Source organism: Camarhynchus parvulus, chromosome 3 (assembly GCF_901933205.1).
Source record: "Camarhynchus parvulus chromosome 3, STF_HiC, whole genome shotgun sequence".
In the NCBI taxonomy this organism is placed as follows: Eukaryota; Metazoa; Chordata; class Aves; order Passeriformes; family Thraupidae; genus Camarhynchus; species Camarhynchus parvulus.
In genome coordinates, this window is record NC_044573.1 from 108,066,170 (window position 1) to 108,135,930 (window position 69,761).

General features: G+C 42.5%; 5 protein-coding genes across 8 annotated transcripts; 2 read left to right on the top strand and 3 right to left on the bottom strand.

The window, feature by feature from the left end:
- Positions 1-2,381: 2,381 nt before the first annotated feature.
- On the top strand, positions 2,382-9,408 carry LOC115901814 (opsin-5-like). Its single transcript, XM_030944781.1, has 4 exons — positions 2,382-2,454; positions 6,364-6,657; positions 7,260-7,591; positions 9,061-9,408. Exons 1-4 carry the CDS (start codon positions 2,382-2,384, stop codon positions 9,406-9,408), a joined length of 1,047 nt encoding a protein of 348 aa, XP_030800641.1.
- A 2,444-nt stretch (positions 9,409-11,852) lies between these two features.
- Positions 11,853-26,732, bottom strand: MMUT (methylmalonyl-CoA mutase). The gene is given in 15 exon segments (XM_030945082.1): positions 11,853-12,258; positions 13,836-14,003; positions 14,116-14,263; positions 15,801-15,932; positions 17,664-17,779; positions 18,312-18,427; positions 19,698-19,809; positions 20,139-20,387; positions 21,741-21,912; positions 22,134-22,291; positions 22,962-23,329; positions 24,247-24,580; positions 24,582-24,627; positions 26,538-26,563; positions 26,565-26,732. Coding segments are annotated over 15 exon segments (2,442 nt in total). The 3' UTR covers positions 11,853-12,129.
- Positions 26,733-26,873: 141 nt separating this feature from the next.
- Positions 26,874-37,165, top strand: CENPQ (centromere protein Q). 4 transcript variants are annotated; one of them, XM_030945085.1, is made up of 10 exons: positions 26,874-26,935; positions 27,315-27,415; positions 27,935-28,090; positions 28,371-28,428; positions 28,560-28,674; positions 28,831-28,899; positions 29,480-29,609; positions 29,832-29,951; positions 30,236-30,313; positions 30,888-37,165. In XM_030945085.1, exons 3-10 carry the CDS (start codon positions 27,938-27,940, stop codon positions 31,014-31,016), a joined length of 852 nt encoding a protein of 283 aa, XP_030800945.1. In that variant the 5' UTR covers positions 26,874-26,935; positions 27,315-27,415; positions 27,935-27,937; the 3' UTR covers positions 31,017-37,165. The 4 variants fall into 4 exon arrangements, with proteins under 4 accessions (XP_030800945.1, XP_030800948.1, XP_030800946.1 ...); XM_030945088.1 differs by having other exon boundaries at positions 28,374-28,428; XM_030945086.1 differs by having other exon boundaries at positions 26,906-26,940.
- LOC115901971 (cytochrome P450 2K6-like) lies at positions 33,246-41,505 on the bottom strand. The gene is made up of 9 exons (XM_030945083.1): positions 41,248-41,505; positions 39,545-39,707; positions 38,280-38,429; positions 37,016-37,176; positions 36,195-36,368; positions 35,457-35,598; positions 34,612-34,796; positions 34,386-34,527; positions 33,246-33,433 (listed from the first exon to the last, which is right to left on the bottom strand). The coding sequence occupies exons 1-9, from the start codon at positions 41,503-41,505 to the stop codon at positions 33,246-33,248; spliced, it is 1,563 nt and encodes a 520-aa protein (XP_030800943.1).
- Positions 41,506-46,826: 5,321 nt separating this feature from the next.
- Positions 46,827-59,085, bottom strand: RHAG (Rh associated glycoprotein). Its single transcript, XM_030945084.1, has 10 exons — positions 58,889-59,085; positions 54,186-54,369; positions 52,337-52,487; positions 51,995-52,142; positions 51,105-51,262; positions 50,130-50,267; positions 49,787-49,908; positions 49,008-49,093; positions 48,076-48,149; positions 46,827-47,405 (listed from the first exon to the last, which is right to left on the bottom strand). The coding sequence occupies exons 1-10, from the start codon at positions 59,019-59,021 to the stop codon at positions 47,328-47,330; spliced, it is 1,272 nt and encodes a 423-aa protein (XP_030800944.1). The 5' UTR covers positions 59,022-59,085; the 3' UTR covers positions 46,827-47,327.
- Positions 59,086-69,761: the final 10,676 nt, after the last annotated feature.

The following is a 69,761-nucleotide window of genomic DNA, read 5'->3' on the forward strand; positions in this document are numbered from 1 at the left end:
TGATGTAATCCTACCCCATGTGAATGCTAAGCTGAGGGTTTCACAAGAAATGAAATGCCATCTAAACCAGCGTGAAAGAGCCACACAGTGTAATCTAAGGTGCCCACAAGAGCTGGCAGAGGGCTGGGCTCCTGATGTAGCCAGTGGAGCCTCCAGTAATTAAATAATAATTAGCAATTAAATTATCAGCAGAATGTTTTAATCTTGCCCTTGGTCTCCTTGCTTGCCTGAAGAAAGGCAGTGTTTTATTTCAGTAGAGAGAGGACGGACCATGCAACAAGTGGGAAAGCAGGAGATCTGGCTGGGACTGGGTGACATCAGGCTCCTTGAAATGAGCCCTCTGCCATGGTTTCACCAAGAATGGCCAAAAAGAAACATTAGGTGAGATGACTGCATAGTACAGGCCAGGAATTTTATCAAGAAAGGGTTTTATCAGAATTAAAATCTCTATTTAAGAAATTTAAAACAGTCAATCCTCATCCAATGGCTGCACCTTGACAATCTAAATGTTTGCACTCAGGATAAGAGCAAAACCCATGGGCAACATCTGTGCCAGGGAACAAAACACTTTTTTTTCAAAGCTAATGATGTTGCTGCTTGTGGGGAACAATCCTGGGCTCATTTTAGCCAACCTGTGCCTGAGAAGGACAGGACAGTGCCAGCTGGCCCAGCCCAAATCAGTACCAGGAGCTGTTCTGTGAATTTAGCAAGGTGAGCAGTCAGAGTCCACCGTCTCTGTGGTGAACTGGCATTGTTTAATTTACCAATGCAATGGGTTTGTGTACTGGATTAAGTGGCAGAATGTGGCAATTTTCTGCTTTCCGCCACAGGATTTGTGTCTTTTGCTACACTAGCAGACATTTCTCCCTGTTGTGGTTCTGCCCAGGTGCTCTGGAATCACCTCCAGGTCCTGGCCATGCCCCTCCTGGCCAATGTAAAATCAACCCTGTCCTGGTCAGAGCCAGGACACTCCCTCAAAATGCTATCAAATGGTAACCTCTCTTCCTTGCACAGACTATACTGAATTGACCAAGCTGCTTGAAACTCTCCATTCTGAGCATGTTTTTGAGACCTCACCTTTTCCCTTTCTTACTCTTTTCTGATAGAAGAACTTCCTGCTATGATTAACACTGTATATATCCTGCTTTCCTGTGCTAAATTGAGTCTTGCTTGTACACCCATGGCTCGAGGGCATTGCAACAACCACCCACGTTCTTTCAGCTGAATCTCCTCTGCTGAGGATGTTCAGTGAAGGACACCTGCACTGAGCAGCTCATGAGCAGCTGCTGGATTTCATGAGTTGGGTGCTGTCTTTGTTCCTCAGCTGTGTGAGATTTTGAACAAAAAGGCACTGGAACAACTGTTGTGGAGTCTCCATTCTCAGAGATATACAAAACCCTGCTGAAACGAAAGGCTTTTAAAGTCTCCCAGATTCCTAAGTTTAGGCTGTTACCGCTATACTTGAGCACCTAAATTCCACCTAAATCACACCTGAGATGCCTCCATGCTCTTGTGAATTTTAAAATTCCTTATCACAGAATCACAGAATGGTTTGAGCTGGAAGGGACCTTAAAGACCATCTCGATCCAGCCCCCTGCCATGGGCAGGGGTGCCACTCACTAAACCAGGTTGCTCATTATGGTGATCTTAGGCTCAGATGTTATAAGGAGAAATAAAACACAGAGGTGAGGTGTTCCTGTGGCTGCTGGCCAAGTCAGAACTCTGGAGTGTCACAGAGTGACCTCAGAGGTTGGTTCTCTTCTGGTACACTACACTGGACAGAGCATCCTCTAGTTCTGCACGGGAGGAGCTCAGACACTCCTGTCTCCAGCAGACTTTGAGCCTGCTGAGCCCCTGCAGCAAACACCTTTCCTCTAACACTTCAGCTCAGAGACTCCTGCCCCAACCTCATATCTCCCATACTCAGCCATAAAACTGGAAAACAAAACTCCCAACCTTCCTTCCCTTGCCTGCCTCCTCAGCCTGGCTTTATTTCCAGGGCTGCTGATGGTTGGAGAACAATTGTTTTTTGCTCATCTGAGGGGATTTGCATTGTGAATCTTCCCGACAAGCCAAGGAGCAAAAGGGTGGGAGAGGAGGGGTGGGAGGAGAGATGCTCTGCCAGGCAGGCAGGCGGGATCGCTCTGGCAGCAGCTCTGCCTGGCTCTCACTCTGCCTCCCAGGGGAAAACCCTTCCTCTCACTCCAGGCTTCTGCCCTGCCACACCACAGGCAGGACAAGGAGGCAGCAGAAGGGTCCCTGCCCTGCCAGCACCCAGCACCAGCTCTCACCTGCAGCAGGCAAACCATGAGGACGAGCTCTTTGCTCCTGCAGCGCCTTCACCTTTGATGGAAAACCTTCAGCCATCTCCCCAAGGGACTATGGAGGAGCAGTACATTTCCAAACTCCACCCAGCAGTGGATTATGGAGCTGGGGTCTTTCTTCTCATCATAGGTGAGTTCACAGCCTGCTGGTTTGCTTGGAGCCAGGGAACAGGATGCAGGGATTCCCTGTCTGTGCCGTGGTCAGGCAGCAGAACCTGGAGGGAAATGGCAGCAAATATTTCCCCACAGGTTCTCCTGCTTAGTGCCCTGGAGTTGGTTGGCAGCCAGGATTAATCTCCACTCTTGGATTTGGAATCTTGTTTGGATGCTGAAGAATGGCCAGCACAAATTTGCCTCTGTGGCATCACAAGTGTTTGAAATAAGTTGTCTGTCACTTTCTGTGGCATCTGAGCCCTGAGAACTGAGCCAGGGCAGCTCAATGCATGGGACTGCTCAGGGGAAGCAGCTGTGGGCTGGCCCTGGGTGGGAGAGGTGTCATGCTGCTGTGTCTGGGCAGGATGCACTGCTACAGAACAGCAAAGGGTTTCCAAATAGCAGTTCTGGGGTTTGCAGCAGCCTGTTTGTCCTGCTGCAGGCAGATTGAAAATGAAATAAAAGTGGGGATAGCTACCAGCCCATAGCTTCAGTTAAGTGTGCTCTTCCTTGTCTGCTTCTTGCATGTACACAGGCATTTGTTTTCTCCCCTCGTAGATTTGGAGAGGAGTGGAACTTGTTTAGACATGCTTTCCACCTGAATTTTTCCTAAGATTCCTTCCTTCAGAGCTCTTGAAAACTCAGTTTGACATAAGAAAGACAAGCCTATATTTTCATGTGCTTTAATACTGAAGTTCTGGGCAGAAGTGCTGGACTTTAGCACTTCATATTTCCTCTTGTTCTGCACAGCAGAACACAACTCAGGGTGAGAAAATCCCTGTTTACAAAGAATGAAGGGCTTTTTCAGGTCAGGATGTCAGCTCCCATCTCCCAGAAATGCAAATACATAGATGCAGTTAAGGCACAATGGGAAGGGGCAGCAAAGAAGGGCTAGGGGCTGGAGCTCCCCATGTTTGTGTTCCACCATGCTGCAGTCCCACACCTCTCCTAAAGGACTCTGAGGTACTGAAACTCCAGGCACAGCTTCCAGCAGGGATCCAGAGCCCTGTGTGGCAGCCAGGTTCACTGCATCCTGCAGGGACTCTCAGAAATAAAGCAGTGAGATGAACTGGAACCAGGTGCTGTATTTATCCAAAGCTTTGCCACCTCACTGGGGCTGCACATTTGTGCCCTGAAGTGATGTTTTTATTAGGAACAAGGCCAGGGCATGGGTAGCAGCATTCACCACCAGCTGTTTGGTTACTGTCCCACAGTTATGGTTCTGTCCTGTGCCAGCCAGGCTGTGGGATGGAGGGGAAGGGCTTCTGTCAAGGGGAAGGAGAGGCTGGGCCTGGGTGTCACCTCTGGCGGCAAAGCTGCTTCCTGCATCTGGTACAAGGGCTGGGCTCTTACCAAAGACAGTGAATTGAGTTCATTTTTCCTCCTGAAGCCTGATGATGTTCTGTTTTGGGAGCCTCACTGTGAGAAACAGAATGAGGGGCTGGAGTGACTCCAGGGAAGGGGATGGAGCTGGGGAAGGGGCTGGAGCACCAGGAGGGGCTGAGGGAGCTGGAAAGGGGCTCAGCCTGGAGAAAAGGAGGCTCAGGGGGGACCTTGTGGCTCTGCACAACTCCCTGACAGGAGGGGACAGCCAGGGGGGATCAGGCTCTGCTCCCAGGGAACAAGTAACAGGACAAAAAAAAATTGCCTCAAGTTGCACCAGGGCAAGTTTAGATTGGATTTTAGGAAACATTTCTTCATGGAAAGGACTCTGAAGCATTGGAACAGGCTGCCCAGGGCAGTGGTGGAGTCACCATCCCTGGGAGGATTTAAAAGCTGTGTGGATGTGGCATTTGGGGACATGCTTTAGAGGTGGCCTGGTCAGTTCTGGGGAATGGTTGGACCCAATCATCCTAGAGGTGTTTTTCCAGTCCAAAGGATTCAGTGATTCCATGGTTCCATGTCCCAGCCTGAGCCCATGTCCCAGCTCTGCCCACTGAGCCTCAGGTTGCTCTGCCAGCCAAGCCCCCGTGGGCATCATCCCTGTGTGTGCAGACACAGAGATCTGAGAGCTCAGGGAGCCCTTCAAGGGCATCCAGAGATGGCCAGTGAACGTGTGGGGTCAGAAAGGGAATGAGGGAGGGACACAGGGCCTCAGATGTGTATCCCCATTTCAGTTTAGCCTTTCTCTTGACACCTCTGAGGATTTTGTACTTATGCCAATAGATTTATTCCATTTTATTGTATGTGCCTCTATTAAGTCCTTGTGGGCACTTTAAGTGGTACCTGTGAGCAAATGCAGCCTTCCTGTATTCACAGCCACAAGGGAACAGGGCAGAATCTTTTTCTGCCTCCCTCTTTCACATCTGACTTCAGAGAACATCTTCTCAGGAAAACCTTTCATCAAAAGTTGCTACAGCACAATGTTCACTAGAAAGAAGAGAGAAAATGAGTTGTTTGGTGCGTGCAATTCTGGCACCGCTGTCACCAGCTCTTTGAAGCCTAGTGGCACACCTGAATAATCTATGTCTGACAGCTCCTTTTGCAAAGCAGGCTCTGGGTCTGTTGCACGCCCATGGCTGAACAACTCCCATGGTCCTGACGCCGGCAGGGGGCTGTTCACAAACCACGCACGGGACGGGGCTGCTGTGCAACGTGCCCTGAGCTGTTTTATTTTCCAGCATCAGTCTCATTACATGGTTATGACAATGGGAAGATGCCAGCAGCTCACATCCCAGGCAGCAGACAAAGAACTTAATGTTACAACTTACTTTATAAGTTTTTTGACCAATCACACAAAGCAAAAGCACACTGACAATAGTTCTATCCAATCACCATAAGCACATGTACCTTTGGTTAAAACAATGCTTGCTTATTTCGAATACAATAGCTACTTGTGAGCCTTAAAACATAATGCACAGAGCTCCATTATTAAGCTTTAACCTTCCTAATAGCTTGCTAGGTAAACTTTTCTGTAGCTTAGACAGTTATTCTAGACAAGTGTTAATACACAGACCATTGTTCTATTTGTCCTTGCTTTTCTACAGCTTAAATAATTTTTCTGCTGACCTATCTCATGGCTGCTGCTTAGCTCTAATCATAGTTCTGCTGTCTCTGACACCTGCCTTTTGCAGCTTTCCCAAAACCCTCTAATTTTGTGGATTCCTACAGGTCCCACTGCTCTCAGAGACCACCAGAACAGTCATGCTAACTCTCAGGGACCAACAAGGACCCTGAGCTGCCCAGGCAGCACATGCCCACCACCCAGGCAGCTCAGAGCCCAGTGCTGGGGCTCCAGTTGGAGGTGAGGCAAATCACACAGAGGGAAGGCTTTGGGAAGTGCAGGGGACAGGTGGCCAGGGTGGCTGGAGTACTTCAGCAGGAAGGAGAAGTGAGGATATTCTTTCTCAGTGCAGGAAATACATGGACCTGCTAGATGGGTCCAGAGGAGGCCACAAAGATGCTCTGGAGACAGGCTGGGAGACCTGGGGGGTTCTCTCTGGAAAAGGCTACAGGGAGACCTCATTGTGGCCTTCCAGTACTTAAAGGGGGCTTATAAAAAAGTCAGAAAGTGACTTTTCACATGGGTAGGCAGTGACAGGACATTCCAAACCCTGCCATGGGCAGGGACACCTTCCACTATCCCAGGTTGCTCCAAGCCCTGTCCTACCCTGCCTTGGACACTTCCAGGGATGGGGCAGCCACAGCATCTCTGGGCAGCCTGTGCCAGGGCCTCCCCACCCTCACTGGGAAGAACACCTAATATCAAATCTAAACCTGCTCTCTTTCAGTTTAAAGCCATTCCCCCTTATCACTATGTAATCTTGTAAGAAGTCCCTCCTCAGCTCTGTTGTAGCCCCTCTCAGGCACTTCACATACTTCCAGTGGTTTTCCCAAGGGTGTTAACCATGTGATATTCCTGTCTGTGTTGATCCTTCCCTTTCAGCCATCCTGACAATCCTTGGGAATTCAGCCGTCCTTGCCACGGCTGTGAGACGCTCGTCCCTGCTGAAGCCACCAGAGCTGCTCACAGTGAACCTGGCGGTGGCAGACATTGGCATGGCCCTCAGCATGTACCCCCTGGCCATTGCATCTGCCTGGAACCACGCCTGGCTGGGGGGAGACACCTCCTGTGTCTACTATGCCCTGATGGGTTTCCTCCTCGGGGTCTGCAGCATGATGACCCTGTGTGCCATGGCCGTGATTCGATTCCTTGTCACCAACTCATCCAAGTCCAACAGTGAGTAAATCACCTATATTGTCACCTGGTGCTGCTGTGTTTGGGCTGGGCTGCTCTGGGAGGTGCTTTGTGCAATGTGGCGTGGGTTATCAGGTCAGTAACAGCAGAATAAACCTCAACTTTTAGTGCAGTATCAAATCCTGGTGTTCCCAGAAGGACCTGATTAAATTCTGCATGAAACAGTGAGGTTTTTCACGTCTCAGTTTTACCAAGTGAAACTAGTTGGAAAATGGAGAGCACAAATGTTTTCCAGGACCAGACTGCCTTCCCTTCCTATTTGTATCCCAGCAGATACACTGGAACTTAAAAGGAAGGAATATTCTTTTGGCTTTCCTGGGCTGGGACCACAGCACGTTCAAGGTGAAATTGATCTGGTAGATCTCCCTGCCTTACTAAGCTCCAGATGAGCACTGAGGGCTGTGTTCAGGTCTCATCCAATCCTGACACTGTTTCTCTAGAAGCCCCAAGGTTAGGGACTTGCAGCAGCAGCCCAGGTGTGTCTGGAGCCACCATCCTTCTGTCTAAGGAGAAGTTATGGTAAAATAACTTCCCTTGTGGCTGGGATGGGATCCATCCATGCTTGCTCTTCCTCTTTCTTGCAGGTAACAAAATCACCAAGAGCACTGTCTGCATCCTGATTGCTTTTATCTGGCTCTACTCCTTGCTCTGGGCCATCCTGCCCTTGGTGGGCTGGGGCTACTACGGTCCTGAGCCCTTTGGCATCTCCTGTACCATAGCCTGGAGCAAATTCCACAACTCCTCCAATGGTTTCTCCTTCATCCTGAGCATGTTCCTCCTGTGCACGGTGCTGCCTGCGCTGACCATCGTTGCCTGTTACCTGGGGATTGCCTGGAAGGTTCATAAAGCATACCAAGAGATCCAGAATATTGACAGGATCCCCAATGCAGCCAAACTGGAGAAGAAGCTGACCCTGGTGAGTCATCCCTTTGATGGGAGGAGTGTGCAGTAATCAGGAGCTGGCAGAGAGCTGGCTCTGCTCATGCACAGCTCACAGAATCATGGAATTAGAGACCTACGCTGAAATTCTGTGTGGAAACAGGATTTTAATATATTAATATTAATATTTTTTTTCCAAATATGGACTTTGAAATGAAGTTGTTAATTTCTTGTGGAAAAGCAGAATTGATCCAAGCTTTCTAAAGGCCAGTCATAGAATCACTGAATCATTAAGGTTGGAAAAGGTCTCTAAGATCACCAGGTCCAACCATTAATTCAGCACTGACAGGTCCACTACTTAACCATGCCCCTAAGCATCAGAGCAACATATTTTTTTTAATATTGCTTATGACAGTGACTCCACCACTGCACTGGCAGTCTGTCCCAATGACTGACAACCCCTTCTGTGAAGAAATTCTTCCTAATATCCAATCTAAACATCCCCTGGTGCAACCTAATGGCATTTCCTCTTGTCCTTTCATTTTTTACCTGGGAGCACAGCCTGACTCCCACCTGGCTCTAGCATCCAGGGAGTTGTAGGGAGTGATAAGGTCCTCCTGAGTCTCCTTTTCTCCAGGCTGGGCTCCCCCAGTGTTGGAGCATGGGGGGTAGGACAGTCAGGATGGACGGAGACGAGAGATCTCTGAAGCCAGGTCGTGAACTTGTGTTTTTTTGCAGAGGGCCTGGGTGCAGGGCCCTGCTGGGAGCTGCCAGACACAGCTCAGAGCAGGCCCAAGAGAAGAGAGGGGTAGAGAGGATGAGAGGGTGAGAACGTAAAAGGGTAAGAGAGTAAAAGGGTAAGAGAACAAAAGCGTAAGAGCGCGAGGTTCCCATTACAATACAATAAGTCTTCTGTGTTGAATATTCTAATTCTCACTAGCCAATCTAGTACAAGATACAAATCCTATAGCATTTACATACAGCCTATAAGAATCATTGCATTACCATACTGTGTTACATTTTAAACTCTAAAAACTCCTCTTTGGGCCCCTTCTGCCAAGCTAGTAGGGTCTGCTCTGACCCTTGGACCTGCTTGCAAGCAGCGGTTATTGTTCCATCAAAAGGGGATTACCTTGAGCTGGCCATGCCATTGTTTTCCAGTTGTTCAGTAACTAAGGCTTGGTATCTCACAGCTTGCTTTCATTTCAATCTCGCTTATAGTTTCTATATTCTCAAAATCTTTTGCCAGGCAATCATATTTGTAAAGCTTTCCTGTTTCATCTTCCCCAACATCCCAGCTGCTCCTCATCAGACCTGTGCTCCAGACCCTTTTCCAGCTCAGTTCTCTTCTCTGGACACACTCCAGCCCCTCAGTGTCTCTCTTGTCAGGAGGGCCCAGCAATGACAGCTTTGGCTGTTGTTGTTCAGATGTGTCCCACACACACCTCGTGTGCCAGGGCATCCAGCCCTGTCTGTCCAGCTGCAAACAGCTCTGTTCCCTTGCAGATGGCCGTGCTCATCTCAGTGGGATTCCTGAGCTCCTGGACTCCCTATGCAGCCACCAGCTTCTGGTCCATCTTTAACTCCAGCGACTCCCTGCAGCCCGTGGTGACGCTGCTGCCCTGCCTGTTTGCCAAGTCCTCCACGGCCTACAACCCTTTCATCTACTACGTCTTCAGCAAGACTTTCCGCTGCGAGGTGAGGAAGCTGCAGTGCTGCTGTGCCTGGAGGGTTCCCTACTTCAGCTCTGACAACTCCATGGAGAATCCCGTGTCCACCATGTGGAGCGGGAGGGACAACGTCCGTCTGTCTGCGGCGCCGAGGGTGCAGAACCTGGCAGCTGCAGCTCCCTGAAGTGCAGCCATGGCGTCAGCCTGGCCTTACTCCCAGGGATGCAGCAAATGAGGTGGTCACTGCCTATCTCATGTCAATACAGAGGTTTAAGTTTATATTTTTAAGCAGCTCTCAAATATTGTCTGTAGGCCTCACAGAAAAAAAAAAAAATCTATTTTTTCCCCGAGAAATTCCATTTTAGGGGAAATAGATTTATGTACCAAACATAAAATCATGTAAATTAAACTTATTTTCAGGTAAAAAGAGAATTATTATTTTTGTTGATTTTTTCCCTATACTTTTGATTTTTTTAATGCAATCTATCTGCCAACTGTTGGCCCTACCAGTAAAACAGCCATCAAAGAAAACCATAGGTTGCACACAGTGTTACCAAATAAACACAGCTGAGTATGTGGTTTTCCAGCAATTCAGACTGGAAACCATATGGGGAACAAGAAATGTTCACTGCCAGGAAAAGGTGGGAATGTGGCTGCTCCCAAAATGACATAGAGGTCTCTGGTTCCTTGTGCTCTCAGAGATGCAGCTCCAGCTCTCCAAGCACAAGTCTAAGGAGCTAAGCAGCCTTGGTTGGATGAGATTTGGTGGGTAGGTGGCAGTCAGTGAAGGATGTGTGTCCCAAATGGCACAGGGAAGGGAAGGGAAGGGAAGGGAAGGGAAGGGAAGGGAAGGGAAGGGAAGGGAAGGGAAGGGAAGGGAAGGGAAGGGAAGGGAAGGGAAGGGAAGGGAAGGGAAGGGAAGGGAAGGGAAGGGAAGGGAAGGGAAGGGAAGGGAAGGGAAGGGAAGGGAAGGGAGCTCTCAGCAGGAGAAACTGTGTCCTTCAGCTGTTGCTGGCTGAGGTACCACAGCTCTTCTGCCACTTGGAGCACTTAAGGATCGGAATTGGTAAGGTTGGAAAAGACCTTTTAAATCATGTCCAACCACCAACCCATCACCACTGTGTTCACCACTAAACCATGTCCTCCAGTGCCACATCCATGTATTTTTGGAACACTTCCAGGGATGGTGAGTCCATCACTTCCCTGGGCAGCCTGTTCCAGTGCTTCACCACCCTTTCTCTGCAGCTGTTCTCTGCACAGGATGACACAGGGCATTCCCCAGGTGACCCTCCTAGCAGGGACACCCTGCAGATGCAGTCCTGGCTCTCATGGCTTCCATGGGAGCTCCTGAGGTCCCACATTCCCCCCTGGCTAGAGCACTGACATGACTGCAACTGAGAACAGAGTTTGCTGATTCAGTACAACCATAACACCAGGTTTGTTTGGTTGTTGTTTTAAGTTTTGAGAAGGTAATTTAGGATCACATTACAATTCCATGGTTATTTCCTACCCAGCCCTGGACTGTGCTGTTTTTTCAGGACGCAAGCACTGAGTTCAGGAGCGAGTCTGGGCACGTCATGTTTGCAATCACCAGTGCAACCACCTCAATACAAACAGAAATTTTGTTCAAAACTCGAACAGATCAGACCTCTCACATATTAGGAGTTTTCTCACCACTCTTAGGAGGTTTACAATTCAGACACTCGACCTGAGCCAGCCACCTTTGGCTTCTTTCTTTCCATTGAGGATAAATGGCACTCCCTACTTAGATGATGACATATAAAGTTAGAAAATACAACTAAAACACTGATATGTATTGAAATAAGTTTCATTTCAATACTCTACTTTGAAGAAGCTCCTAGGCAGTCTCTGGCTATTGAGACAAAGGAATAATTTACAAATTTTTAATAGAAAATTCCTGTTAATGGTCAATTTTCCATCTGTAAAATTAAATGTGACTCACTTCAGAACAAAGATCAATTATTTGAGAGAGGTCATTATTCTAGAAGTTAGAGCATGAGGAGAACACTGCAAAGTGTTCTCCCCATTACTTTGCCAGTAATACTGTGCAACTTAAACTATGTCTTGGGTTCTTCTTTCATCCACAAAACAGATACAGTTTTGCTGCTCATGAATGTAAGACACAAGTTGTTTGATGAACAACTTCATAAAATCACAGAAACACAGAATCATAGAGTGGTGTGGGTTGGAAGGGACCTGAAAAACCATCTTGTTCCAACTGCCTCCCACAATCCCAGGTTGCTCCAAGTCCCATCCAACCTGGCCTTGAACACTTCCAGGGATGGGACAGCCATAATGTAACTCTCTTTATAAAGCTATAGGTAGATAAACCATAATTTTTGAATTTCATGGCACAATAAGATACAAATGGTGTAGATGGCAGTAGCCTGTACAGGAGCAGCTGTGCGCTGTGCTCTGTTCCCATCACTGTCCTTCCCTGAGAAGCCGCCATTTCTCAAATCAAAGTGCTGCTGGGTTCAATCCCATCTCTGCTGAATGAGTGATCCTGCCTGAAGACTTCTAGATCTGCTATAACTGCCAAAAAATTCAGAACAAGTTCTCTGCATGCAAAAGAGATCAGGCAAAAGAGACCATCCAAAGAGCTGCAGCAGTTATTTTATTTATCAGTATATCTGGAAAAAAAAACCCAAACACACTTATTTGAATTCCCTTCACTTCTTGAAATCATAGTTCTAGAGATAAATTTTCTTGTGGATACCTATATAAATAATCCTCAAATAGAACAAGCAGAGAAGTTTAGAACTTTCTTAGAAAGCACAAAACACGAGGCCAGGGGGCAGTGGGAGCAGAGGTTTGTGGTTGGCCATCCCTTGCTGACAGTCAAGTGGTCAGTGTAAGGCTGCGGAGTTGTGACCTTTCAGAGTCACATGGATTGCTGCCTCTTCTCCAGGCACTTCTCAATGTCATCCAACACCTGCACTGCTGCTTTTGGAATACGAGTGCCTGGACCAAACACATTGGCAACACCAGCTTCATACAGGAAGTCATAATCCTGTTGGAAAAGAGATTTAAGATTATAGTTAATAGTGAACAGAAAATTGGTAATTGATTATAACTGATGCACGCTCTGTCCTCTATGCTGGCCCTGAGAAAGCAGCAAGTCCCAGAGAGAGGCATCACAGCTTCAAGGAAATGGGAAATGGGTGGAAGTTAGAAGGTAGGAAAAAAATACTAAAAATATCCATAGGAAAGGGTTTATTTATTTAGAGTCCGACTAATGGCAATCCTTGGAAAGTACTCAAAAGTCAACTGTATATGAGTCTGACTAATCCAACCTAAATTTGATCTAACTTCTAATTTTGAAAATACTACTTTAAACAAGGGCTTGGAGCAGATGACTGCCAGTGGTCTCTTGCAATCTAGAGTTAATCGAATTTTATGACTGTCCTGAAATTTCAAAAAGACTTGGGAAGCAGTTCTGTATTCCTTCTTTCTTCTACATAGGATATATATTACACCTTTACCAACCACAGGGTAGTAGCATCCCATTGAGAGATACTGGACAGACAGTAGCTCACATTTTTCTCCTAGAAAAATACTGTGAGTTTTGTTTGTTCAGTTTAGCATTCTGTCACTCCTGAATAGTTACTTGACTGCCTAGAAAAGGGAGAGGTGTGGAAAAAGGGAACAACAGGAGATTTATGTGCACAATCAGTTTGGATCACTATAGACAGAGGATGGCTGTAAGGTGATGGAGACAGGCAGATTGTGCATGAGCTAAGGAAAATTTAAAGATGAAAGCACAGATCTGACTGCCAGGGAATTCAACAAACTGCTCAACAGTTTAGGAGAAAGAAGAGGGAATGAGAGGCAATGCCTGCCTGATGATGGGGAAGGTGAGGAGAGGCTGAAAAGCAAGTGAGATGTGCAGCTTAGGGGAGATGGGACCTGCCAGGGGCCTTAGTCACTGGCTGTGGCTATTCCCAGCCATTGCTGGAAGTCAAAAAGTCTCTTAAGACAGAATCCAGCCTGGTGGCCAGCAAGGACTGGTGATGTGAAACAACAGAGCATAAAGAATATCTCCCTGAAGCTCATCTTTTCACAACACAGCTCCACATTCCATCCCACAAACACTCTAAGTTAAACCAGGGCATGGTGTACAGAAAATCAGCTGTGCTTGCCCTGCTGACTGTACAGAGGAGCCTTCAGTACTCTGACATTAGAGAACACAGGAAACAGCTCAGCAGCTCAGACAGAGATAAATCAGTGTCTTAGCTTGATGGAAATGTGTGGAGACCCTGGGGGGGCATTCCCTGGTCTAGGGAGCCACAAGAAGCTTCCCTCAAAAAGCTGTTAGACCTCATTGGCTCCTTCCCCTGTTCCCATGTCTGTTCCCATGTCCCTGAGCCACTCCCCCCCTATTCCCTGATTGGCCCTCACTTTGTACTGCCCAGAGACCATGGTCAGCCCCTAGGGCCCGGCAGAGAGAAAGTGAGACCCTCTGGGTGTGGGTGCTGGGACCTGATCATCTCACCACGGCTCAATAAAACATCTGTGGATATTGTGAAAAGATCCTTTTTGCTTCCTTACCCTGGACTATGCTAGCAGCAATTCAGATGCTGCCCGTACCTGAGGGGGGATGACTCCTCCACACATGACCAGGATGTCGGGCCGGCCCAGGGCGTTGAGCTCCTTGATGAGTTCAGGCACCAGGGTTTTGTGTCCCGCGGCGAGCGTGCTCACCCCGACACAGTGCACGTCTGCGTCCACGGCCTGCTGTGCCACTTCCCGCGGGGTCTGTGTGCGACAGGGGAGGGACGGGGCATGGGACATGGTCATGGGCATGAGCACGCCCCCAGGGAGAAGGGATGCAAAGGGAATGAATGCTCTGGGTGCTGTTCAGTCCTACCTGGAAGAGGGGCCCTATGTCCACGTCGAAGCCGATGTCGGCGAACCCGGTAGCGATGACTTTGGCCCCTCTGTCGTGGCCATCCTGGCCCATCTTGGCAACGAGGATACGAGGCCTGCGGCCCTCACGGTCCATGAACTTGTCAACTCTGGTGGGAAACACACATTCTGTCAGTGCAAGTCACTGAGAATTGTTGGACGCATTTCCACACATTAAAAAAACACTTGCTGCAAGCGTAGCGTAATTTCATCAAATAAAAAGATCATCTAAGTCATGGTTTGGCTGTGCAGCCTGCACACTATGTTAATATTCATGTTATGTTATGTTATTATTAACTCACTTCTTGTACTTAGCAGCCTCAAAAATAAAATATTCTTTATTTTAAAAAATCTTCCCTTATTCTTTTGCTTTCTAACAGGTAAAATACTCAATTCTCTGAGGGTTTAACAAGATGAATTACAACTCACCAAAACACATTTTTTACTTTTTAAGAATAATTATGACCTATTATTTCAAAAGTACTTGCACAGAGATGGGTCCTGGACATCACATTATGCATTATCATTGGGTAAAAATCTGTCCATGGAAGGATTACTGTATCTCCTATTTGTACCACTGCCTCTCTTTTTTTTGGATATTGGCAGTTCATATTTGTGTTGTATTGATGTTACTGTGTAATCACAGCCTCAGATATTAACCTGCTCATTATTGAAGTACCACCAGGATCTGTCTGTGGTTACAGGCTGGACTCACTGATCTTAAAAGTCTTTTCCGACCTAAATGATTCCATGATTCTATGTGAGAAAGGGAGCTACATCTTGATTTTCAAGGGGTTAGTTCAGTTCTCTTTCACATAAAAGCATAATTAAAAATAGGTAAATTTAAATAGTTAAAATAAAAGAACAATGGTGACATTTCCTAGCACAACTAATTTCAAGTCAGTCTAATCATCACCACTGCAAAGCCATCAGTAATTCCTTTTCAGGAGAGCCTGAGCTCTGAAATGGGTAAACCCCAACACAGCAGGGACTGATTTGTGCTGCATCATCTCCCACAGCAGCAATTCAGGCTCTGTACCCCTGAGGGCAGCAATAAAGGCAGAAGCTGAGAAAAGACCCAAAAGGCAACTGTTTTCACACATAACATCATCTTGGGATGCCTTCTCCATTGGGGTATGAGTAATACCCAAAGACTGGAGGCTGTATGTGGATATTCAGACAGATTTCAGCAAGTTTTAGCAACAGTAAGAGTGAAATTTCATGAACAATTTATAAGTAGATCAAAACAAGGTTTGTAGTATGTACTGCTGGAAATATTTTAAAGATTACTATTACACAGCCTTTAAAAGAAACAACTCAATGTACAGGGATTTCAGGCAATGTTTCTCAGCTCCTTAATCCTGTGTCTTAGGCTATTTGAACAAAACCCTCAAATCATAACTTCATCTCAGTGAATTCTGTTTGCAAGCAAATACAATTTCAATTAAATTAAATTTTGACTTTGTCTTATTGTACTTAATCCTTCTACTTTCCTGCTTACGAGAGTGCTTTTGCAGGTCCAGGGATTCCCCAGGGATGTCACCCAGGTTTGGGAAATGCTTTCTTAGGGCACAGTCAGTAGCACATGTACCTCCTGGATTAAATGTGAGGCTGTTACATGTTTGGCTGCCTGGGAAGAGTTCTCACCTCTTGATGGCATGAAGGATTTCATCACTCTCCCCAAACTCCTGGCGATAAGCCCCGCTCACCATGCGGTCGCTGGCTTTGTGCTCCCCAAACACCTTCTTCATGGCATCTGTTATCTCCCCCACAGTGCACCTGAGACAGACAAAAACCATTCCTGTTATCAGCAGGCTGAAATGAAAACAGGACACAGACATTGCTGGCACTGGCCCAGCCATTTGCCTTGCTGCTGGACAAATTTACTTACACTGGTTTCCCTTTCAGTGCAGCAACTCTGAAAATCCAGCTCACCCCACTGCCACCCACTGACAGAACATGCAAAGGCATTTTTAAGAAAATATTTAGTGCTTCTGTGAGAATTGATTTACAACTGGCAAGGCAATGGGGAATGGCAAAATTATTCAGAAAATTAAATCAGATTTTTGAATGGAGATTTTTTTGGGGGGGGTAACTCAGACTGAAAGATCCTGCATTTGAACTTTTGCTAAAATACAAAATATAAATCGAGAGGGGACAAAAAAGGGAAGAACACACAGAAGAGACTGAAACCTAACATTTTAACATCTATTTGCCTTTCCCTTGATGCTTTTATTTTAGTGTTTATTCTTCTCCTCTACTCCTGACACAGCTCCTTTACTGACTAGATGCAGAAGAATCTGGGAAATTTATTTATGTGTAAGTTACAAGTTTTGTTTGCTACTGTTTACTGCTTGTGAAGGGTGAATATATTAAGTTTGAAACCTTTTCCCATGTTGCCCCCAACAGGAAGGCTCCCTGTACATGTTCCCAAGAGCTCACAATCTTCCTTCAAACACTCTGTATCAGATGCCATGACAGTTTCTTTCTGTGGTCACATCCCATATATAATTTTGGGGCAGAATTAAGTTCTGTGTTTGGAACTTAGAAAGTGAATCTTCAGTCTATTCATGTTTCTACAATTAACAAAAATGAGGTCACCAAGGAGAAAACTAGGAGTTAACTGGTTAATTTTGCTACAGAAGATATGAATCCCTTGTAAATCCAACACTGCCCTCCTGTGACCTCCCCAGTTCAAAGACAAATGTAGACATACTGCTGGAGATTCCTGACAGGCTGTGGTTAAATGCATTTAAAATACAGTTATTAAGTATTCTAGGAATGGCAATGAGAGAATTGGAGACATGACAGTAAAACAGAGCGGCACCCCAATAAGGAGGGAATTTTGTTTGCTCATATTTGGGCCATTTAGTTAATTAAGGAACAGGCAGACAGGATTTATTCTAGAGACTGACGCTGACCTTGAAACAGGAAAGAAAACAGCCTCAAAAGCACCTTGGCTGAAAAAAGGAACTGTTCCACTGGACTCTAAGGATGCCTCACACTGCTCAAGAACATTTCTTACAACTTTGCCTGACTAAGCAAACTGATTTCTCCTTCAGCCAAAAAATGTTTTCACACCAATCTGTGGTGCAAGGCGAGAGGAAGCACCAGAGCATGATAAGACTGTGAATATCCATTTTCACATCTCAGACGCTTCTTAAACTCCTTCACCCATGAAAGAGCTGAGTGACAGAAAAACTCAATTATGTCCTGGAACTGGCAAGAATGAGTTGTAAACAGCAGAATGTGTACAAACAGCCTCATTTCATATCAGATTCTTTATATCTTTAGTGTTTCTTGTGAGAAATCAAAGCATTGCCTTAAGAAGTTGTAATATAGTAATAGTGTGTCTTACAATGTGAAACTGCAGCCATTATTTACTTCCACCTCTAAAGAAAAACCCCAAAACTCCAATCTTGCTGACACCATGCCCAAGAAAAGTTAAAAGGTGAAAATGAACCATCAAATTTTAAATAAGAATTGGCTGTTCAACCCCACCCCCAGTACCTGGCACGTGCTGCTTCCACTGCCAGAGCAAGTAAGTTGCCTTCCCCAGTGGCAGCACATTGTGTGAGAGCAGCCAGGGACTGCTGGGCTGCTGCTTGGTCTCTGCTGGCTTTCACCTAAAGTGCAGGAGAGAGACATTCAGTTCAAAGAAACCACAAAGTGAAATGGGGAGTCAGGTGTGGAAGACTAATTTCAAGTGTTTTATTCTGGATGTGGAATTGTCAGTATCCACTTCCTATTTCAATGAGATCAGAAGTCAAAAGGCAGCTCAGACCTTAAAATGTGTACAAGTCTGTAACATAACCCTAAACCAATTTTAACTATGTTTTCATTGATTATGAAAGTGGATGTTGATTTCTGGTTCTGTAACCCTCAGCAGCACTTGACAAGAAGCACCCAACAGTGAGTGATTAAGCAATGTCACAGGCTTTTAGAGCAAAACATTGCATAGATGGTTTCTATCTTATTTTCAGAACATGTAAAGTTCTCAATTTTTAAAGATTGGACATACAGATATATATTCCAGTTTCTCCACTAATGACCAGAGCGGACTCTCACAAACTGGAATGTAAACTTCTGGCAAGCTGCCTTTACTCAGTCTCTGCCTGCAATTACAATAAGATTCACTTTTAAGAAGATTGTTCTCACCTTGTTGATTTTCTCAATCTGCTTGGCACGGACTACAGAGTTATCAATGGCCAGAACTTCCACTGCCTCCTCTTTCTCTAGCTGGTGCTTGTTCACTCCAACAATTACTTCAGACCCTATTTCCAGTGGAAACACCAGAAACTCAGAACACATTTGCAAACTACTGTGAAAAGACACAATGTTAACAGGACAAGAAGATTTTGAGCATTATTATGCATAGCTTTGCTTATATAACCACATAAATTTCAAATATGTAAAATCTGCTCTTATAGAATGGATTTAAATCTGTATTTTCCAGATTTTATGATGAAAGATTAAGTGCATAATTATTCAACTCAGTGAATACTGCAGCAGAAAAAAAATGAAATAGAATAATATTTATCTTGCAAACTGATTTAGTAATGAGTCTCTAAAATAAATTGGGTATTTTTCTCTTTTTAAGCTTACATAATGTATCTGACAGAACTATGTAGAAGTGCTGGTCTCCTGCTCTGCATTTACTTTTCTGATTTAACAGATAAGAAAGTGAAGTTCCTACCTAAACTACTCCATGTGCATAAAAGTTAATTTATCATGTGGGAAAATTATATTTTAGGTTTGAATCATTATGGACTTATCAGGTATTTTTATTTGCAGTGCCTGATAACATTAATACATTCTTTGAAGCAACATTAAGTAATTTACCTTATGAGAGAAAACACAGAACTTTACTGATTATTCTTTATTGGTCATAATTAAGACCTGCTTCAAATTTATCCCCCATACAAAGAAGTCCATATAACTTCTTTCATGTTTGACTTATCTCTAGTTTCTGTCCCTGGATTACTACCGGAATGCAGATTACAAGAAGTAGAATAGAGTTTTAAGCACACATGTATAAATAGCTCCACAAATACTGATTCTGTGAGTACATACACATATGTACAGCAAACAAGGAGCTGTATCATCCTCTGCTATGATCTGACCATTCAGGAAAAACGGGCAGCTCTCCAGAAAACCCAGGAATTTGGCCAGCTACGGTGAGTATCGCCATCTGGTGGCATTCTGCTTTTAAACACAGGAATCACAGCTTAAAGCTCCTATCAGAAATCAAGCCATTCACTATTGAAGGCTCCAAACACTCTTTTAAAATGCTGTTTCTACTGCTTTGTCTAATCTAATCTTGAACATGTCAAGCGAGATTTTTCACACTGGTACTGTATTTTGTACACTCTGTCTCTTTCCAGAGCGTTCACTGACATAAAACCATCACCATTTGTTCTAGCACTCACAGTCTGCTACTCCTAAATGGAGAAATAAAAAACCACAATAGCCATGTGTGTAAAAAACCTTTATACTGAAGTATTCTATTGGCAATTTTCCCATCTTTCATTCCCCTGCTCTTACCAGAGTCAATCCTGGCTTGTCTCCGGGCTGCACATTCTTCAATACGAAGTTTGGGGATCCCCTCAGCAACAGCTTTGGCCATTCCACCCATTTCTTCTATCTCCTCAATAAGCTGAGAAATGAAGAGGACTGAGACAGTGAGTAGTAGCAAGGTATAAAAATTGAGCTTTGTACCTGTGCTACCACCCACATTTTAATTAAACCTTTTTTATACAGTTTTGTGCTCTAAACTGTATTTTGCAGAGTTTATTCACAAAGACATTACTGAAGCAGAAGTGTAAAATAATTCCTTGATTAGAAGTTACCAATTTATCAAACAAAGAAGACATTAGAAGTCTTTCCCTTAGAAAGACATTTCTCAAAACTCCTATCCCTAAAAGACAGACATTTCTCAAAACTCCTATCCCTACAATTTTCCTAGAGAAGGTTTTGCAAACTGACCTTTAAAGCAGCTTCATAGACTTCGTTGGTGAGGCACTCCATGAGGTAAGATCCCCCCCAGGGATCTGCCACTTTGGGAATCCCTGATTCCTCCTGGATTATGATCTGTGTGTTGCGGGCAATGCGAGCACTCTTCACTGTGGGCAGCCCCAAGGCTTCATCGTAGGAGTTGGTGTGCAGAGACTGCGTCCCCCCGAACACCGCGGCCATGGCTTCGATGGTGGTGCGGATGACGTTGTTGAAGGGATCCTGCAAGGAAAAGGGGAGCTCTGAAGCTCAGTGGTTCTGCCACGGGGCTGAGGCAGGTTAGTCATTATTGCAAAGAAACAAATGCAGAATTCCCCACTGAAATACTGTAATCAGAACAAAAGCTGAAAAAAACCCAAATCAAACTGATTTATCACTTGTCGATATCTTAACAAAGAGATTAATCCATAAAGAAAGCCAAAATGATCACTGTGGCAGTAAACTGCTCACAGTAACAAATCAAAGCCTAATTTATATTTCAAAGAACTTAGTGAACCCAAATCAGAGAGGATGGAACAGTAGGCCTGATGTCTTCCATCCTCCAAATCCAGAATTCTTGGAGCAGTGAACAGTACACATGTCAGACAAATTACTAGTCAAGATGTGTTTTGGAACTAAATGTGCTTAAATATTTTTATTGATAACAGCATCACATAAGGTAATTATAGAAAACTGTGATTTGGATAGGTAAGAATGTAAAACATAATTTATGAGTAGATACCTATCTAAAGGCATGTTAAGTATATATGCCCTCTGAAACCTACAAGGAGAAAATACTGCACACTGAGAAGCTATACTAAGATAAACCACTATGTTTAGGCAAAGAGTTATGATCTAGCCAGAAATATATTTACACTGGATACTGCAAGACAATTGAATAATATTTTGAATAATATCGTTTTTGCACTCCCACAATACTTTTAATTGGAGGACCCACAAAGGTCACTGTTCAGAAAATTCCATTATTTTAGTTTCACTGTGTTGTTGTAATGTAGATAAACACTACATTTACTTAAAAAAAAAACAAACAAAAAAAACCGAGGCACAGAAGTCAATACTTACAATCACAACCTAAAAATAACTCCAATTACATGACTTTGACTGAGCAGCAGGCCTTGGGATCATAGCTGGAACCCAGCTCTGACCTCACTTGGGAAACTGTATGCACTCCAATGATTTATCTTCTTGCTGCAAGGTAAATCAGCAGGAGCAGAGAGTGCACCCAGTTTCAAAGGATCAGATGAACTGTAACCATTACTTCTCTCTTCAGCGCTGAGTGTCAGGGGTGTGAAAGACTCCTCTGGCTGCTCAAGTCAGTGATACTGAGAAAAAAAAAGTGCCTCTACCTGCTGACTGCACTGCATTTTGGAAGGATAACTCACAGGACAAATCCTAAGAGAGCTTCATCCTCTGAGTCCTGAATTGACATAAAGGTATCCAGTGCTAGTGTGTGCATTTGTCAGAGTGAGAGGACAGCTGCTGCACCTTTGTGAGTAACACCAGCAGCCCCCTTTAAGACACACACCACAAGAACAACCTTTAAGTAAGGAGGTTGATGAGAATCCAATTTCTCACCTGCTCAGTGAGTGACCAGCCCGACGTCTGACAATGAGCTCTCAGCAGAAGAGATTTGGAATTCTTGGGCTTAAACATTTTCTCAATCAAGTCAGCCCACAGCCGCCTCCCAGCTCTCATCTTTGCTATTTCCATATAGAAGTTCATGCCAATTCCCCAGAAGAAAGAGAGCCTGTAATAGGAGAACATGAACAGAATATAACATTGAATCATTCAGATAACTCTGGATCAGTAATGGAGAAGCCTGACAGCAAGGTCTCTGATCAATGTACTTTCACAAATGATGGGAATATTCCTACTTGCTTATATGTGTAAAAATACTGAATTTGATATTAAACTCTATAGAGGTTTTACCAAAAGTGAGTTTTATACTAGCATATTTCTTGAGCTCACCTAGGTGCAAATTCATCAATAGTGAGGCCAGCTTTAAGGCCAGTTCTGCAGTACTCCAAGCCATCTGCTATGGTATAAGCTAATTCCAGGATGGCGTCAGCTCCTGCCTCTTGCATGTGGTACCCACTGATGGAAATGGAATTAAATTTTGGCATATACTGAAAAAAAAAAGGTACAACAGGATATAACAGCAGAAGAGAGGATCAAATACTTGTTCTATCACATTAACACAGAATCACAGAATGGTTTGAGCTGCAAGGGAGTTAAAGGGCATCTGGTTTCAACACCCCCTGCCATGGGCAGGGAGACTTTCCACGATCCCAGGTTGTTCCAAGCCCCATCCAACCTGGCCTTGGACACTTCAGGGATGGGGCAGCCAAAGCTTCTCTGGGCAACCTGTGCCAGGGCCTCACCACCCTCAGAGGGAAGAAAGTTGTCACTATTGGTGTAAAAGTTTGCTCTCCATCTATTTTATAAACCCCCCTTAGGTACTGAAAGGTTGCAATGAGGTTTTCCTGGACCCTTCTCCAGGCTGAACACCCCCAGCTTTCTCAGCCTGTCTCCAGCCCATTCTCTGACTTCCTTGTTGACTGCAAATACAACCCATCTCTACAAAGATGTGTTTGAGTCGTGGTGCTTGAAATTTGAAGTTTGACTCAAACTTCAAATTTATATTTTAAATTATGTTGGATCTTAACTTTTACTGGGCCTTTCCGCAACCATATTACTCTTCTCTGTGACATGTCTTCCCATCTTTTCTTTGTTCTCCAAAGTGCCTCATAAACACTTACCCTAATAATAGAAGTTATACATTTAAACAATGAATACCTTTGAGGTGTACTGGAAGATGTCAGCAATGATCCTCATGGATGGTTCTGGGGGGAAAATGTAGGTATTTCTGACCATGAACTCCTTCAGGATGTCATTTTGGATCGTCCCTGTCAGCTTGGCCTGAGGCACTCCCTGCTCTTCCCCAGTCACAATGAATGTAGCCAGCACAGGAATGACTGCCCCATTCATTGTCATAGAAACTGACATTTTCTCCAAAGGAATTCCATCAAAAAGGATTTTGGTGTCTTCCACTGTGTCGATGGCAACTCCAGCCATTCCAACGTCTCCTCGAACTCGGGGATTGTCTGAATCATAACCACGGTGGGTGGCTAAATCAAAAGCAACTGATAATCCCTGCTGGCCAGCTACATGAAAAACAAAGGAAAACAACCCAAAAAACAACAAAGAGGGATAGTTAGAGCTGTTGAACAGACGTGTATTAGGATGGGATTTAAATTTATTAACTCTATTTTACCTGATTCAGGCTTGAATGGCAAGCTAAATTTTGAGGTTAAACATTGTTCCCTCCCCAAACCCATCCAAGGTTTAGTAGTCTTAAACTTTAAATGAAGAAGTTTTTAACTGAGAAAAAAAGCCAAAAAGGCAGTCCTTACTGTGCTTTAAAAATTGCTAAATAACAGCTCACCCACAAGTTATAAATGCACCTAGATAGGCAGCATAAGAGCTTATACACATAACTCAGCTTGGCTTAGCTGGGAACAGAAGTGTCATAAACTCTGTCATGCTACCTTCTCTTTATCACAAACTAAACAACACAGACTGTTCCCTGGCTCTACTGACACATGTTGTTATTTGCAAAGCTGCAGTAAGAGAAAATTATTCATATAAAGCAGGGAACAGGACAGCCAGAGCTCTTGTTGCCACAACCTGAAAGCAGAACCAAAACTCTGCTGTCCCCAGGTATTCCCCCTCTGACCGGTGACTGGGCTGTGCTACCAGCTAACCAAGGTTACCACTTGTGCTCCAGCTCCATGATCTCAGCTGCTTGAACCCTGGGATGGATGCAAATTATGTCTATGTGTTAAGGTGAAATAACCAAAACCAGCATTTAACACATTCATTCTCCACAGCAAAATGAAACAAAGGCACTTCCACAAATGATTCAATTTCCCAGTAATAAAGAAAGACAGTGCCACTGGGAAGACCTTATCAGAAATCCAAACTCACAGTGCAGAATAATCACATTTGCCATGTAACTGACTGAATTCATGTCCCCCATTGCTTCACAAGGCAGTGCTGTTTCCCAGACCAGCTGCCCCACCTTTGATGTTGTCCTTGTAGAACTTGTTGCTCTCCTCCACTGTACTGAACCCAGCATACTGGCGGATGGTCCACGGCCTGTACGTGTACATGGTGGGGTAGGGCCCTCGAGTGTAAGGCTTCATCCCTGGCAGCTCCTCAGGGAAGTCCTCCGTGTCCCTTTTGGAGTATAAAGGCTTGATGTCGATCCCCTCTGGGGTGTGCCAAATTAAATCCTTTGGGTTCTTGCCTTTCAGCTGTTTCTGAGCCAGGGCAGCCCACTCGGGGTGCAGGGGCTGCCTGTGCAGGGCACGCCGGGCCAGGAGCGCGCAGCGGCGCGGCCGCAGCCGCAGGACGAGCGTCCCCGGCCCTCAGCATGGCTCTGCTCGCGGGGTGGGGCAAGCTGGACAAAACAAAAACATGCATTTTGCATTATCATATGCACCTAACAGCAGATGTGAGGATGGAGAGGTCATGCAGTTTGCTAAATCCAAAACAATCCCTCAGGAGAAAAGTGAAATGTGTTATTCATGCACTGATTTGACAGACAGCCCTTCCTCTTGCCTTTCAACCAGGAAGAGAAAAATCCTACATTCAGGAAAAATCCTACATTTTCCTGTAAGGAAAACATTCCCTCAATTTATCTACATCCACATCTGAGATGTGTAACTTATTTCAGTCGCTCAGCATCACCATCATTAATCAGTCACTGAAAAGCCAGTGTGAGGCATGAAGATGGCATGGTCAGTTATCCTCTCACCTTCACATCTCTCTCATCTAGGAATTCCTTCATGTCAAAGAGTGATGCTTTTCCAGGGATGGGGCAGCTACAGCTTCTCTGGGCAACCTGTGCCAGTGTCTCACCAGCCTCACAGAATTGCTTCCCAGTATCCAACATCAAGGAGGCACTCTGCAGAAGTGAGCTGTCAGAAAATTGCTGATATAATCATACACTTTGGAAAAGATGGCTTGGGCTGGATGGAAACTAGAGATAGGTTGAAAAAGAAAGGAGAAAAAAATGTAATATATGAGCACATAGGGACAATACAAGCTGCAGAGCTTGTCCCACCGTGCACGAGACTGATGGGGACTGATGTGAACAATTCCCTGTGAGGGTGGTGAGGCACAGGGAAGTTGTGGGTGCTCAATCCCTGGAAGTGTCTAAGACCAGGCTGGATGGGGCTTGGAGCAACCTGGGATAGTGGAAGGTGTCCCTGGCCATGGCATGGGTTAGAATGAGATGATCTTTCAGGTCCTTTCCAACTCAAACCAGTCTGTGAGTTCTGTGAGTTCAGTAACTCCTAAAAGCTGTAAGCACCTTTGCTTCTGCTCTCCATACCCTATCCTTGCACTTACAAAAACAAAACCTTTACAGCTTAGCTCCAAGGTTCAGTCACTTCCTCACTCTCTCATCTCTTTCACAACTCCCAAGAAATACAAACTTCCCTGACACCTTTATGAGAAACCCTTTACAAGATACAGGAAAGCACCTGTATCACTGCAGCAACACCCTCCAAACATTTGCTTTAATAATATATAGCTAAACGTGGTATGCCTATAACCTGAGGGGCACAGAGGAGCTCCTGAGGAGCACTCACGCCCTGCAGGGATGTGATGCTGCAGCCAGGATAGAAGGCAACTTGTGCCCACACCCCTGCATGGGTCACAGGATGGGTCAAGTTGGAAGGGATCACAGTGGCTTATCTGATCCAACCTCCCTGCTGAAGAAGGGTCATCCCAGAGCACAGGATTGTCTCCAGACAGTTCTGGAATATCCCCAGTGAGGGAGACTGCACACCCTCTCTGGGCAATCTGTTCAGTGCTCGGTCACTGCACAGGGAAGTTCTGCTTCCTGTCCAGGTGGAACTTGCTGGGATCAGTCCCTGCCCGTTCCTCTGGTGCCATTGCTGGGCCCTGGAGCAGAGCCTGGGCCCTGCTCTGACCCTCCCTGCACACAGGGACACCCAGGGATGAGGGCCCCTCTCAGCTGTATCTCCTCTCCAGGCTGAACAGCCCCAGCTCCCTCAGCCCTTCCTCATCAGGGAGATGCTCCAGTCCCTCCATCATCTTTGCCACCCAAACACTGGACCCACTCCAGGAGCTCCATGTCTCTCTTGTCCTGAGGAGCCCAGAACTGGACACAGCACCCCAGATGTGCCTCCCAGGGCTGAGCAGAGGGGCAGGATCATCTTCCTGCTGGCATGCCGAGATTATTCCTGCCCCGGAGCTGGACGCTGCATTTACCCTTGTTCAGTTTCAGATAATTCCTCTCAGCCCATCTCCCATACCCGCCCTGTCACCCCCTCTCCACACCTCGCTCTCCTCAGCACCCACAGCCGGACAGGAACGCTCCGCTCTCCGCCCCGGGACAGCGCCCGCCGCCACCGCCCGCCCCCAACACGCCCCTCGGGCAGCCAATGGGGACGGAGGGCCGGGCCGGGAGCTGGGACAGGGGATAAGGACAGGGACAGGGGCAGGGCTCAGGGCTCCGGGCGTGGACGGGGCCATGGAAAGGGGTCGGGATCAGGATCAGGGACGGGGTTCCCCCGTTACCTGCCACCGGCCCCTCCGTCAGCGCGCGACCCCCGCGCACGCGCGCTGGGCGGGAGCGGCTTTGCGCGTGCGCCGCGGGAAGCGCGGGTTTATTTGGTAACGTCCCGGCGGGTTGAGGCGGGGCTGGCGGCAGTGCTGAGGAGGGGGAGGCAGCGCCGGTAAGGTGGGGCTGCACTGGGAATGTAAGGCTTGGGGCGACATCAGTCGGGAGGAGTGGAAAGGTTTTTGTGGAGACGTTGTCCATTATGCTATTCGGCAGCACCAGGGAGCGGGCATTTGGGGATGTGAGGGTGTATGGGTGACGACTACAACTCCCAGCATGCACTGCGATGAAGGAGAAGCTCCTAGGTGGCGGTGGGGAGCGATCCATGCTGGGAGTTGTAGTCCGTACCTTATTTGCGGTCCGCTGTGAAAGCTGTCCCACAACATGGGTAGTTATGGAGGAGGGGACATGCAGGGCTTATTTGCGTGTTTTAGGGCTTATTTAGCTAGTGTGGAGTTTGTTTACCTGGCATGTGGTTTATTTACCTGTTTTAGGCTTCACTAACCCGACCGGGGCTTATTTGTCTGCTGTCAATTTGGACGCTTGGCTGGCGAGAAGTGACAGGACCTGAGTGAGGAGAGAGTGGCCTGAGGGGGTGAGTGAAAACCTGAATAAATCTGAGTCGTGGCGCTTGAGAGACGAGAAGGGTGGTGGCGTTTGTGGCTACTCCCTTCCGTGTGACGGCTTTCCCCTGTGTTTCTAAGAAAGAAAAGGAACTGTAGATTTAAACTGCATCAGAGGCCACTGTGCTTATGTGCTAAGGTAAAAAGTTCTGCTAATTGGATGACTGTGCTGAAAATTAGAAAAATGAATCACAGAATGGTTTGGGTTGGAAGAGACCTTAAAGATCATTTCCAACTCCCTGCCATGGGCAGAGGCATTTTCCAAATGGGGATGCTTTTTTAGTGGTTCTACATTCCGGTAAATTTACAGGATTTTGGGCTCTAGGTTAGCAAATGTTCAAACATTTCATCTCATTTAGGCTCATTTGGGGCTTACTGGGTTGAGCCCAATTTACTTTTTTTTTTGTTGTTTTTTAAAGTATGGTTTGCACTGTATGGGTTATAATTGATGAATTTTGTCTTTGTTTCCTCCTGTTCCCATTGGTTTACAGATAATGAAACCCCGCCACACATCTTCCAATAAAATGGGGAAACCAACTGGTGGGAAGTCAACAAAAAATCCATCTAAATCACAAAATCAACAAGGGCCTTCTAGCAAAAAAATGGGAGCAGATGAACAAGGAAGAAAACAAGGTCAAAAAAGACAGGTATTCATTATTTTGGAAGGGGAAGGGGAAAGAGGTATTTTTTCGCATTTTTTAAATTGGAATTTATAGAGAATAATTCATTAACTAAGAATAGTCCTCTCGAGGAAATGCCCAGTGTGAAGAGCTCTTTTGAGCAGTCTTCAGTAAAGCTTTTTGGGGCTTTTTGTGCTCAAAGACTTTTGTAAGACGCTGGCATAGTGAGTTCACAGGAATAGATGAATGATTGCACAGTGGAGGATGTCTCAAAATTGCCACGTTTGCTGTAAATTTTTCCCTTCAGCAGGTCCCTCAGACAGGCAAAAGGGGAGTAAAGGAACTGAAGGACTCTTCCCCTGCAGGTAGGGTCCTGTTCTTTGCTGTTAAATCTGAACTGTTTTACACCTTTGACTCCAGTCTGACTGAATTGAGTCACGAAGCTCTCTGTCCAGGTTTGACAAGTCATATTTCCCTTTTTCCTTTGTGATAACAGGAGAAAATGGTTCTTCAAGAAAGATGAAGCTGTCCAGTGCTGCAATAAGGTCTTGGCAGCCTCTGTCAGAGAACAGTAGGCTGTTCCTGGAAAATATAGTGGATTCAGTAGTACTGTAAGTGCCAAATACCCTGGTGGTTCTTCTTTATTTCCTCAAGGAACAAAGTAAAACTCATAGTATTACTTGAACTGAAAGCCAGTGTGGTTTTTTGACATGTTCTCTGTGCTTGCACACTTTGTGATGGAAATTCTGCCTGTGTTTTCTTTCCAGATCTGTTTTGTCCCAACAGAGGGAGGGAAAAGATGATGTTCAGAAGCACCTCAATGTACTGAAAAACAGGTAAGAAATTATAAATTAAAAGGAAAGAGGGAGAGAAAAGATTTCTTCTACCCAGTTGTTTTGTACCATACTTTGAGGGTGAACTAAAACTTTCCTCTGACATATACATATCTAAATATTTAGATATAGATACATGGAGAAAACTATGTATCATGTTTCATAAAAGCATTTCCAGGTTTTACTAAAATGATCATCATTTGAAAGCAGTTAAAATCCTTCTCTTAGAACTTAATTTGAAAAGCAGAACGGTCAGAACTGGGAAAATATTAGGAAAATATTAATTAATGTCAGTTTATAGTCAGGGATTGTAGAGGCCAGTGGAATATAAACCACACAAGGTCAGTGCAATAGCAAACATGAGAATTTTGGGATTTCTTGATCCTGGTTCTTTCCTTGGACACCTACTCCACATGATTTTGGAAAACAATTCAAGGCAGTTTTTCTTTCCCTCTGCAGTCATTTACTTCACTGGCAGCAATTAAGTTTAAAACTATAGTGAGATTAGTTTTTCCCCATAATTTTATTTTCACTTTGCGAACAACTCCAAACAAGTCATACTTTCCTTTTTCTGTAATTGAAGGGTGCTGAGAAGGCTCAGGACTTTAAATGTGCCTCCAGGGAAGCTGGGCAACCTGAAGAATATCCTGGGCCTTCAAAGGGCAGAGAAGCAAATGCTTGAGACAAATGAGGAGTCTTTGGTACAACTGCAGGTATGAAAAGCAAGGAAGGGAAGAAATTACCTTACCACACTGCTGATCACATGTGTCCTGTTGTGGAGGAGTATCCAGTGTTCATCCTTGTCAGCCACCTTTGCAGCAAAGCTCTGTCTCTTTTTGGATGTTTTTTCAGTGACTCATTGTGCTGATTGTGTGGGAAAGATTCACCATCTCTAAAGCAAATTTTCTTCTGGTTTTGTCTTGGTTTTGTTTTAGGAAGAAATAAATGAAGCAGAGAGATCAGCAGACCGCATTGAGGAAAATATACAGCAGCTGCGGTACAAAATCCAGGTGCTCAAAAACCAGTTAGAGAAAGATGAAAAAGATGCCAGGAAGGTATAAAATAATGAATAAATATATCAAATAATTACTTGTGTACTCCTGTAATCTAGAGGAATGGGCTGACTTTCAGGGCTTTCTCAAACAAGCTGTTTCTCAGGCAGTGACATTTAAGGAAGGCCTCATATGCTTTTGGGAATGGATCTTCTTAATCTTTCCAACTTCATTTGCAGAATTAAGTTTGGTTTCAGAAGTTGGATTATGACAGACATGTTAATTTCCTACTTGTGTGCCTGGTATTTGGGGGTTTGGATTGTTTCTTCATTCTCTTCTTTTTCTAGGTATTCCAGGAAAATGGCAGTGGAGCACTCCAGCTTCCAGAACTCCCCAAGCGCAGTTTGCAGGCACCCACTTTGCAGGTGAGTGTGGAATATATGTCTTTTCAGAGACACTTTGGTTATGAGGAGGAATGCAACAGAATGTGCTTTTATCCCTTAAACTCTGCCAGAGGGGGACACATCTGAAAATTCAGAAAATTTGAATAGATTTTCATTTTCTATGTTACATTTTTGTGCTTTTCATTGAGAACTATATACTTCTAATTTAAAACTAGGACAAAACCCTAAAAACCCTCCTCATCCCTAGTGTTCAAGGCCAGGTTGGCTGGGGCTCTGAGCAGCCTGGGATAGTGGAACCTTGTGGGAGGTGGTCCTGCCCATGGCAGGGGCTTGGAACGAGCTGATCCTTAAGGTCCTTTCCAACCCAAACAATTCTGTGATCGTAAAACATCACCTGTCTTTTTCTAGAAACCCTATGGCCCTAGGGAACTTGTAATTTCTGAAATATATCTATAATTGCTGGAGGGAAGACTCATTGTGTGACTTTGAATCCTTTTTTGTTTAAGCTGTAGCTGGGCTGCGTGAAGGTGACATTCCTGTTGGGCTCGAAAAAAGCTGTTTTTTATTTGATGTCTATGATTTTTTCCTTCTTTAGGAGGAAATTTTGAAGGTAAAGAATCAGAAAGACCTTTTAAAGGATATGAATGCTATTCAGCAGTCAACTGACTTGAAGAACTTGTTAACCCTTGTTGAAAAGGCCTATGAGAAGGTGGATTTGCTTTGAGAAGCCAAAATGTGTGGAGTCTCCATGCTGAGTTTGGCATCTGCTTTCTTCCTAATGGCCTTCCTGTTGTGACTGCTGCATTTCTGTTAAAACATTTTCTATTAACATTGGTATATAAATGTGTAGATACATTTTGGGACTCAAGTGATTTAAGTCATCTGTCAAGGTTTTTTGGGGTTTTTTTGACCTGTGATGACTTCTAATGATGATATATCCTGTCGTAGGAAAAGGGAGGGAAATGGATCCTGGGTTATTTGGGTGTTTTTACAGAATAAGGGAACTATTCTATTCTATTTGCACTTCTTTGTCTGTAAATCACTGAAGGCTGTGTCTCCTATCAAAGTAGTTTTTATTTGGGAGTTTAAACCTGAAACAAGTAGTAAAAATAAGCTTATCTAATACTTAATTGTAAATCCCCTGTTCAACTTTCGTACTATTTTTAACAAAAACTCTCAATTGAAGAAAATGGAATAATTTTTATCAAATGTACAAAATGGCTCTTACATTTCTGTTACTTACTATAAAAACCAACATCAAACAACATGAAATACTTTTTCAGGTAAATTACCTGCTGAAAGATAGCAGTCAGCTCTTTACACTGACTTGCTTCAAAAACTCTTGTTCTGCTGTTTACAAGCTGCTGCTACTCTTAATGAGACAAAAGCTAATTATCTCTCTTCTATGAGGGCTTGAAAGCCCTTTGGAGTTAGAATCATGGAATATCTCAAGTTGGAATGAATCTGTAAGGATCTCTGAGTCCAGCTCTCTACTCCTCGCAGGATTACCTAAACCATGTAGGATCAGGAAAACCAGACTAACCAGACTTGCTTTATACTGAATCCCAGGAAAAGGAATATAATTATTTAGAAGTATTTCTCAAATTTGTTATCACTTGGCAAGGGAAGCAGTTACTGATATAACCCCATTACCCCAAAATAATTTAATCCAGAACATGGGTTAAAGATTTTCTTGCATGCCAGGAAAAGGTTAAGTAAAGATATACTCCTTTGCTTTCATTAAGGGTGATTTACTATGTGGGTTTTGAACTTCCTGAACCACATAGAGACCTTTGCCCTTTTGAAAGCTTTTTATTTTGAAAAGAAAGTGTGGAGAAGAGCAGTGAGTAGGAGTCAAATTCAGCTTCCACACAAGGAAGTTGAATTAGTAACTGAAGAATGAGTTGCTGCATTACAGTGCTGGATAGATACAGAGGCAAACCATAATTAATTTAATTTTTTGCCTGACACAGGGTGATTTATGATAGGCTGGCTGTGGGTGTTGTTACTTTGGGGTTGTCATGCACACATAAACAGAACAACATGAACCAGGGAACATAAATCCAGACATTTAGGAGGTGATCTTAACTCAACTCGACAGTGGATGCTCTTGGACAGAGCTGCAGAATGGTCAGACTGTTGGTTTGATGAGATTTGAGGCCCCTTCCAGAAGGTTCAGTGTTGATCTGTGTGTGTGTAGCTGTGACCACAGCTGTGTGATTTGACCTGGGAGCACCTGAAACTTCAATTTCCCAAACCTTGGCTTTAAGTAGGTAAGACATTTTCTGGTGTGTGTATGCTTTATGTACTGAATTTATCCATTTAAGGAATACTCAGGGAAAATCCTTAAGAACTTCCGGATTCAGGTCAACTTAGCTTAAGGTTTTTCCTCAGAAGTGATCTACAACAAGTACAGAACTGTGATTTCTTTGCATATGGAAATGGAGTAGGGAGAAGAGCCAAGGGAAGAAGCTGCACTGAGGCACTGGGGCACATCAGGGTATGCAGTCCAGCTTCAAACCCACCTGACTGCCAAGGTCGAACAGCCCTTCTCTTCTGACAGCCTGGAACTCTGAACATCCCACATTTATCTCCTTGTACAACCTAAGCACAGCTTCATAGCCCATATGTCTTTGGGAAAAACCTGGACTTGGGAGCATTTTTTGGGATGTGCTTTCAACAAACAGTGAACATGGCAGCAAGAATACGAAAGCTGAAGGCCTGTATTATTTAGCCAAGATTAAGTGATCTAAGAGATTAATCCATGAGCCATCAGTTACTTCTGGTCCATTTCTGCCCTCTCCCAAAAAAAAAAAAACCAAAAAAACACCACTTTGGTTTAGAAGTACTAGAAACCTTAATTGAAATATGGATTGTTTTGGTAAAAGAATTCAGAAGACAGATGCCATGGAAAAGTGATTTAAACATTTTAGCAACACAATGGATTAGAGTTCTAGGAACGTGCTACAGCACACATTTTATAGGGTTTGGGGATGACATTAAATGAAATGGCAGGGCTAAGGTCCAGGTCTGAGTTGGAAACTCCAGGTGGAGGGAGGAAGTTGAACCTCTGCAGGAGACTGGTGAAGAAGAGGAAGAGCTCCATTTTGGCAAGAGTCTCCCCAGCACAGATCCTCCGCCCTGGAACAAAACGCAAAAGGACCACAAGAGAATCAGTGAGCTGCTTCTTAAGTATTGGAAGAAAAAAAAGCCCCTTTTATCAGCTCTTGACCTGAAAAAGGTCAGCGGGAATCCAGAACATTTGCATGTTATATCCTAGGTATGAATAAAGAACACAGATTTTAAAAATCTTTTGGGCACAAGTTAACAGAGAAAGAGAAATTTTGATCTTCAGAAGTATCATACCAAAGCCAGCTGGTGATGGGTTTTTATTCAAGGCCAGAACTAAGAAAAACCTGAACTAAAATTTGGTGTTAACACCCCTGTGTGACTGAAAATGGAGAGCTATTGCATGGCTGTGATATGAAATAAGCCCTCCAGGGAATGCCCAGACCTGACATTCCTTGGATGTGCTTTCAGCTGGGACATCTAGGCTTAAGTCTGGAAAAGAAGACCTGGGAACTGGAAGTGTGATAAGTTCAAAAAGGAAAGAAGAAAAAGAAAGAAAAAAATTACAGTGTACCAGATGGTGAATATGATAAGAAAAAAATCTTATTCAAAGATCATACAGAGTTGAAATATACAAATAGGGTTGATAAAAAAATGGAGAGTGTTGTGGATATGACAGATAAATTAGCCAGAGACTGATGTATGGGAACTTAAAAAGAGCAATTACAGAGCCTGCAAAGCAGGAGAAATGCCAGAGAAGGAGCAGGGTTGGAATCTCCCATAATTTGGGAAATGGTGCAGGTGTGTAAATTCAGGTGAATGTCACACTCTGGGGAAGCCTCAAAAGCCCCTTCTGTCCTTGGATTTTACACAGAATTTGGGGGTTTCTTGTTGTCAAACTATTTGAAATCTTGACCCAGCTGACATTTTTGGTGACTTTTTAAAAGGGACATGGAAAAAGGAAGCAGGAATGCACAGAAGCATCTTCACTGTGTGTTCTGTGTAAATATAAAAGAGAAAGCACCTGCTGAGAAAGGAATGAAAGCATCCTTCTTCACAAATTTCCCATTGGCATCAAGGAAGTGCTCAGGGTAGAACATGTCTGGTTTCTCCCACTGCGACTTGTCTTTCAGGACTGAGGTCAGTAAAGGGATGATGTAGGTTCCCTGCAAAATAGGACAGAGGAATGAATTCCTGGACAAAATCAGAAAGAAGAAATGTTAAAAGAAGCAATCCTGTAGGCATCTCACCTTGGGGATGAAATAGCCCTGGAGGGTGACATCTGCAGCAGTCTCATGAGGCAAATCCAGTGGCAGGATGTTGGCAAACCTCTGAATTTCATGGATAACAGCATCTGTGTATGGCATCTGAGCTCGGTGCTCGATCCGTGGGGGGTTGGACCCTATCACTTGCTCTATCTCGTCTTGGACCTTTTCTGAAGAAAGAATCAACTCTTAAGATGCAAGGACTCATTCACCCCTGAGACACAGTGTGCTTGACTGATGTTAGGGTATAATAGATCTGGAGTATAAACCATAAATTCTCCAAAAATATTTTTTTCCTTTCAGAAATAATGGGAGGTGAACAGGACTACAGTGTTTGATTGATTCTTTACCAACAAGAAACCTTAAGACTTTTTTTCTGCTATCTCCTCTGTCTAAAGATCCATGTTCTGCCTGAGGGTTGTCTCAAAAACCCCATTTGACTCCAAACAACCCTGTCCCATCAGCTGGAATGGAGATGCCAGACAAAGGCAATTCCATGAATCTTCTCAGGCCCCTAAAGCCTCAGCACAGTTCATTTAACATCTGCACAGACCTTGGTTTATTGACAGTTTCTGAGGGAAACCTGGAACAGAATCCTTGACCAACACAGGACAGCTCTTTACTTACTAATTAATGAGATTTTCCTAAGCAGAGGGCCTGGCCTGTATGAACTCTGCCCCACTGGGTCTGAACCAGAGGGCAGAGACAGTAATTAGCTGGAAATCTCAGCTTTTTGTATCTTGGCCTATTAACAGATGTGTTGATCCTCCAGGTTCCTGTTTGGTCACTAATACCCTAAATGTAACAGTATCTATCATTAAACCACTTACTCTGGATTTCAGGGTACTTTAGCATCAGCAGAAAGCCCCAGTTTAGTGTGGTGGAAATGGTCTCAACACCAGCAGTAAACAAATTGCTCACCAAGCTTAGCAAGTTGCCATTATGGAAATACCCATTGGTAGTGGATTTCTCCTGAAAAAAGAAGTCGTTGAGATAAAAGGATGAAAACTCAAAGCTTTCCATGTGAAAATGCAATTTATGTAGATAAATATTTGCTAGGATATAAATCCTATATTTTAAAAAAGTGTGAAAGACAAGGAAGAGCTTTGGGCTTGTGCCTGGAGGAGAGTGCTGACATATCTCTGTATGTATTTACTGGGACCATCTGCAAAGAGAGCTGCCTTCCCCATGGGGAAGGTAACCCAACCATATCAGAGACCCCAGATAAGTCCCAGTAAAGCCCAGGTAGTGATTCCATTCTGTAATGTGTTATGCTTCAAAAGAGCCATTAGAGCTGGGACAACAGAGAGAGCAGATAAAAAGATGCAGCCTTGGTAAATATATTTATACAGTCTGAAGAAAATAAATAAGGATAAATGTTCACTGATTAAGAGGTTGGAATTTCAACAGCATGAAGTATCTGTTCAACTCTACCACTTTGTCATATGTATTTTCTCAAAGACAGCTTCCCTAAAGAAATTCAGCTGTAAGTATAAGGACTGAAAGAAAATGGAAAATGTCTTCATAGAACTGTAAAAGATGTAATCAGCAAAAAAATGCTCAGTTACCTCCTGCTGTTTAACCAGGAAGGCATCAATAAAACTTCTTTGGTCATTTTTGTCCAGGTTTTTTAGGTTCTCTACAAAAGTAACTCGGACAAAATCGTGGAATTCATCTCTGTTTCGAAGGAGAGCCTTGTTAGCCCTTAGGAGGAATCCAAGGTATGGGAAGATGTTGTACATCTACGAGAGTGGAAGTTGTTAGAGAGAGTTTATCAGCCAGAGCTCTGAAAACACTACAGAAACAAATTAACAACATTTGGCCATCCTTGCATATACAAAGTCAAAACCTTAAGATTAATATTTTGTTTTTAGGAACATGAAAAACTGAGTGGATGAATTGTGGTAGGAAATTCATCAAGGACCACCAAATAGATGTAAAAATCTTGTCAAATTACCATTTTTCAGGAGCAGTGTAGGTGTCAGGCTCAAACAGCTTCAAGCTGCCACCAGGCAGATGGAAATGTTGGCCAGCAATTTTTTTTATTATTTTGGCCAGCTCTTCCATTGGTATTTTTTTTTCTATTTCAAAATCTAGATAAACATAAATCAATCCAGGGTGTGGCAGCATTGCATGCAAATATATGAAGGTATTTTTCACTCACTAGCACTCTTCAAACTGTATCTTAAATATGTTTTTGAGTGACTGGGGGCTTGATTGTTGACTTCATGATTCCCAAACTGTCTCTCAAAGTTTTTTGTCCAAGAAAATGCTTTGTAAACCAATTATCTCTCAAAGTCTCATATTTTCCTGTTTAATAGAAGAAACTGATCGCCCGTATTGCTATTGGTGTGCAGTGGAACTGCAACATAAACACGTGAATCATTACCGTGACCAAAGGTTTCCCAGCAAGCCTCATGTTTTCATTGGTCATACTTAGAAGTCTCACAAATCTGGGGTCTTTGTAGTCAAATCGTTTTCCAAGCAATATTGACACAATTATATTAGCAACTGCTGCATTAATTATTTTGCTGGCATCAACGGGATTTCCTAGACAAGGAACAAGAGAATTTGTTACATTGTAATAAAGAGATGTAATTTGTAAGTGTAAATTTATTGTTAAATATTGCTATTTATTTGTTATGATTGATTGCTATCATTGATTATTATCCAATGTCAGAATACCATAGCAAGACACAAAAATGCCAGAGGAGCCAAATTCATCAAACTGGTGTACATTTCCTGAAAAGGTCTGAACTTAAGAAGGCTCAAAAAGCCTCCGCATACTTGGACAAAACCTGAGAGGTAGTGAGGCCCTGGCACAGGCTGCCCAGAGAAGCTGTGGCTGCCCCACTCCTGGAAGTGTTCCAGGCCAGGCTGGACTGGGCTGGGAGCAGCCTGGGTAGGGGAGGGTGTCCCTGCCCATGGAAGGGGCTGGAGCTGGATGAGCTTTAAGGTCCCTTTGAACCCAAACCATTCTGTGACTCTGTGATTCCATGGGTTTGCAGAATGAACAACCCACCTGTTGGACCCCAGGAAATTCCTCTGACAGCCCTGGAGGACTCGAGCCCCTGCTCGGGGGCTCAGTAACCTTCACACAGAGCCCAAAACACCTGTGACTTTGATTTTGACCCATGGAAAAGCAATTACCACCTTTAGATGAAGAATTACAAGACAAGAGAGTTTAAGTAGAATAATAGTTAAGTTTGTCACAGGGTGAAAAATAGATTTTTGGGGTTTTTAGAATGGGGGTTCAGGAGCCAAGATGGAAGAATCTGGGTGTGTCCAGTCTTTCTCCTTCTTCTTTTGGCCTCCATCTTCTGCTGTGATGGTGGCACTTTTGAATTGGTTTAAGGTAGAAGCTCACTGTCTAACATAGGTGATAGGTATTGGGAAGTTATTGTAAATAATGTACATATAGTTTTTAGTATTGAAATGATAACACCACCCCGAGGGCCAGTGTGTCTCAACCTGACCTGCCAGACAGACTGCGGCAGGCCAGAGCAAGAATGTTACAGATAAGAAATACTAAACAACCTTGAGAATGAGAACAAAAGAATCCTGACTCCTTCTTTGATGGCCAGGCTGGGAAAAAGAAGCTTGTACATATCTCAGAGTCACTCTGACCAGCAGAGGTTCTGAGAGCCACCCACCTTCCTGGGAGGCGATAGAGTCTGCCAGGTGCCCGTACTCCTCCACGATCCGATCCTCAATGGCCTTTTTGCCCATCCCAAAGTCTCGCAGGGCTGTGAGGGTAAACCTTCTCATCACCTTCCAGTTTTCACCATGGGCAAAAACAACCCCTGAGACCAAGAGAACATTTCAATGGGGCAGAAGATTTTAAATAATTTTTCAGGCATAGAATGGAGCTGTTTAGAAGCAGTCACTTTTAAAACAAATTGCATCCAGATGAACAAAAACACAACTGTGCTTTAAGTATTTTCAATCCTCAGCAATAGGTTCATTACACAAGCAAAGGATAAATATTACGGTTTGTTTAATCAATCTTAAGAAGAATATATATCCTCAAAGACACTTGTCACTGAAAGAAAGCGGACATTGGAAATTCAAGTTCAAACTGCTGGTCATCATAGTTTGCAAGTGGAATAGAACTAAGATCTCTGATGACTGCAGGAAAAAAAATAAGTAGGAAAATATGTCTTAAAAAATTAGGTAATGTCTTAAAATGTCCATCATCAATTTTTTTTCACTAAAATTGTTACATTATTTAACTGATGACCTCAACTATGTTTTTTTTTCTAAATAAAAAAAAACTATGAAAAGCAAGCTTCTATTCAATAATATGATCAAAAGATGCAGCTGTTAAAATGTTCACAGAATTATTCCTGATTTTTTCTAAGGATCTTTGGAGACATAAATATGAAATCCTTATGCTAAATTAGAATGAAGTTTGGGTGTGAAATTCTTATTTTTTAACCCTGCTCATTAGAGAGTATTTCCCTTTTTAAAATAAATCCACTGTTCTCTATGTACTACATGCTATCTATTGTCACATTCTGAATTTAAAAGAACAGTTTACCACTGAAATGATGAGCAACAGCAGAATATTAGTTTCAGAAAAGGTTGTTCTATGATAAGCCCAAAACCCCACCAGTTCAGAGCCATATCATGAGAGCTAGAAATGCTTCTCTGGCAAGGATGCTGTGTTCTGGATCCTGGAAGTATGTCACTATCCATTTTATGTGCTGTAGTTATTTTTAGAGTTATGGTTGTTTTGTTGCCACTGTCAGTAGTTTCAAAGTTGAATAAGTGTGCTAAAGTCAATGAAATTGCTCCCCATTTCCAATGCCTTTTGTGATCTCTGATCCAAAGTGTTGTCCCAGCTCCTGCTTTGTCTGTAGAGAAGAAAAAAAAAAAGAGTAGGTCAAGCTGATAAGGAAGAATAAGAGCAACTTACCATTTCCTTTAGTCAAATCTTCAAAGATTGGAATTTTAGGTCTCTCTGCAAATGCATCTGCCTGGTTTACAAGAGCTTCCTTCACTGTCTCATAGCCAGAAATCACTACAACTTTCCTGTGCCCCATCTGAACACTGAAGACTGGACCATATTTTTTGGACAGCTGTTAGGAGAAGAGAACAATGATTTACAACTTCTGCAGCCTACAGAGAAATTCATCACCTTTTCCAGTGCTGCTTATTTTCCAGTCCTGCTTCTGGGTTACTCACATGGTAGATATTTTCCTGACTACAGGGAAAGGCACTAGATTTAAGTGATGGGAACATGCCAGACATTGGGGTGGATAATGACTAAATGGAACAGTTGGGGGAAGAGTTCCATTGTGCTAAACTGAGCAGAAGTATCAACAGCTGAAACCCCAAGTCAGCAAAGGATGCTCTGAAAGTTCTGTCTGCCCTCAGAAACCCTTGTAAATTCAATTCTTGACTCATTTTTTCACACTTAGCTCCATGCTATTGTGTTTCTTTTGTGCACAGGCTACACCCGAACACCTGTTCAAATGTTTGGTACCATTATTTTATTAAAAATAAATCAGTTTGTTTCTGGGCCAGGATTTAGCATCAGATACATTCAAGCTTTTTATGCATGATTACATGCACCATGAATCTGTCTCAGAGACAATGTGGTAGCTTTTTAGCTGGTACAGGTAGATTCATTTTTGTGTAACTTGGTGTTCCTGATTCTTCTGACTACTGGAGGGGGGTTTCCTGATGCACTTGTTTTCTAGTGGGATTGCAGAGAGAAACAGAAGGCATCTATTTAGCATCAAGATGCAAAATGTCCAGCAAGTGGTAAGCAACTACAGCCAGCTGAAACAACAGGAGCAGTGACCCATATCTGAATTGTGCTCAAGCCAGAGAGCCAGTATCCAGCATCAGAAAGGAATCACTAAATTACAGCAGATACATGTTGGTTCTGCTGGTCTGAACATGCTTTTGTCAACACAATTGGGCTGTGTAGGAGAGCTACAGTGATATTCCAGATATTGCATCTAAGCAGTCTTCTGATTTGTGGGTACAACATCCATACAGGTTTGTTGGTGCAAATATACCTTTCAAAATCATTAGCAGGGAAGATGGTTAATTTTAATGTCTAAGCAGAAAAAACTCTAAGAAAGGAGAAGGTTCATAGAACTCACTTAAAGTCAGCAAAACTAGGTAAAGAAAGCACTAGAAGAAAACGGAAAGATTTAATGTTTTGGCAAAGGTTGGCCCTGAATATTAAGAGTATATAGTTATATCTTCAGCTTTTGGGGAAGAAAAGAGGAAAAGGAGATGAGAATGCTGATAAATGTGAAGCCAAGATGCTGTAGTCACAGCTCCAGGTACATTAATCAGCTGAAGGCAGAGAAGGTTACACCACATACCAAAATAATTCCTTATTCTGTTATCTTTTTCTCAAAATTACCACAAAAATAAGGTGGATGCTTGCTATTAATTTGAAAGTTGTTGAAGGCTGAAACCTGGATAAAATATTAAAGAAACCATGCTGCATTCAGCATTTTCTGCTCAAATAACCATCTCTGGGTCCCTTGCTAAAGGCTCATGCATGGATGCAATGCATTAGGTGCAACAGGAGAAACTCTCTGACATCTTGGACTATGGGGCTTGGTTGATAGGACCAACAGAAAAGAAAATGAGTACCTGTAGATAAGTCCTGTAGGGTCTCTTCAAGTCAAACAAAAGAAGGTTTCCAATTATAGGTAATGGTCTTGGACCTGGAGGAAAGTTCTGTCTTCGGTCGTTGTTCCAGAAACCTGCTGTTTTCAAAATGGAGAGAAAAGCCAGGATCAGCACTAAAACAATGGAAGTGCTGCTGTTCCAGAAACCTGCTGTTTTTAAAATGGAGACAAAAGCCAGGATGAACACAAAACCAATGGAAGTGCTGCTGTTCCAGCCCATCTCTATTCAGCCAAGTATTTGCCACAGAAAAGAGAAAATGTGGGCACTGGATCTCTGTCCTCCTGAAATAATTTAGTTTGAGAGGCTCTTGTGTTAGTCCATAAACCTCTTTTCCACTGAAGAGTATGTTTTAATGGTGGTTTGTGACCTGTTCTCTTCCCATGTTCTTCCTAATGAGTCCTCAGAAGGGTACAGGGGCATATATATGTTTGCTAACCAATGTGACTGGGTGAGTATGGGTCACTGGGCAAGTGTGGAAGTCCAAGAACAGGGATAACTGCAGGTCATCAACCTGACATTTGCTATAAAAGCCATAAATTCTGCACGCTGTCCAGGTTACTGATTAATCATGTTTTTGCCTTTAGCACAGATATCCTTGATACTCCTGAGGAATCAAAATTCTACTGCCCAGGAGTGTAGTGCAAAGAGATTAATTTTTTTAAAGGTGTGTGATGTAGGAATGTGAGACACAAGCTGAGAGCAGATGTATCTGTTTTTGCAGAGTTAAGACAGTACATATATGCTTAGTGTATGAATGTGAGACTCACAAGCTGATTCATCCCTAATAAACCTGTTTTTGCAGAGTTAAGACAGTACTCACACATTTAGTGTGAGAATCTCTGTTTGGTTCTTAAACATAACCCAGTTGCAGGCCTCTAATAAACCCATCAGCCTGACAGTCTGTTATTTTTCTCAAGGTTTGCAGGTTTGAGGAAACAGGACACCTTTCCTGTTTTCAGATTGTGTAATTGCTCTCTCCCATGCTTCCCAGGCATTTTCACAGAACTGTTTATGGGTGGCATAACTTTGATTCCATTGAATTCATTGGGAATTTGAAATCACAGAATCACAGAATTATTGAGGTTGGAGGGGACTCTGGAATTTGTCTGGTTCAATCCCCCTTTCAAGCTGGGTCACCAAGAGCCACTTGCCCCAGCCTGTGTCCAGACAGGTTTTGAACATCTCCAAAGACCTAAAAAATTATATGACCCTAAGGAGGGAGACTCCACATCTCCTGGGCAACCTGTGCCAGTGTTTAGTCTTTCTCACAATATAAAAATGTTTCCTGATGCTCAGAGGGAACCTCCTGTGTTTCAGTGTGTGCCCATGGCCTCTGGTCCTGGCACTGGGCACACACTGAGGAAAGTCTGGCTCTGATTTATTTGATCTTTTCCCCCAGGTGTTTATACTGATAAGATCTTGCTGAGCCTTCTCTCCTCTAGGCTGAACTCCCACCTCTCTGTGTTTCCTCATGTGAGAGATGTTGCAATCACTCCAGCACCTTTGTGGCCCTTTGCTGGACTCTCTCCAGTCTGTCCATATCTCTTTGGTACTGGGAATCCCAGAACTGGACGCAGCACTGGGAAAAGATGTCCTCTGTTGGCCGAGGAAAGGGGGCTGAGGTACAGCCTAACTCAGGTGTCTCAGAGAGTGAACAGCAGAGCAGGAAATGTTGAAAGAACAAGCCAAGGGCAAGACTGGACAGAAAAGTTGAGTCACAGCACACAGAACAGTGTTTGGAAGAGTTTTCCAGCAGAAATCTTGAACTGAAGTTGCATGTGGCCTTGAGGCCAGAACCTGAGGGTTGTGTGAGGTGCAGGGCCTCAAGGCTGAGCCCTTTGTCCTCCTCTCCCCAGAGTGTCAGGGTCCCTGCAGACACATGGCCAGAGGCAGGGGAGAAGGAACGGGAGAATTCCCCAGGGAATGGGGGTGCAGAGACCTAGAGGAAAAGAGCCTGGCACATAGCTGGGAGCCTGGGAGAGGGACCTGAGCAAGGCTGCTCTTGGCCAGGCTCACCCTGAGCCGGCTGCTGACCCCGGGGGCTCTAGAGGAGAGACCAGGACATTTCACCTACCTGGAAGATGTCCTGGAAGAAGTCCAGGGCCAGTGTCCAACTGTGCTCCAGTTTGCCTGATTCTACTTCACTTTTCCAGAGTGGGTAAAAAGGCACTGAAAATGTCGAGTTTTCCACATATATCTGGAATTTAACACACAGCAAGGAAATGAGAGTAAGCTGAAAGATGAACAGTTTGCAGGAGGCTCGAGAAGAGCAGGAAGAGATCTCCTTTGGCAAGAGGAGACATATTTTGTTAATATATTTTGAGAAAAGCTTGATCTCTCCTCAAGTAAGAGAGAAAGAAGATATCCCCAAGAAATGTTAATAAATACAGTTGGGCACCTGATCATTCAATTAATGCATTTATTCAGCAGCAGATTTGAGCACAAATGTTAAAAGAAATTTTGTAAGCAAATATTCAGCCTATGGCTTTCAAATACATTTTCTTTTCAGTAATGAAATACTGCTCTGACAGAGGTAGGAATGGAGAACAATACAACAGCCTTCAAAGCTATGGTCACCCACTGGTATTCTGAAAACGGCTGACCAAGTAAGCTTGACCTTTATTTAGTTTAAAGTAAGCTTGACCTTTAGTTAGTTTAAAGAAGATATCATTGAAGTTTTACTCTTTAAAAAAAAAAAAAAACCCGAACAACCAAAAACCAAAAAAAACCACCAACCCCACAACACCTTATTAAACTCTCTTAATGTAAAAAAAATCAAAGTGAGAACAAAGGTAAGACAGGAAAAGTGTTGAGTGGTTGTTGGAAGGGATAAAACATTGCCAGTCTTTTATGAGAAAGAAAAGAAATGCTGATGATCATGAGCCTCAAATTTAGGGTAGTTGTACTTTAACTTTTGTTTACTTTTCAGTCCCATCCTTTGAGCTCATCCTTCACTCCATGTCTTGTTTAACTCCTTACTTTCTTTTCCTGCCAGTGTAAGGCTTCCTCATGGAAGAATAAAAGGGGTTTTAGTAAAATAATTTCAGCTTTTGTCTTTTAAGTATCCAGTCATGTATTACACAGAAGTTGTAACTGATTATTAATGAAGCTCTGCTGATTCAAGATATTCAAAGCTTTGATTAATTGGGAAATAACTAACCAAAGAAAATACCCTAAGCCAAAGAACCAAATGCCACCGGCATTTGCAATGCACATGTGAGCAATTAGGGTAGAAAAACTTTGGAGAAACAAGTTGTATATTTCAAGGGCACAGTCATGTGGAAAAAAAAATAGCATTTAAAGCTCTGGTAGAACAAAAGGATTCATCTCCTTACTCTGTTTTTTGAGAGACCCAAAGGTCTCTGGGGGAACTGATTTCTCTGGAGGAGGAATCTTCTGAAAAAGAAGTTTGGGGACAATGAATACTGAGACGATGTGGGTATGGATTGCTATGGAAAGATTATAAGGAGAACTGGAAAACAAAAATATATAGTTCATTTTTTCCCTTTTGGATTTTAAAAGAACTCCTAAATGTTATTATTGAAGGCATCAATCACCAGGGAATGTTTAGGTTGGATGTTAGGAAAAAATTATTCACTGGAAGAGGGGTTAAACACTGGAACAGGCTCCCCAGGGAAGCAGGGGAGTCACCATCCCTGGAAGTGTTCAAGAAATGAGTATACACAGCATTCTCAATGTGATTTACTGGCCATGATGATAATCCATCCAGGGTTGGACCTGATGATCTCAGAAGTATTTTCCAACCTTAAGGATTCTATAATTCAAATTATTAATTACTATAATTCAGATTATTAATTTACTACCAGTGGGTGATGCTTCCTCACTCAGGTATTCCTGTGTGGTCAGCACTCAAAACTAGTGAAATTACCTCACCTGCTTTAAGGTGAATGAAAGACCTTCTGAACTCCCAAGCAGGAATCTAAGGTATTGAAGATAAGATTTTTACAGGCTGTTCAGAGTTAAGTACTTCAACACTTAATAAATTATACAAAAAATACTTCTAAAATTTTTACAAATGCAATATTTGCATTGTTAAATGCTTCCCCAATTTTTACAAAAATGAATGTGTGACAGCTGTGAGAGGATAAAGATCATTTTACAGCCAACAAAGCAGAAGAGAGTCACTCATTGCACATCTGCAAAAGAGCTTCTCTGAACTAAAGTGTGATACAACAAATGCATTTTTATTCATGGATAGAAATCTGACATATGTAGCAGTATACAGCAGGTATAACATATGGGACAGCCCTACCTAGTATCTTTCTAAAGATTTTCAAGGAAAAATACATCAGCAGAAATTAAAATGTATGTGCTATTTTATATGAGAGGAGTTTTCCCCTTAAGTTTGATAAGTAAGACTTGAAATAAGATGCCAGTATTAAAAAAAAAGGTTGAGAGTTCACCATCTTAGGCCTGTTATTCAGACATCAGCAGTAGCTTTCCATGAATGATGGACTGAGGCACTGTGTTCCTTCTGCTTGATTTCCACTTCCCATCCATCGTCTCTCAATGGATTATCCCATGCACAAAGGCACCTCATGGAGTTCCTTCAGATACCTCAATTTTTGTCTCTGGACTGAGCAGCCTCTGTTATCACTTCCCTGATGAAGTTAATTTCCCTTAATTAATCTTCAGTTTTCTTCTTTTTGCTTTCACTTCTTTAGGAGAAAGTGACTTCAGAGTCAGTGACTTGCCCCATGGAAGTTCTCTGCCAAGTCTTCTGCAGGTTGAAAACAATTTCTTTCCAGTCAGTTCCAAACAATTCATGTTTTTCTGGAGCTGGCATTAGTTCAGGTTATATTTCTTGCCATTAACTATTGTAAATCAAAGGCAACTCCGACGAAGGGGTGAGAGAATGATGCATTTGACTCCATCATCAAAAGGCGAATTAATTACTTTATTATACTATACTATGTACATTTCATCTAAACTGAATCTGCCATGCATTCACTCTTGCTCACAACTGCAGAGAACTGCACTCATCTCTGATTCTCTCGTGACAGTCCCGTGACAGTCCAACACACACACACATTTCTTGGCCCTGATAGGCCAAGGGAACAAAACATCCTCACTTTGGGTAAACAATCTCCATATTGCATTCTACTTTAGCACAACACAGGCACAGCAAGTGAGATAAGAATTGTGTCTTCCTTCTTCTCTGCTTGTCTCACAGCTTCTCTCTGTTCAGAGGGCATGTAAATACCACAATTAACATTGCTACAATCCACTTATTACTGTTGAATGGAATAAAACCTATTATGCAATCACTTGTTTTTCATAGCTCCTACTCAGTGTCCTTATTATATCCTTGAAACTAACTAAATCTATGACAATAAATAAATAGATCTAAGACAAGAATGAACTTTTTTTACAATTTCTCTTTTTCCTTTCAAGAAACATATTAACAATGAATCTTGATATTCATATTGCATTATCAGTCACTGTATTCTGTGCTTTGACATAAGAATTATTTCAACATTTTGCTTTGTGTCATAATCAAGCTTCAAAATACAGCATGTTTCCTCTTGCATCAGAAAACAGGACAACACACTTTCTCAAAAATTTTAGCTGGGATACACTGGTTAAAGTTTGTTCGAATCCATATAAAAAATAAAAATTAATTTCTTTTTGATTACCCCTATACAGTTGAAGAATGTAACTCAGAAATCTCACAGTAAAATATATTGTCCTGTAATAATCTTGAAACCCAAAGTTTATTCCAACAGCTATATTGCTGTCAGAGATCACGAAAGATAAAATATAGATAAAGAGCAATTTATGGTGCCTTTTTCTGATGAAAAAATATATTAGAAGGACGTAATTTATTCACCCAAGCTTGGCATAATGACTAAGTAATCTAAAATCAAGCTTGTTTTCTTTTACAAAAATATATCTATCTTCAGCCCTTTCTTGAAAACCTGGTGTGGTTGGGACAATACTTGGATGTTGTTTCATTGTTTCTTAGCATTAGAAACAGAAAAGAGCATTATTAGGACAAATACTGCAGATTAATTATTTTTCTACATGGCAGCTTCAAATCTGCTGTGCTCATCACGGTGGCTGGAGTGAATTTCAGGCACTGTCTCCTCCTCTGGAACCTGCCATGAAAAAAAGAAGAGCTCAGTTAAGGATATATAGATTTGCTTTTGCCATAAAAGAAGACTAAAATGTGCTGAGAATGTAATTCTATTTGCATATATCTGTTTATTAACATTGACACAGCCTGAGATGAGCCATCGATTCTGGATACTGAGGGATGAACTCAGGGTTTTCTTCATAGAAAAATGTTTAATTTATTGAAAAAAATGAATAAAATTTCCTTTTACTTCACATTTTATTTACAAGGAATGTATATTATATATTCTTCCCTTGCCTTTTTGGGTTTGTCCTGGCATAAAACAATAAAGTTCAGATTGCCTAAATTAATAATATGTCATCAGTCTCTGATAAAGAAGAGGATACCTGATACAATGAGCACGTAAGAGAGAGATATAGGCCTCCACTGTGATATCAATTTGTTGTCTCTATTTCTGCTTTTTGTTCAAGGTGAGTCCAATGAAAAAGGCATGATTACCCAAGAAGGCCAAAAATTATCCTGAAGGTGGCCTGGCCTTGATAAATTGACAGCCTGAGGTAGAGCAGGATTTTTGAATTTTGAAGAGGCAGCCTTTCTGACTCATGTGTGCAAACCACAAAGCCCAGGAGAGCAGGGATGCAGTGGCAGTACATCCTCCAAAATAATGAAAATAAAAGGAGGTTGTGTCTTACCTCCCAATAAGCAGAGTCATCAAAGCAGTTCTGGTCAGATACTTGTCCCAAGAAGGGGATCTTTAGAATAGCACCTGCAGAAAAATCAGCATCAGAGGTTTGTAAAATGAAGAAAATTACCAAATTAATGTCCCTCAGATGTGCCCTAGACATCCAGATAAGTTTTCTGGCTGATTTCCTCATTTACAGAAATGCCCAACCATCCTGGGGACATCAGGTCAATTATTCCAAGAGGTGATGCAGATTACCTCATACAAACATGAATAAGAGCATAAATAAGAGCTTGCTTCTAATTGACCAGATTTCATAGCAAAAGTTTCTGCTTCATCCTGATTTTTTGTTTGTTTGTTTGGAAGTATTCGCAAACACATGGAAATCTGTGACACCTCATTGAGTAGGTCTTGATCTCAAACTAGTTTCTGTTCAGAATTTGAAGTGTCTGAATCTGGAGAATTCTTTCCAAAACAACACCTTATCATTCTTATAGGTATAAAATTCAATATCTTTGGAACATGTATTCAGTGAGATATATAGAATCACAGAATCACAGAAACATTTAGGTTAGAAAAAACCTCCAAGATCATCAGGTCCAATCCTAGACCAAACACCATCTTCGTCAACCAGACCAGAGTCCTGAGTCCACATCCCATCACTCCTTGGCCATCTCTAGGGATGGGGACTCCACCACTTCCCAGGGAAGCCCCTTCCAATGCCTGACCACCCTTTCAGTGAAGAAATTCTTCCTGACAAACCTGAACTTCATTTGAAGACAAAAACATTGGAAAACTGTTTTTCCATATTTGAGTTTCTGGCATTGGGACCCATTATTTCAATTTTGCATTATTCACACAAAATTGTTGATACATTTAAGTTCTCCATGGAGAAACCTCTAAATTCACAGTGTTTTTTGTCACTATAAGCATCACACTGACCTGTGAGTGCTCCTCCCACAATTGCAATTGCAAGTGTACTTCCCAGGGCAGCAGCCTGCATGGCAGGAGTCAGCATGTGACCATTCCTGAAAAGGGTAGAAAACCAAACCATTGCCCATCAAAAAATTGTTACACTTTGAGACTGATGATCAGTCTTACAACTTGTACTTGCTGCATGCTGGACAAGGTGACTGATAGGAAAATATCCTAGAATCTTTATAGTTGGAAAAGATCTCCAAGAACATTGAGTCCAACAAATGCTGCCATTGCTGTGTACAGGAAGGAACCCATGACTTTAATTTAACTTTCTTTTAGGCTACAGTTGAAAACAAGTTCTTTGAGAAGGTTATTAATGTCCTGTAAGCCATTAGAGAATACTCCCTTTTGTCAAAACAACCAGCATTTCATCTTTTTGTAGTCTTACGAGACAGTGGAAAAAAGCCATTTTGCCTTTTTTTTTCAAATCCTTCAAATACCAACAGTGCAAATGTAGAGTCATAATAAAGGTTTTTCTATGTTTGAATGGTTCAGTGTGCTGTTTCTTTTTGATGTTTTAATTTATTTATTTTTATTTGAGCTTTTAATCTGTAACAAGCTTGGCATTTAAACAGTGTGTTAAAGGCAGGAGATCAAGAAGAACCCAAATTAAATGAGAATACAATGCCTGACATCAAATCAATGATGCAATTCTGAAAAAAAATCATAATCCAAATAAGGTAGCAAATTATAATAGACCTTCAAAAATCAAAAAACTTTTCTCTCTTCTCTCTATAACTCACCTAGTTTCTGTTTTTATCGCAGTCACTATGATGCCAGCAACACCCCCCAGAATTCCAGGTAAACCATGTAAGTTATGAACTCCACAAGTGTCTTGAATTCTCAACTTGGATGCCATCACAGGCTGAAATGAGGGGAAATAGGAAGTTTAGAGTGAGTTTGTTTTCCATGATCTCTAGATGGTATGCAAAAGAAAGAGCAGAAGTACAAGAATCAAATAATGAATAAAAGTCACCATTTCCTGAATTTACTGTATCTATCCTCCCTTTGTAGCAAACCAAGGGAGCTCCAGGAAAGCCAGAGAGAAATAAAAAATGGGAGCAGAGCTGGGTCCCCAATACTTACAGTCAGGAATTGGAACCCAAGGACAGAGACAATTCCAGCAATGACCCCAATGAACATGGCAGAAAAAGGGTGGATTTCCAGGTCAGCACAGGTACCCACTGCTACACCTCCTGCCAGGGTGGCATTTTGAATGAGAACCTGCAGAGGGGACACAGAGCAAGGCAGAGGTGACACAGGAGGAGCAGTGGCCTGTTTTAGGGCTGAGTGCCTCTGAAGGCTCTCTTGCACATGCTGGGCTCAGACAAATAACTGCAGCTGCTGGAAAGGACTGGGTGAACACTGAGCTGGATTTTAGCCTGATAGAAGCTGGTTTTGTTTTGTCTGTTGTGGAGATGCACTGAGATTTCCAGGGAATGGCTCATTTCCTGGAGAGACCTATTTTGGCTGTTGTAATAAGGAAACTCAAGTAGGAACTTCGGAATAAGATTCAAAAATCCACCTGAACACTGGACTAATGTCTCGATGGTCCAGCAGGTTCTGTGAACAAGAGAGGATCATCACAGAATCATTAAGGCTGGAAGAGACCTTTGAAATGATTAAATCCAACCATCAAACCAGTACAACCAACATATTCCCAACCCACTACACTGCTTTCCAAGCCTTTCTGTGAAGAAATTTCTCCTAATATCCAGCCCAAATCTGCCCTGATGCAACTTGAGGCTGTTTCCTCATGCTGTCATTTGGTATTTGAAGAAGAGACTAAGCCCTACCTGGTTGAACCTTTCCTTCTCAGGGAGTTGTAGAGAGCAAGAAGATCCTCCCTGAGCCTCCTTTTCTCTAAAGCTCCCTCAGCTCCCTCAGCCACTTCTCATCAGACTTTAAAGGTTTTACAAGTAAAATGGCTCTAATTCTGGCCATAGTATGGGGAAAGGCTCCAGATAGCCTGGACAGATAGATGGACACTGGGAATCTGCCTACTCATCCTTATTGTAGAGGGCTGACTCCATTTAAGAAGGGTTATGATATGATTCTTACCATACTGAATTTGCCTCTTTTATCCACCAGGCTGGAGAGGGCGAATGTTACGATGGTACAGGCAGCCAAGGAGTAGTAAGTGTTGATAATGGCTGTTACCTGGGCTTCTGCAATGGCAGAGTTAAAACTGGGCCAAAAAAGCCAAAGGAACAGGGTGCCTGTATGAGTAAAAGTCAAAACAAAGCAAAAGCTGTTTAGTCACAAGGGCAAATACATCAGAGCTACAAAGAAATGAGGACGACGATTAATGAGAAACATGGAATGGCCAAAATTCTGGAAGAAGTAATAGAATATGCAGAAGCTTTTCTGACACTGGCAGCTGGGATATTGACACAAGGTCTCTTGTCAAGTCTTACTGGAAGGCTTTAATGACCCCTTGTCATGCCCCTCTCACTGTCAGAGATCACCAGCACTGTGAAACCCCAGCCAGAGCAGGAGGCACGGACAACACAATTCACACGCAAATCCTTTATCATCTATCAATACAACTGAAAGTTTTAGCTGGTGAATTGGTCTATGAACAGTTCTCATGGACAGATAGATATATGGTTTCTGACATTCATTATCATGACAAGCACAACTCAATACATTAATTTTGAACAATTGCTTTGGAAGTACTGCTGAAAAGCACAAGATTTAATAGAAAGGAAATCACCACTAATGCACAGTGAAAACACATATGTTATTTGATTTTTCCATCCTTGGAAGCAAAGAAAAACTGTAAAAATATGTGTGCCACTGAAAATACGGTGCATTAATGAGACTAAAAGGAATTTGCCTCCAGAAAGGTACTTAGGAAAATTAATGTAGCATAATAATAGGTGATCAGAAAAAAATAGGGATGGGGGAGGGATGAACAGCTGATCAGCTCTTGATATTACTTCACTTACCAATCATGGCAAACATGTCTGAGTGATAGGTGGATTCATCATTATCATGTTTGTTTGTCAGACCAGGACGGTACAAGACGAAAGCTGCAGCCAAACCAAAATAAGCTCCGAAAGCATGGATAGTCATCGAAGCTCCAACATCTGTGGCCTGTAACAGGGACCCAAAATAACGCCAGAGACTTTATACAGGATAAAGACAAGGGTCTGATGAACGAGAAGTCTGGAGGACTTAATGGTTTAACTCTGTGGTAGAAATCAGAGCCTAGCATAAGCAAACTGGAAGTATTAAAAAGTAAAAGCATATGTTATAAAGAGAAAACAAGGATTGCTAAATAGTTGTACCTTGAATACTTTGGTAACTAGGTGTTCATTGCATGCAAACATGGTGATCTCCAGGAGAGTCAGGATCAGCATCTGAATGGGACTTGTTTTCCCCAGGAGTGCTCCAAATGAAATCAAAGCAGTTGCTGTACTGAAGTCTGCATTTATCATGCTGAAGTTAAGAAAAAGAAAACAAAAACCCAAAACACAAAAATAAAAGAAAATCAGTTTAAAAGCTGTAATACCCAACATGCCATTAAAATGATATCATTAAAATTATAGAGCTTTAACTCTTCAGATACAAAATCATCAAGCTCATCTCCATGGATAAAAATGAAATCAAACCTTTCCAGATGGATTTGTAAGGATCTTACCAACTAGTGAAGAGTAAGTGTAGAAGGTTTCCTCCCACTTACACCGTACATGTGCTTAGCTGGTTGGAATTATGAGGAAAAGGCAGATGAGAAGTGTATGGGGATGTGCAGATATGTCATGGAATCACAGAATAATTTAGACTGGAAAAGGTCTCTGAGACCATTGAGTCCAATCACAGAATCATTTAGATTGGAAAAGGTCTCTAAGACCATTTTACCCAGCACTGCCAAGTCCACCTCTAAACCATGTCCCTCAGTGCCACATCTGCAGGTTTTTAAAACAATTCCAGGGCTGATGACTCCACAGCTTCCCTGGGCAGCTGTTCCAATGCCTGACCACCCTTTCTGCGAAGAGATTTTTCCTAATATCCAACCCAACCTCCCTTGGTGTGATTTCTTCTTGTCACTTCAGGATATGTCTTCTTGTTCTGTCACTCATTTGTGCAGAGGGAGCAGAGCCTGACTTCCCCCTGGCTGCCCCCTCCTGTCAGGAGCTGTGCAGAGCCAGAATGTCCCCCCTGAGCCTCCTTTTTTCCAAGCTGAGCCGCTTTCCCAGCTCCCTCAGCTGCTCCTCATACTCAATTTCCAGCCCTGACTGCCACCTAGGCTTCAAAGATGACAGTGAGGTCTTTGTTCAGATGGTTTATATAATCCTGGAAGCCTTGCACACCTGTCTGTGCATCATCTTTGCATAAGCTGTCAGGCAAGACCAGTGTTAATGTGTTTTGGGGATTGGCAAAGGTAAATAAAACCAGAAATTGATCAAAAACTTAGAGCACAGAGCGGCTCTAATCTGTGGGTCCCTCTAAAGATGCCTGCCTGTAAGCATTAGGGAGCTACTTGTATCATTGCTGCTTTCCCCTCAGTAATGCTCTGATGCTGTTCATTTCAAAATTGTTTACAAATTGTCTCAGAAAGCAGAACTGCAGATGTGAAAAACACTCTGAGACCTTGGTAGAGGCAGGACAGGTGAAGAGGAGGGGCATTAAATGTGCTTAGAGATGTTGCCCATGAAGTCTCTTATTCTGTGATTGGTGTTCAGACCCTGCTGGAGTTTGATGCTCATGGAAATCATTCTTTGGGAAGTAAGGAATGATTCCTTGTGAGTGCACAGACATGCTGTTCCAGCCTTTCTTCTGTGACCCCATGTGTCATGGAAAGACAGATCCTTCCATGCCTGCTGGGTGCAGGATGTGCTGTGCTACTGCTGGAAATCTTCCAGCTTCCGCAGCTTCAGAGATTCAGAGCAATCTCTCTACAGGACCCACACCTCCCACACACAAGGTAGCACCACAAATTTCTTCACAAACTTACAAACTTTGGCCCAGTGCACCAGGAGTGGCCCTCTCAGAGGTGAAGGGCAGAAGGATGTGGAGACATGCACAGTAAGGCTTAATGAAATTCAGGTTAAGTCTGACCCCATAGATGTTGTGGTTTATGGCTTCTCCTGATATCTTCAGGGATAGAAATATCAATTTTTGTGAATTCACACATACCTTTCGATGTTAACAGAAATTTTCCCTCTTTTCATATGCCAAAATCCTTGCATCAGAATTCCCCACTGGAGACCAAAGGCAGCAATGAGCATGTTGAAACCAACACTGCTGAATCCATATTTCTTCAGAAAGGTCATCAGGAAACCAAATCCAACAAATATCATCACGTGGACATCCTGAAAGTCTGAAGGGAAAACACATTAGAGACTGAGAAGAGTGACTGAGAAGGGTGAAAATCTGGGGACAAAGGCAGTTTAAGTAGACAAGAGTTCCTAACTCCAGTCATGCATGTGATCCATTCTTCCCACTTCATGACCAGTCTACCAGCTGAAAACAGAATGTCTGGAAAATGCCACACCTAATTATTGATTGTATTGATTCCTATATCATTATGGAAAGCCACTGGATCTCTATACTTGCAAATTTACTTGTGTCTGGCACTGTCCTCTCTTTGTGAAGCTACCTGGAACATCATCAAAGATTTATGTACTTACAGCAAAGTTTTGTTCCCCTTCAATCAAGGTGTTCAGAGCCAGTGTGATCTGACTAACTCCAAAATTGTACATGGGATTTGCTTGGGTGAGTGCTAGGTGTCCCAGTGCAAAGGAATCTTTGGGATTCCTAAAAATTACTGTCTGAGACATTGATCTTTTTACATGGATAAAAATTACTGTCAGAGACATTGCTCTTTTTACATGGACTAAATTTAAATTTAAAAATTAATATAGGTAATCAGCACACCATTAGTCTTCCTTCAAATATTTGGTTCTTTTTTGAAATATGAATTTTGTTAAAATGTGGTTCATAATTTTTCTATGTTTTGAAGTTATTACTTTAATTTTGTTCTTTATGCTTTTAGTACAAACTGAGTCTATCACCACAACATGGATACTTTAAATTTTAAAATATTTTTTTACTTTTAAGCTTTACATGATTTAATTGACTCTTAAACAGGTTGGAGTCCTGTAATTGCAATTTTTATTCTGATTTTACTGCTATTAAGAACCTCCAGTATAGAGAGAACATTTAAAAAACAATATTTAATTGTTCCTGCATGTCAATAAGCATGAAAAACTTGAGCTGGTTAGTGTAACTTTCGCCTTGAAGTTGCAATTCCCATTACTTGAAGTATACCTGAGTTTTGCATTACCAGGCTTGGCCAAAAGAGGGCCCAGAAGTATAAGAATTTACTGGGGATTTCGAATAAACTCTTTTATATTTGCAGTGTCGTATTCCAGCCCTGCCCTAGCACCGAAATAGCAGTAAGAGCCTTTACTTTGCATTTAAGAAACAGCATCGTTGGCTGGCTTGGAAATAGATGATGAACTTTAATGTCCCTCCCAACCCAGGCCATTCTGTGATTCTGCAGAAGTGCAGGTGGCTCACAAACACCTCCAACCCTTTTGCTTCCTTTTCAGGCTGGACATTTTAAAGCTGTCTGGACTTACTCACACAAATGGTTTAAAGTCCTGGTTAAAACTAGGTTAATTCATGTTGAGGACAAATTCCTTCTAGTTTAGCCTGTACCTTGAACTTTAACTATCTTTTATGCATGATTTTAAAGAGAAGGTCTGGAGTGACTTTAAATGACGAAGAAAACAGATTATTTGAACTAAATTGCTTCAGCAACTAGTTGTGTTTGACAAAGCATAGCGCTTCTGGGAGAGAGGAAAATAAAGATTGGGAAAAACACTCCAGCAGATCCTGGACAAAGCCTACTGACTACTCAGAATTCTGCAAGGCTGGCCAAGACCAGCATATGACCTCCACTGCAAGGTGGTCAGTCTCAACACAAAGATGCTTGTGACATACTCTAGAACTGATCTTGCTTGGCCTAGAGTTGTAAACCATAGAACCCTGAACAAGAGGGATGCATAAGTTTTCCTAAGCCAGGAGTCATGGATGCTCACAGGACAATGCAAACAGGATGCCAGTACAAGCGAAATCCTCTTGCAGTGCTTGAAGAACCATCACACCCCCTTGTTCTCCCATTCCAGTGGCACAACACACCTGAAATTGTCCATCCAATTTGCCATGCCTGTTCTTGTATCCACCAGAAATAGATAAAATGCAAAACTACACTTTGGGAATGATCTCAACTTAGCCCTCCTTACCTGAGTGCAAAGCTATTCCCATCCTCCACTATTATTTTCATTTTTCTTCTGTCCAAAACCACTAAAACAGCTTGAATTCATGGTGCTGAGGTGTCTAAGTCATACAAAATCAGGCCTTGCACTGCAGTACTGAGAATTTAAATTGCCTCCTGGATGAAAGAACTAAATCTCTGCGGTACAGATGGGATAACATCCTAAGGCATAGCATGGGAAGCAGATTGAACCCAGCAGTTTGAGTCCCATTTTAGGTACTCAAGGGAAGTCCTAGCTCAAGATACTTCCTAATACACCTAAACAACCATAGCATTAAATTTCTGCTAAGTCCTCAGGCAAACTACACTTTTGTTTCCACTTTGAACAGGTAAATTTGAGTGTAAGGGGTCCTAAAAGTGAAAATATAGGTACTGTGAAAATCTACTTTTTTTCCCAGTCTTTATTGGGAATGACTTCTGTGAGGCCAATACCTAAAAATTCAATGATATTGGTGGTGTTTGCTTGGTTTATGTCTCTACTGGTAATCTGAACAGCCTGGCCAAAGGAAATATATGTTCTTCTCTCCTAAAACACTGTTCCCACCTTAGAGTAGTCCCTTATCCATGCTATTCCTAAAGCCAGGAGGTCAAGGGGCCAGTTTGCAGGAGCACAAACCTTTCCAGAAGGCAGCTCACAGGTCAATGGTGTGGGCAGCCAAGGGACAAGTGTGCAGGAATAACAACTCATACACTGCCTGTACAGGGAGGCATTGGAGACAGCAGGAAATTCCTCCCACACTTTTAAGACACTGATATTAATGAAGAAATAAGCATAGGTGATCTCTAACTGGGTAGGTTACATTTGAAGATATATATTGTAGTGTCACTACAATTACCTGTGCTGTCAAATTATTCCTCTGGGTTTTGGCATAACTTTTGTCTAGGCCAACAATCACCTCCTGGGTGACAGTGGACCAAGAGTAATTCCCAATACACTGACTAGACTTAATTTAGGAACTTGGATAGTTCAATACAATTGGGATAGTTTAATATGGCACCAGCTAAGAGAGATGCATTTGTTCAGCCTGGAGAAGAGAAGGCTCTGGGGAGACCTTAAAGCACCTTCTAGTACTTAAAGGGGGATTATAAAAAAGTGGGAGAGTGACTTCTTAGATGGGCAGATAAAGATAGGACAAGAGGGAACAGTTTTAAATTAAAAGAGGAGAGATTTACTTTGGGTATTAGAAAGAAATTCTTCTCTCTGAGGGTGGCAAGGCCCTGGCAGAGGTTTCCCAGAGAAGCTGTGGCTGCCCCATCCCTGGAAGTGTCCAAGGCCACATTAGATCGGTCTTGGAGCAACCTGGGATAGTGGAAAGTATCCCTGCCCATGGCAGGGGATTGGAATGAGGTGATTTTTAAGATCCCTTCCAACCCAAACTTTCCTTTGGCTCTATGAGCATCATTGACATGGCCAAACTGTTATGGAGATTGGGCACAGCCCAAGGTACCACATCTCAGGGATACTGCCACATCTCAGTGGAGGTAATCTAAATGTGAGTAATTAGTCCCTGATGTCCATCAGCAGACTTGCATTTGGAGCTGAATAATGCCCTCATTTGCTGTTCTCTATGAGAATACACAACACACGATTACTAAAACCTGATTTCACATGCCCCTGTAACAGCCACTGAGAGGACAGTTAGGATGAGAGAAAAAGAGGGTTCAAAATTACAAAATTACTTTCAAAATTACACAGGTGCTACCTGCAGGCAGGGAGTTCTGTACTCTATGATCCTCATTAAGCGCATTGCAATCAGGGCTACAAGTCATTGAGGCCTCAGAGCCAAAAAACTGAACAGCAAACCTTCAATACCACCAGGAAAACACAGTTTGAAGCTCTGCAAACTTTGTTTTCTGTTAATTCACAATAGCCTTTGCATGAGAGAAGTGATTAACTACTTCTCAGGCCAGGAGCTTTTTCTGATCTTCACCAAGCATTTGCAGAGCAACAAATCAATAGAAACATTTTCAGTCTAAACCATTGCTCCCTAATGGAGCCACTGCTTTGGAAGATAGCAGGGGCTTATCCACCTTGGCACCAAAACTACGGCCCTTTTTGGAGTCCAGGTTTCACAAACATTTTGTAGCAATGGTGCATATGCAGCTCAATATCCATGTTCTCATAAGACACCTTTTCCAAACCTGGATGGTAGCAATGAAACATTCTATTAATTTTAATTATTTAATATATTAATCAGGATAGAAGGTCTGGCAAGAAACACCCCCATCTGTCTCTGGAAAATGCTGGACTCTTTCAAAGCAATACACAGTTCTCCAAGTCTTAACCTGCTGCGCAAACACCAGAACTATTTCTCAGGCTTTCTCTCAAATAAAAGTAAACTTCTCAGCAGTGAGGTGCTTGCAGAATTTTGTATCCTCTCAATTTGGATTTGTCTTTGAAGCCTGCTGCTTTCACACCTCAGAAAAATGTGCTTGCCCCAAAACACAACTTTCTTTTCCAGCTTTTTCAGTAGGTCTCATAAGTTATTCAGAAATCTTGCTAAGGACCAGTTTAAAGAAATTTCAGCTTCTATAGATCTTAGACAGAAATACTTACGTGGGTATAACATTCTAGAAGGATCTGAGTCATAATCCACAAATATCCCAAACAAAATGATGACAATCACTTCCAGAAGAAGCGCCAGGATCGAGAACTTGAACTTCATGTTGGTGTCAAAGTCTGGAGGCATTGCTGGAGAGCAGGTGGCTGTGAGAGCTTGATAATGGGTGTTTGCCTTCAAAGGAGCTGGCTAATTCCGTGGATCTGGGTGATACAGTAAAAAAAAAAGAAACAGAGACGTGAACACTCTGTCCCACCCACTATGGGAGGGAAAAAGTACAGGTCAATATAGTGATTTCAATTTCCCAGGGTGCTTCTGTGTCTGAAATACTGGCTTGCATGTGGGTTTTTTTCCAGTAATACAACCCAGCTTATTCAGCCACAGATGTACTTCTCACTGCCTATATGTACTTTAAGCATTTAAGAAAATCTCACAGAGCCTGGTTTGCTGCACACAGTAAGGAGCAGTGACTTTCAATTGTGTTGCCTGTAGTCAATAATATTTTCAAGTTGTAGTTCTTCTTCCAAAAAGTAAATAATTTTGCATTGCAAATAAAACATGGAAAATTACCTCTCTTCATATAGGCTGTGATAAGCAAAGAGAATCTCTTTCGACAACTCTTTCTACAATGAGTACTTCACTGCACTTATTTTGCAGTGAAGTATGCATTCTCAGAGCACAAGTTCTCATCGTAAAGTTTTATTTAAAAAGGAAATTATTGTACTTATTTAAATGTAAAAAGGATATTCATAGTTGTTAAAAAGGAAAGCTGCAATTACTGAAAGAGGAATTTGAAGAGAGCAACTCCATTTTTCATTTTTAATGATTGCTTTTTTAAACATCCCCCTTAGCTCAGACAATGGAAATAGGTCAGAGACCAAATCTATTACATGGTTTAAAAAGTTTAGTTTGTAAACTATCTCACAAATGGAGGAGAATATTAAATTTCACATAGTTTACTGTTGGATGATCTCTTGCTCTTGAGAATGTAATTGCTTCTCTAATATAAAGGTAGAGTTAGACCATTATCCAAACTAAGTTCAAAGTTCTCACAGATTTTTCTCCCTGAAAATGAGTCTTCGCATTTGGAAGGGAAACCAAACTATTTAGCAAGAAAACTCTTGTCTATCACATAATCAAGCCTGCAAGTGGCAAAGCTAAAATAAGCACATATGAGTTTTTTCCTTCATAGGAGCTGTATTTCATCAGAGCAGCTCAAAGAGAGGAAACAGAGCTTTGTTAAAAAGTGATCATTCATCCTTACTGCACCACAGGATTGGACACAATGCCAGCTTTGATTGTGAGGACCTATGAGCTCCTGCATTTGTTCAGGAGATGATTAAAAAAGGACAAACTCATGAGCAAAATTCATTGGTTTTTTTTACTCATAGCTCAGCCACGAATATCCTGTGTATTCATTACATGAAGGTTTTCCTAGTGAAGATCTCACATGACATATATGCAATCCTTATTGCACACTAAAATGTTTTAGGGGTGCAGAAAAGTTTCCTTGCTGAAATCTTAGGACGAAAAGAGCCTTTAAATATTGTTTAGAATTTAAAGTGGGTCTAGTCCATTCAATCAGGACTTTTTCTGAGGTTATTATTTTATGTCTTAAATCTCATGCAGGTATGTACACACACAGAGGCACACAATCTGTATTGGAAGAGTATTTATCCGTGTCTTTTTTCTTTTCCCTTGGTCAGGAAGAATAGCTTAGCTATTTTCCCAGTGAGGTGAACTAATGTCCAGTAGCCACAGAATGGCCCCTAGACACATACAGGCGATTTACACACAAATAGGGATACTGAAGAAGTTATTTTCCAATATTTAGGCACTCTAATATTTGTTCTTCTAAATAAATGAAACATTTCTCTCTCACCACTAACAAGGCTGAATCTGTCACAAATTATCTTCAGATATTGCTGCCTTTAAGCTAAAAGGACTGACAACACAAACTGCCAGGAAGATGATGCTTTATCCAAGGGCTGGAGCTGGACTGTTTTCCTCACTGGACCTTTTGGGAAAACCCAGTCTGGCCTGAATTACTGCCTCAGTTTCTGCTTGCTGAGAATTGTGAATATCCATACCCTGGGTACATACACACCAGTCACACCATCTGTGGAGAGTACAGGATGTCTGTCCTGTTAAATCATGAAAACAAGGTCTGGATCTTTCAGCCCTACATCACAGTGGAAACTTTGTACATGGGAGGTCCTACATTTTGGTCTGATGTATTTCCCAGCAGAAGCAGCTGCCATGTCAATGGCTGTCTGTCATTCCCCTTTTTTTCCTGATTGCCTTGTTTCTGACATAGGCTTTCCAGGTGATGGGGAACAGCCACTTCCAACATCTCCTTTCAAATGTCTTTGTGTGTCCATCCAGCTGCTGCATAGGGCAATCAAAATGCACACATCTTGAACTGTTCCTCTTTAGGAAATTCCCTTATGTCTCCTTATTTGCTTTATCCCAATCCTGCTGGCTACTCATGCAAGGGAGTGAGGGTGTTTGACAAATATTTTTGCACACCTTTATCTACTAAATAACTTTACATATTTGTCATTTAAATAGCTGTTGGATTTTTTTTATGCAGCTTTCCATCTAAATAGGGTGTTGGTGACATATCACAAACTTTATGTAAATAAATGTGAACAGTTATGGCAGAGTTCTGAGCTTCTGGAATGATAAAAATAAGAAATAAAGGAGTTGCTTGGGCAGTATCTTACCTAAAGAATGAGAAAGAATGTGCATTTAATAATCTTACAGAATGCCCTCAAGCATCATTAGGAGTGGCATTCAACTGACCAGACACACTCTGTGCAATTCTGTGCCTGATGTAACCTGCAGTGTTTTCCTTTTAAATCATGGACTCATGGAATCATTAAGGTTGGAAAAGACCTCTAAGACTGTGAAGTCCTGCCATTAACCCAGCACTGCCAGGTTCACCACTAGACCAGCACCACCAACTATACTCCCTCAGCACCATATCTGCAAGTGTTTTCTATTTGTTTTCCAGAAGAAACAGAAACTTCCAAGAGCAATTGTTTTCATGGTAAAGGAAGTTACCTGGCTAAATAGGCCAGGTAAATGGAAGTGCTCTTTTTGATCATGTTTGTTGGCTGACACAGGTTCAAATCAGGTCCAGGATGTCTCCTAGAAGAGGCTGATATTATTTAAGGCTCTGAGCTCAGTTCACTGAAGTCTGGGCTCATTCAATGTGGATTTACAAAGCATGACTTGGGTGCACATTAATCTTCAATTTTCTTCCTTGGTGTATGCTCTTCATGCAGCCACAGCTGTGGAGACCAGGGAGGTGGAATAAGGTGCATATTGCCTTCACACTGGGACAGAAATATTTCTTAGATCTCCTGCACTTTGAGCTGAGTTTTCTTGAGAACATTGACATTTATCCCATTTCTGCATGTTGCGGAAGAAACTTTTTTTTCATTAAACATTAACCTTAATTCTTCGAGTCAGCAGACCCTTGTCTCTCCTCAAGTTGCAAGCTCATCCAAGAAAATGCAGTTTGTTCATGCAGTCCTTAAATAGCCTCCTTCACATTAAAGACAGAAGTAACATTCAGTGGATTTTCTGACTCCTTAGATAGCAACAATAAGAATCACAGAATGGGTCAGGCTGGAAGGGACCACAGTGGCTCATCTGGTGCCTCCTCCTTGCTCAGGCAGGGTCATCCCAGAGCACAGGGCACAGAATTGTGTCCAGGCAGTTCTGGAATATCTCCAGTCAGGGAGACTCCACAGCCTCTCTGGACAATCCATTCCAGGGCTCAGTCACTGCACAGGGAAGGAATTCTGCCTCCTGTCCAGGTGGAGCTTTCTGTGCATTCATTTCTGCCCGCTGCCCCTTTGTCTTGACTGGATCCAAATCACCCCCACCAGCCTCTTAGCTGATTTCTTGTAAATGTGGGTTGATAATGCAGAGTCTCTTTCTAAAATAAATGTGGGGTTTTTTTCCATTTGAAATCTCACAGACTTTGTTCTCTAAGACCTTACTTGATTACTAGACTGTATTTTTAATCTTTCCAGTACACAAAGAACATCAATGGAAGGTAACACTAGAAGGAATGAGCTTTTTTTCTTTCCTCTAAATAGAATAGGCCAAATAGTTACATCCAGTTAGGCTATGTTCAGCTAAAGCATGATTTGTTGAAGAGGAGCGTGTTTCACTTAAAAAACTTCTCTCTTTCATTTCTGCTTTTATTGCATGAGTGTTGCAAAACAGGGGTTAAATATTGAAACAGAAACTTTCGGAGGAGGTGTATCCCAAAGTTGCAAGAAAGCTGTTTACTAGAGATAACAGGGTTCTGCTCCCTTCTACAAGGGCCAGTGGGCCTGTGTGAACTGCTCTTGTGATAAAAAGGAACCTCAGCTAAGATGGATGCTTTGCATAACACCTGGGAGCTCTACCTATTATTTTATGAAAGCAATGAGAAATAATTAGATGTCTGTGTTTCAGTCTCAGATGGTGTGAGTGGTGAATCATGTATTTTTATTCACTTTTCTTATGTTAATGTGTTTCTCTTGCTCCTCATCAGTCCCCTGTACTTACTTGTAGCAGAGCACTTGATGTGGCTGTTCCTGCCCATGTGAAATCCCTCACAGAGTCTGGTTCCTAAAGGCAAGCAGGTCTTAAGCTTCTGAAAAAGCAGAAGGAGATGATTTCAGACATGGCAGGGAATCATCTCAGTTGTCTTTCCTTACAGAGGACTGTCTGCCTCTAGGTTTTCAAAATCCACTCCACAGCTGTGAGTACACCTGGATTTGTGTTCACTCTTTGCATCACATCAGAAGAGCACTAGGAAGGAACACTTGTAGAGGAAGGTTGTCACCCTTGAGCCAGAAATGACACAAATTCACTCGAAGGCTGGTTTGCAGGAGAAGCAGGAGAAGCATGTTTAATATGAAAAATCCTCTCTTTTATAGACAGATTCGACACATTCTGCTTGATTGGCTAACAAAAACATCTTTCTCACAAACAGTCCTTGAGAAGAGTAGAAAAACAGAGTAGGAAAACACCACCTGCAGGTTGTTTATACTAACAAGCTATCATCATTTTCCTACAACTTCCTAAAAGGTCTCACAAGCCCTCTGTGAGAAAACGAAGCCCGTTTTCTCTTTTTCTGGTCAGGCTGCTGCATCCACAGAAGGTGAAGAGAATTGCATTGAGTCTTGGATACATGTAAGAAATTCTTCCCTGTGAGGGTGGTGAGGCCCTGGCACAGAGTGCCCAGAGAAGCTGTGGCTGCCCCATCCCTGGAAGTGTCCAAGGCCAAGTTAGATCGGTCTTGGAGCAACCTGGGATAGTGGAACTTGTCCCTGTCCATGGGAAGGGGTTGGAAATAGATGTTATTTTTGGTCCCTCTCAATCCACACCATTCTGTGATTCTGTGATTCCATAAGTCTTTTGTTCCTCAGTGACCTTTCATGATGCATTCCTTACTTAAATCAGCATGCACAAGCACAGGTCAATCTGAGCAATCCCAGAAAAGCTCCTGCTAAGAGTGGCTCTTGCAGCATTTGTACAACCATCAGCCTCTGGAGGCTGAGCTGGGATGTTCTCAGTGGTACAGCATCAGGGTGTGGTTTAATGGTAGCATGAAATAGTTGATCCTCACAAAAATCTGTCAATCTGTCTCGAGAGAGACAGTAAATATAAAATTTCTATGACTCAGTGAGTGCTGTAGACTCTGAGGCACAGCACAAGCTAAACCCCAATATAAACTGTGCCTTTCGGCCATGTGTTCACACTGACCCACAAATTCTAATCATTTTGACCTTGGCACAAGTTGCAAATATGGGTAGAACAATTAGTACAAATAACAAATTCCTATAAGAAACTCCCATATTGTTTGTTTTTCCTGTGTACAGCTAGCATCGCCTCCAGCTGGCTGAGGAGGTTAGGCAAGTGGGGACTTCTGTGTTTGCAGCTTGAATGCTGACCTGATGGAAGACATGATTTGTCACCTTCATTATTAATTTACATGACTGCTTTTTAATTGTCAGGAAGTTGGTGCTAAATCACTGAATATCCCAAAGTAGTCCTCTGCTATTGAACTGACAAGATGAATTTATTATTTCCTCACAACGGGCCAAGGACAAATTCAATGAACAACTACAACTCAACTTGCTATCTAAAATACAACACCCCTTCCGGGACAAGCCAACACAGGAGGTGCTACAATGAATTGGGAGCAAATAAATATGAGTATGGAAGGAAAAGTTACCTCAGTGGAAAAATCCAGTCTCTGAAATGCTCATACCAAGCTGTGAGAGGTACAAATTTTTGTGCTATAGCTCATTAGATGCTACATTCTCCTTAGAAAACTCTCATTTCCCTCTAAAACATGCAGAGAGTGTTAAGTAACTCATATAAATCTGAATAAAAATCTTTACACTGGTTTGCACAACTGATCTGTCTAGATCTGCAATGACTCTTAGTGCAAGGCTACTGGAATAACCTAAGATCCAAAGATTTAAGCTTGGTTTATGACATGTTATGGTTAATATTATGTCAAAATGGTCTGGATTGGTTTTCTGTTTCCAATGCACCCATCCTTATATTTATTGATTACAGAAAAGATGGTCCAAGGCTCATCCAGGAGGCTGGTCAAAAAGCAAGACCAGAGACAGGTTGAGCCAAAATGGTGCTCCTGGGCCATGGGCAGGTGGTGGGAGAGGCTTCAAGGAGGCTAAAACCTCCTCAGTGCTCATTATTAAATACTAGGCTTGGATGATTGTTGCCATTTCTGGCTATTTTTATCTGCCCAGCAAATTTCCACATGTTTGAGTAGCTTCTCCCTTATCACAAGGTTTGTCTCCTTGCCTTCACAACTTGTCTTCATTTCATCTTTCCCCTCCAGGCTCTTTACACATTTCTTTTCCTTCACCATTTTTCTCCTTTCCCATTTATAAGCTGATTTCCTCATGAACACTGAGCCACTGCTGTGGAAGAAGCATGATCACTGCTTCCAACACCTAATTTATTGCGACTGACATTTTTTGTCTCTTCAATCAACCAGCATTTGTCTCTTCAGGAGCATGGAATTTTTAGGTCATTGAGGACTTTCCCTGCAATTGTAGGTAGGTTACCACATAATACCTTCAAGAAATATTTTGCTTTCTATTTGTAAAATTTTTATGTCCTTCTTCATCGAGGTGGAAGGCTGCTGCTGACCTTTCCAGTTTTAATGATTAGAAATTGACTTCACTAAATTTCTTAATTAATTAATTTTTATATATATATATATATATATGTACACACACACACACATATATGTAACCTCCATCATCTGACTGGAGTTGCACAGCCACATTTACATAAGAGGTGAATCCATTCTTGGTTTGAATTTACAGAAATTCTGTAATTTCTGTGCTTCCGAAGCAGTAGTGCTCAGGAAATGTCCCCGACTCCTCAGTGTGTCAGATCTGTCAAAAATCACAAGGGCTACAGTTCCATTTTTGCCAAAATAAGCCTCTTATGACCCTTCAGCAATCACTTCGTGGAAAAGTTATGATATGTGCCTGCACAAAGAATGCTGTATGTCACTAAACAAAAATAACACATTTAATAGAAGATAACACTTCCTTTGTTATCTTTAGTGTAGTTTTCTGGAATTTGTTTACGTTGGGAAAAGACTTTTAAATAAGGCAGGTGAATGGTTTTGAGTGCCCTAAAAAAACCCTGGTGGCTTAAAGTCAGTGCTTGAAATAAAAAATCTTCTGATTCATTCAACAAAATAAATAAGAGCCATAATTTGATTTTAGTGTGGCACCTAGGGCTTTTCTCTTTTACTTTCAGCACTTCATGGAGCAGTGGGAAAAGAGAAGAAAACAGAGGAGTGTTAATGATGCAAAACATCAAATGAAAAATATAATTTGCTTTCAAATGGTCATTTTTGTGGCGAAAAACCCAAGAATCTGATGATAATGATTTTAAAGAGTAATTTCCAGTTACATGTGTTGATCCTTGGGTTCTCCACCAGTGACCAAATGAATATTTAACATGGCCCTTTTCCATGCCAGCTTGCTATCTCAACTTTTCCTAAAATTTGCCTTTCTTCCAGTGTTGTTATTGATGCTGGTGCCAGAGTATCTGTCAGTCCTGGGAGCAGTCTGAGGCTGGCATTTCACAGAGCCCAGGGCAGAGGGCTGAGCCCAGTGACCAGCCCACCAGCCTCAGACGTCACCGTGGGTCGGGAGGGAGTGTCACGTCCTCACTTCTATCTCCCACTGCCCCCTGTCCCCTTTGCCTCGTGGTTAAACTGAGATATAATTATGCTGGAGGTGTGGCTATCAAATGTGATATTATAATTTACAGGCCCTAGTGCTTTGTGGGCTCTTTCTCAGCGTTCACTAATTAATCTTCCTTGCCCTGGCTGTGTGGTTTTATCTCTGCCTTGCAGTCAGTGAGGCTGAAGCTCGCAGGTCAAATGTCTTGCTTGGGAGTTCAAAGTCTTGCTCAAGGCCAAGAGTGGAGACAGGAGCTGTCAAGAAAGCTCTTAATCACAGAGCTCATCTCCTGTTTTTCACAGTTTAGCCATGGCCTTTACATTTAGAGGAATCCCATTTTTGGCAGCTTGGCCTGGAGCGATGGGAGCAGCCCAGGGGTGGGGAACATCCTCTCCTGGCCCTACTCTGATGGACCTTTTCTGCTTGGGCTTGCTCAAACATCTTGCCATGAATTTATTTTACGGGAATCAATTGGATATTCTGACAATACAAATTTCTGATGTCATGTGAAGGTTTCCAACCCTTGCTTTGTATTTAGTATGAGGTTTTGAGGGAGTAGCCTCAAGTTGTGCCAGGGAAGGTTTAGATAGGGTATTAGGGATAATTTCTTCATGGGAGGGGTTGTCAAACATTGGAATGGGCTGTCCTGGGAAGTGATGAAGTCACCAACCCAGGAGGTGTTTAAAAGGCATGTGGAAGTGGCACTTGAGGTCATGGTTTAACAGTGAAAGTCTTTTCCAGCCTTAATGATTCTGTAATTTCATGTTAACCTGTTGGTAAGATTTGTCAAGAACAAGACTGAGGCTAGTTTTGTGGACGATTGTTCTAAAATACAATAGATGGAGAAAAACAGGGGAGATACTGGCCCATGACACTCAGCAAGACATTGGGATACTGAGAGTGATGACCTTCCCTTTAGCCCAGAGGCCAAATTTGGCCATGGAACTGCTGCAGTTGGTGCATTTTAGATATCAAAAACATTCTTACTTCAGAAACTGTCAGACTGTTAAGTTACTTCATAACCTTTGTTCAAAACTGTGTTTAAGGCCCTTGCCATGTGAGTTAACAGCTGAAGAGCTCTTACACCCCTCTCCACAGATAAGGCCTAGACTTGTTCTGTAGTAGTTGTTCTTATCATCTCTCAGCACATGTGCTTCTTGTGAACCAGAATAGAAATTGTAAGAAATTCCTGCTGTTATTTGCTTCTGGTCTGGACTAACACCTAAAAGGTAGCACAATTCAGCACAAACCAAAAAGCACATCCTAGTGTCAAAAATGAAGCCACTGCCAAGACATCAGTATGAAAAATAACTTTGTGACAATATAGGCAAGTAACAGAGAGAAAAGTCATTTGACATGCTGGATCTCAGCAAATGTCATATTGCTTTTACCCCATCTGAGTGTGATCAACCCATATTCAGCAGCATCTCAGCTTTCACAGGGCCATGAAGTGAAGTATCTCAAGCACTCCTTGATGTCAGCTCTGAGAAACAGGAACACCCAGGCAACATTTCCAGCGTTTCATCTCATCTCCTCTTTGTTCTGTTCCACATCAGTAGGGAAGGAGAACCTTTTGAAATCTCCTTCAAAAGCACAAAGGTTGGATACCCTGCAGTAACCCAGAAGGGAGCCTGGTGCTCCAGGGTGGCACTTCAGGTTGTAGGAGATCCTTTCCAGCTCCAGCTGCTGCCATGCTCAAACATCATAGCTGGATATCCAGAGCATGAAACTTGGCTCTCTGAGGAGGGAGCTCTATCAGAAATCTCTGGTAATAAACTAATTCCTTGTTAAAAATTCATTGGCCCAGATAACAGGGGAGGAAAGAGGAAATACTTGGAAACACCTGAAAACACCCAGAAAACACCTGAGAATTTTGCCAAAATTATGCATCTCTCCATAAGAGAATTGGGGTTTTACAGTTAGTGTTTTCTGAGGAAAACACAGTTTTTTTAGGAAAATTTCACCAGTTTTAGTCTGAATTACTCCCTAAAAATCATATAACCGGCAGGGACAACTTCCACTATCCCAGGTTGCTCCAAGCCCCATCCAACCTGGCCTTGGACACTGTCAGGGATGGGGCAGCCACAGATTCTCTGGGCAGCCTGTGCCAGGGTCTCACCACCCTCAAAGCAAAGAATTTTTTCCTAATGTCCAATTTAACCCTGCTCTCTCTCAGTTTGAAGCCATTTGCCCTTGTCCTACTGCTCCACGCCATTGTAAAAAGTCTCCAGCTTCTTTGAGCCTTGCACAGTGGCAGTGGTCATGAGGGTGAAACTGAGCTACAGGAAGGTACAAAATCAAGGCTATCAGAATTAATTTATGTCCTGGAAACCATAAATTTCCCTAATTCAACACTCTCAATTGTTTTAATATGGTGGTAATTTGACCAGCAGAAACAGGATGAAACAATAGAGGGGAGGAAACCACTGCCAAAGTGTTTCTATATGTTTTAATTATTTATTGAGCCAATATTAGCTAAGAAACTTTGTGCAAGTGAGACTAGGCCCAGAACATTAATATCTAATGAAAGGGGATATCCTTTATACAGGTAGAAAAATGAAAAAGCAATGCAGGTTCATGTCTGGGTATGGCTCACCCTCTTGTGTCTTTATCTAGAACT

Coding starts and splice junctions, on each gene's coding strand:
- LOC115901814 (XM_030944781.1), top strand. CDS start 2,382: ATGGAGGAGCAGTACATTTCCAAACTCCACCCAGCAGTGGATTATGGA. Junction 2,455..6,363: donor GGTCTTTCTTCTCATCATAG/GTGAGTTCACAG, acceptor CTTCCCTTTCAG/CCATCCTGACAATCCTTGGG. Junction 6,658..7,259: donor CAACTCATCCAAGTCCAACA/GTGAGTAAATCA, acceptor TCTTTCTTGCAG/GTAACAAAATCACCAAGAGC.
- CENPQ (XM_030945085.1), top strand. CDS start 27,938: ATGAAACCCCGCCACACATCTTCCAATAAAATGGGGAAACCAACTGGT. Junction 28,900..29,479: donor CTCAATGTACTGAAAAACAG/GTAAGAAATTAT, acceptor CTGTAATTGAAG/GGTGCTGAGAAGGCTCAGGA. Junction 29,952..30,235: donor ATGAAAAAGATGCCAGGAAG/GTATAAAATAAT, acceptor TTCTTTTTCTAG/GTATTCCAGGAAAATGGCAG.
- LOC115901971 (XM_030945083.1), bottom strand. CDS start 41,505: ATGGGCTGGAACAGCAGCACTTCCATTGGTTTTGTGTTCATCCTGGCT. Junction 34,528..34,611: donor AGGGCTATTTCATCCCCAAG/GTGAGATGCCTA, acceptor CCTATTTTGCAG/GGAACCTACATCATCCCTTT. Junction 33,434..34,385: donor TTTCATTCCTTTCTCAGCAG/GTGCTTTCTCTT, acceptor GTTTTGTTCCAG/GGCGGAGGATCTGTGCTGGG.
- RHAG (XM_030945084.1), bottom strand. CDS start 59,021: ATGCCTCCAGACTTTGACACCAACATGAAGTTCAAGTTCTCGATCCTG. Junction 52,488..54,185: donor ATTTCTGTTAACATCGAAAG/GTATGTGTGAAT, acceptor TCTTAACTTCAG/CATGATAAATGCAGACTTCA. Junction 47,406..48,075: donor ATGACTCTGCTTATTGGGAG/GTAAGACACAAC, acceptor TTTTCATGGCAG/GTTCCAGAGGAGGAGACAGT.